The 72,089-nt window shown below is 45.9% G+C and overlaps 1 protein-coding gene and 1 pseudogene across 2 annotated transcripts; one reads left to right on the forward strand and one right to left on the reverse strand.

The window, feature by feature from the left end:
• Positions 1–5,438: 5,438 nt before the first annotated feature.
• On the reverse strand, positions 5,439–12,400 carry LOC123425921 (DNA repair protein RAD16). 2 transcript variants are annotated; one of them, XM_045109684.1, is made up of 15 exons: positions 12,259–12,400; positions 11,118–12,187; positions 9,777–9,899; positions 9,632–9,705; positions 9,075–9,135; positions 8,839–8,985; positions 8,658–8,743; positions 8,063–8,132; positions 7,776–7,904; positions 7,459–7,686; positions 6,606–6,710; positions 6,366–6,518; positions 6,045–6,133; positions 5,873–5,953; positions 5,439–5,766 (listed from the first exon to the last, which is right to left on the reverse strand). In XM_045109684.1, the coding sequence occupies exons 1-15, from the start codon at positions 12,284–12,286 to the stop codon at positions 5,694–5,696; spliced, it is 2,517 nt and encodes an 838-aa protein (XP_044965619.1). In that variant the 5' UTR covers positions 12,287–12,400; the 3' UTR covers positions 5,439–5,693. The 2 variants fall into 2 exon arrangements, with proteins under 2 accessions (XP_044965619.1, XP_044965620.1); XM_045109685.1 differs by lacking the exon at positions 5,439–5,766 and having other exon boundaries at positions 6,045–6,132; positions 6,364–6,518; positions 12,259–12,363.
• A 1,204-nt stretch (positions 12,401–13,604) lies between these two features.
• LOC123426183 lies at positions 13,605–27,321 on the forward strand (annotated as a pseudogene).
• Positions 27,322–72,089: the final 44,768 nt, after the last annotated feature.

Raw genomic sequence — 72,089 nt, forward strand, 5'->3', positions numbered from 1 at the left:
TTCTGGGGCGTCGGCATCGGGCTGTCACATGACCGCTCTGCACTTGGCGCCATCGCCCGCCAACTACGGTGGTGGCGGTGATTGGTACATGGACTCGGGCGCTACTGCTCATATGACTAATCATCCCGGTAACCTTACCTCCACCACACCCGTTTATACTATTACTCGTATCACCGTTGGTAACGGTTCCTCTCTACCCATTACACATGTCGGTCATATGTCTTTTCCGTCTAGTTCTACTCCCATTCACATGTCTAATGTTCCTGTGTCTCCTCAGCTAGTTGCTAGTCTTGTTTCCGTTCGTTGTCTCTCTCGTGAAAATCTTGTTACTGTCGAATTTGACGGGGTTGGTTTCTCTGCGAAGGACGCCCGTACCCGGATGGTTCTACACCGATGTGATAGCCCCGACGAGCTCTACCTGGTGCATCCCTCCGCCACCACCGCCACTCGTCCATCCGCCCTCGCCGCGAGCATCGACCTTTGGCATGCTCGCCTTGGTCATCCCAACCCTACAGTTTTGCGTCAGATTCTTCAAAGTTTTTCCTTTTCATGTAATAAGGTTGACAACCACACTTGTGAGGCCTGCCGTCTTGGCAAGCACGTTCGTCCTCCCTTTAGTGAGTCTACTACTATTTCCACTTTTCCGTTTCAGTTGTTGCATAGTGATGTTTGGACGTCCCCGGTTGCTAGCAACACGGGTTATCTATACTATTTGGTGATTTTAGATGATTTCTCTCACTATGTGTGGACCTTTCCTCTTCATCGCAAGTACGACGCCCTCACCACACTCTCCACATATTATTCCTATGTCACCACACAGTTCGGTCGTCCTATCCTTGCTCTACAAACTGACAACGGTAAAGAATTTGACAACGTCGCTGTCCGCAACCTCCTCGCTTCTCACGACACTATCTTTCGCCTCACTTGTCCATACACCTCCCAACAAAATGGCCGCGCCGAACGTGTCATTCGCACTCTTAATGACTGTGTCCGCATGTTACTCTTCCACTCTAACGTGCCTCCTCGGTTTTGGTTGGACGCTCTCGCCACGGCGAGCCTTCTCCTTAACATCCGCCTGTGTCGCCCCCGTTGGAACTATGCACCTCACCAGCTTCTCTTCGGTACGCCTCCATCTTATGATGGTCTTCGCATATTCGGGTGTATCTGTTATCCTAGCACCGCGTCTACCACCCCTCACAAACTCGCCCCACGGTCGGTTCCCTGCATCTTCCTTGGCTATCTTTCCAACACCAAAGGTTACCGGTGCTATGATCTAGTGTCCCACCATGTTTATACATCACGACACGTGTACTTTGACGAGTTCGTGTTTCCTTTTCACCAGGTACCAGTCGACGTCGAGCCGCTCTCGGCCTCTCCCACGGCGAGGCTCCTCCCTGTCGGGCCTCCACCTGCTGGCACGGCCCCCGCCGCGGGCGCGGCTGCCCCTCTGGGCGGCCCCGCTGGCCCAGCTCCTGCCACGGGCGCGGCTGCCCCTCTGGGCACCCCCGCTGGCCAGGCTCCCGCCGTGGGCGCGGCTACTCCGTTGGGCACCCCCGCTGGCCCGGCCGATGCAGGTCCGGCTGCTGCCTCGGGCGCAGCTATGCCTACGGGCGCCCCCGCGGTAGCGCCTTCTGACGCCGCCTCCCCTGGCTCGGCGGTTGCGGGCCCCTCAGCAGCCCCCCCTTCGGCTCCAGGGGATGCACCCCGTCCCGGTGTGGTTACTCGGGCTCGTACACGGACATTTCGTCCTAGCACGCGGTACACCACTGATGAGTACGCGTGTGCTGCCTCCACCTTGGCACCGTCTCCGCTACCCTCTTCCGCTCGCGCAGCCCTTCGGGATCCGTACTGGCTTACTGCGATGCGTGAGGAGTTCGACGCCCTACACCGCAACCGTACATGGCACCTAGTCCCGCGGCCTCCTCATGCCAATGTCATCACTGGCAAGTGGGTTTTCCGCCACAAGACCCGCCCCGATGGTTCTCTCGAGCGCTATAAGGCGCGTTGGGTGGTGCGCGGTTTTCGCCAGCGCGCCAGCGTGGACTTCACCGACACCTTCGCTCCAGTTGTTAAACCGGGCAGGATTCGCGTTGTCCTCCAGCTTGTTGTCTCTCGTGCCTGGCGAGTTCACCAGCTCGATGTGTCTAATGCTTTTTTGCATGGCCATCTCGATGAGCAGGTGTTTTGTCAGCAACCTACTGGTTTCGTCGACACCACCTATCCGGATCATGTGTGCTTGCTCTCCCGGTCTCTGTACGGGTTGAAGCAGGCGCCTCGGGCCTGGTACCAGCGGATCGCCGCCTTTCTTCAGCAACAAGGGTTCCGGTCCACACGGTCTGATGCCTCCTTGTTTGTCCACCACCAGGGCGCCGCCACCGCGTACCTTCTCTTGTACGTCGACGATATCATCCTGACTGCAACCTCGCCAGCGCTACTTCAGCAGGTCACAGCTCGCCTTGGCACCGAGTTCGCTCTCAAGGACTTGGGGGCTCTCCACTACTTCCTCGACATCGAGGTTGTCCGTCGTGCCACTGGCTTCTTTCTACATCAGCAGAAGTACGCCTACGAGCTTCTGGACCGAGCAGGCATGCTTAACTGCAAGCCTGCTTCCACGCGTGTTGACACGAAGGCTAAGGTGTCCGCCGTTGAGGGCTCTCCGGCGTCCGGCGCCCCCTTCTACCGCTCCATCGTCGGTGCTCTCCAGTATCTCACGCTCACGAGGCCGGATATCCAGTACGTTGTCCAGCAGGTGTGCCTTCACATGCATGCCCCTCGTGACACTCATTGGGCTCTGGTGAAACGTATTCTTCGGTATATACGTGGCACCACGGCTATGGGCCTCACCCTGACAGCATCACCGGACACCAGCCTCGTCGCTTACTCCGACGCCGACTGGGTTGGGTGTCCTGACACTCGGCGTTCTACTTCCGGCTACTGCGTCTACCTCGGGCCCTCTCTGATATCGTGGTCGTCTAAACGACAACCCACAGTCTCACGATCGAGCGCCGAGGCCGAGTACAGGGCAGTGGCGAACGCCGTTGCAGAGTGCTCCTGGCTACGACAACTGCTTCAGGAGTTGCTTGTTGAGGTTCCCAAGGCCATGCTTGTCTAATGTGACAACGTCTCCGCGGTCTACCTCGCTGCCAACCCTGTTCATCATCGCCGAACGAAGCATATTGAGCTCGACTTTCACTTTGTTCAGGAGCACGTTGCCCTTGGTCGTGTTTGAATTCTACATGTGCCCACAGATCAGCAGTTCGCCGATGTTATAACGAAGGGACTACCCACCTCGACTTTCGAGGGCTTTCGGTCCAGTCTTTGCGTCACCGGCGACGCTTCGACTGCGGGGGGTGTTGAACATGTATACATGTACGTAGGTCCGGGTTTTGTATGTCGTACCTGTAGTGTCTTTCTCCCTCTATATTTACCTGTAACTTGGGAGACAAGACACCGATCGCACCCCTTGTACCTATATATATGTGCCTAGTGCACGATCAATGAATTATCGATGCAAACAATATCTTCTATAGTTGTCTTTGTTGATGATTGAGTACAAGTATATATAGCCTCTGAAGAGATACATCCAACAAACGAGCGAACAGTCGCGTCCCTTGTGCATGTCGGTGTCCCTTGTGCCTGATGGTTAGGGATAGTGAAGATTCTTCTTAATTAACAAGTGGGTTAATTAAATCTCAACAAGAAGCAACGATCCGACAAGAGTACAAGACGCGTCGGTTCTAGAGCGAGCGAGAGATGCATGAGTAGATTTCCCCTAATTACATTAAGTAATTAATTTTAGTAATATTACCGCTTTGCGTCCTTCTTTTTAATAAACGAAATGGCAAGAATTTACCTTGTTTTTTTTTAATGGTGGCGTTTACAATTTTCTCGGTAGGTAGCGGCTGTCGGCAGAAACGAGTGTCGCACAAATGTAGGCTTCCCTTGATTTGGTGCCCACACGTGGTACTGTTTGCTAGCTAGATCGGGCATACGCAGGACAGGTTGGTCCAACCTGCAGGAGCAATCACGGCGAAGAATAGTTAGGCCGGGCAATTCACACCAGCGGCCGCCTGCCTTCCCTTGACGGATGGTCTTCGCCATCGTTCTTCATCCACATGAGACTGATGATGCGGGACCGTGTAGTCTCGGGTCTCGGATAAAGATAAACATGGCAGAGAAGACGGAAACACTGACATCACGCCTGTCGTCAGGATCGACCGCAAAAGCACACAGGCTTAGGACATCTCCTACGGGGCTGCTCAATTGCCCCGGACCAGTCCGTTTTAAGCAGGCTGGGCCAAAACCAGGCCCCTATGGGGCTGCTCATACAGACAACGGTCCTTATTTTGTCCGTGGATGCTCAAACTCAGATCAAATTTGATCCAGATTTAAGCAGCCCGCAGACAACAAAGTGTCCTGTTTTCTCCCTCCCCTGGCCCGTCATAGAGCGACCCCTCCTTCCACCTCGCGCCACCCCCAACCCACCTCACCGCCGCTAGCTCGCCGATTTGGCGACCCCCGTCGCCGTTCGACCCCACCGGCCACGCCGACCACCCCCTCCGCCCCCTACCTCTCACCCAAGCCGCCGCCGGTCCCGCAGGTGTTTCGCCGGCCTGTCCACCGCCCGGTCCACCTTCCACCCCCACGGGACGCACACAAGGTGTTCGTCCGTGTGCTTTGCCCGACCTCGGCTCGAAAAATGACGGACAGCAGCGACGAGTTCTTCTTCAACAACGTGATCATGTACTCGTCCTCGTCGGAGTCCGAGGACGAGAGCGACATCCTCGTTGCCACTCTTGTGGTCAATGACCACATCTCAAGGATGCGGCCGGTGTTCAGAGGGTCCATTCCCGACCATGCGCCGGCCTTGGACATGGACAGAGGAGGTGGGCATGCCCAGCTGTACAAGGACTACTTCCATCCAACCAGGACAGAGGAGGTGGCCATGCCCAGCTGTACAAGGACTATTTCCATCCAACCAATCCAATCCGGTGTACACGGCGAAGCTATTCCGGCGAACCAATCCATAGGAACCAAAAACTTAGAAAAAATATGGCCCGGGGCACTAAATGAGCAGCCCCATAGGGTGCAGGGACCCAAAACGCGCGGACACCACCCCAGACGGCTACTCAAACAGACAAAAACCGAACAAATTTGGTCCCAATTTGAGCAGCCCCGTAGGAGATGTCCTTAGCGGGTATGCGCGAGTCATCAGCCATGACTCGGTGAGCAAAGAGCAGAGTGCAGCCCCGATAGGGTGTTTGCCTGGACGAATGGTCCAGCCGTCCAGGGCACTGACGCTTCCTAGCTCGCTGATCCTGTGCGTTTTGTTCGTCGGTAGCTTAGCTAAGCAGGGCCGTACGGTCCCGCCACCCAATTGCTACGAGCGCCCGTGTTTTGCTTTTGCCTGGTCCTCCTGGCGCGACGGCACAAACAAATTATTCCAAACAAGTAAAATGGGATATACAACCCATGCTGTTCCCAAGTCCAAAACTACAGAGTACTACTAGTATATGCCATCCAAGACTCATGATCCCTATTGCTGGCTACGAAATAAAGAGCATGCTAGTTAATACGCGTCTTGCTGGATTCGGGCGCTGTCATTGCTACCGGCTCCCGGACGGATGTATGTATTCCTATGCGGCGCTGGTTGGAAGGAACATCACCATCATCAACGGGGGAAACAAGACAAGCTAGTTCTGAAACAGGAACTTGAGGTCAGCCTCTGTAAGCTTTGACATGGCCTCCGGCGAGTCACCCACGGTGCTGCAAAAATAGACGGCAACAAACAAGTATCAGCTAACATCATCCACCCGACTACTCGAGGATGGCTGCCTACACTAGTTACTACTGAGGACGGAAAGAGATTTACCCATCAAACACGAGCTGCTTCTTCTCTTGCAGTTGCAGGATGCGCTCTTCAACCGTGTCCTTGATCACAAACCTCGTGCTTCTGCATCAGCCAAATCATATGATAAGTCAGATAAAGGAGGCAGGGTATGGTATAAATCAGTGTCCATTCAACTCAAATGTCTGCTGGTTACCTGATAGGCTTGAATTGTCCGATTCGGTGGATTCTATCCTGCGCCTGGCTCTCCACTGCTGGATTCCACCAAGGATCCATCAAAAAAACCTATCCAGCACCGAATATATATCTATAAGCAGGCAGGCAGCATCAACTGGATCTTTTTGCTTATTTAGGACGCTGAGCAACTACATGGGCTATTGCTGTCATGTACTCCCTCCTTCCTAAATATAAGTCTTTTTAGATGTTCCACTATGAACTACATAAAAGACTTATATTTAGGAAAGGAGGGAGTAGTAGTATTAGTAAACATAAAGGAGGAGGACAAGCACTGGCTTACATGAGATGCTACGGTAAGATTAAGAGCTACTCCTCCCGCTTTCAGGCTCATCAGGAAAATCCTGCAATCTGGGTCATTTATGAAGGTATCTATAGCTCTCCCCTTTTCCACCATGTTCATTTTCCCATTAAGTTGCACACACTTGATGCCAGACTGTTAAACCATGTTACAAATTATTCCATTTGTCCATAAATAAACAATGCAGTTAAGTACGGACAATCAAGTTTATCAATACTTTACCCTCTGCAGGGAGAATTCAATCAAATCCAAGAACGATGTGAACTGGCTGAAAACAATCCCTTTTGCAGAACCATCATGCTCAATCATGTTTCTTATCTCTTCTCTCTGCATTCAAAAGGAATCAATATCAGTATTGGTTTGCACATACCATGGTCCACTCTTGACGTAATAGTAAGATTGCCCTTATCATGCTTAGTGGTGACTTAACAGAACCATATTTACAGTAGATTTAATAGAACCATTTCATCATCCTCCAGATACCTCTCTATACCAAAAGGCAAAAGGCATATAACTGGATCAAGGTTAGTTTCTTGCCAGGGGTGTCCCAGTGATGTCACGAAACGTATTAAGCTAGTGAGAGACCAGAGCTGGAATTAGGTGGTTGCAGGATATACTTGTTCACTATTGACCCCATACCTTCGAATGGTGTGGCTTCTATTCATTAGAGATCGATTAGTTTAGCCAATACAAAATATCTAACTAATAATCAAATATTTAAATAATAATAATAACAAACAGCTGGTTACCACCAGCTCTTGCCAAGATACTGAAGCACCACCCTTGTTTCATTAAGGCAAAAAACAGTTTCTAGAACTTCCAATGTTACCACTATGCAGCGGTGGAGCTAGGTGAAAATGGTTGGGGTGCCAAGGTTAAAACCTGAGTATTTGAGGGTGTAAAATGCTCCAAAAAATCTCATCTAAGCCCTCCCTAAATATTTTTTTCACGGTTTAGTCAAAAGTCCACTGCCACTATGCATAAGAGTTTGTTGACAGAAAATTCACCCCCCTAAGCATGAACATACATATTGGCCACAAACAACAACATATGCTGACCAAGTTATCCAACGTACCAAGGCATCAATTTTTGTGCTTGTCTTGAAATCTGCTAGGCTTTGTAGTCTGCCTAGTATTCCTGAGCGTTTGCCACCCTTCAAATTTGCAGGGACCTTTCGTCTCGAGTTTTCCGTTGTTAAGTCAACAGTAAGAGGCTCTGAACAAGATGGACATGAAACATTCCCCAAAGTTGCAGAGTACTCCATCAAACAAGTCTTGCAGAATACATGATCACAAGACGTAACCTTGAAAGGAAAGTTCATATTTGAAAGTCAGCTTATAACCAGATCAGTGGAACACAATGCACGAGCTTTTCTAGGGGCAACCTACTAACCACCACATCTTCTGCCAATTCATGGCATATTCCACACTGGCTTTCCATGGCACCATTTGGTTGATCTTTGCATGCCTCCAGAGATTCTGCTGTCTTGGAAAATGCAACAAGGTATGGATGGTCGACAGCCTACAATTTTGATGGATCACTTAACATGTTACTTCAACAAAGAGGAATAATTAAGAGTGCAATTCTATAGGGAAAAACGGCATAGTAACATAGACAATAGACGATTAAACTTGCTTGCATAAGGAATTCTAAGGATATCCAAGGAATTATGTGCACACCTGTCTCAACCTTGTGAGGAGGTCAAAGATATGGGCATAGTTGTTCAGCAACGTTCCAGCAACAACATACCTGGAGAAAGCAGCGTTAAGGGACTATCTGAAAAACCTTAAATCTTTCAGACGAGGAAATGTAAAGGAGCATTTGCATATGTAAGCTACTCCCTCCATCCCATAATACAAGATCGTTTTTTAAGCTATGTTAGCTTCAAAACAATCTTATATTGTGGGCTGGAGGGAGTACTTTACAATGGCATCCAGTGATTACAAAAAAACACCTGCTACATCAAGTACTGGATGAAACCATGAAACTATGAGCATAATCTCTTTGCAGTGCACCTGGCATCTGTTGTAAGTATAATTCCAGTCCAGAGGAATTGGTGTTTAATTAAACCCAGAGCCAAAACAAATGGATGACCTCTAACCAATAACAATGGCACTTTGTTATGATGTATTGCAAATCAAAGCTGTTTGAAGCTAGTAAAGAAGATTCAACCTGGATTTTCAACATTTGCAGAAGCAGCATAATAATCACATAATGTCTACTGAATAACCCATATGGTATCACTACATAAGTTGGAAGGAACGGAAGACTCACGAATCAAACTGCGTGCAGCTTTGAGTATATAAGGCTTCATAAAATTCCATTTCATTTCTATCAAAGGAGTCCCGCCTCAATGTCACCTAACATATTAAAAGTTAAACCTCTTGCAACTGGTACAACTATAGACGAGGAGGCATTACATTCATCGTGTATATAACGTGTTGTGCAGACTTACAGTCTTTGGTGGAAGAGCAAGATCTGCAGCTCGGCCTATTTTTGTCCGCCTTAACACTATGCCCTTCAAGACTTTCTCCTTGAGAAGAGTCATGGCTCTTCTGCCGTCAAAACTCGCGGATCCATACAGTATTGGTGTCGCTATGTACTGTTAAAAAATGGCTGTGTTAGCAAAGATGATGCCACAAACAAAAAGTATGTCAAAATCAGGGACATACAGACCACCATGTAACTGACCTTATTCCACCAGCAAAAGTGCCTGACGGATGAGTGACCACAGTCGCATTTTTTCTTCATACTACGGGAGGTTAGGGGTCAATAACTAAAACGAAGAATAACAATGGGAACAGCAGCAACTCAGAACCTGGTGTGATACAACTACAACATTGCAACAGTAACTTTGCTTACAATCATACTAGAGTAAATTTTAGAAACTGCACCTCTTTATAGCATGTAACATTTTACAGAACTAGTACATTTTTAATCTTGCAACAGTTATAAGCCCATCCGCAGGTCACACAGTTGATACAAAATAAATCAAATGGTATTGTGATGTGTATATGGTTGACTGGTGGGCCCTATAGGACAGAGCCAAACGACTAGAGCCCATCAGGCATCAGCGTAACTGGACTGCTGTGTGGTTGACCGATGGGCCCTATAGATCATAACTGTTCCAAACCATAATGTCCTTCCAAAACTGGACTGTGGTTACGTGATAGAGTTGACAATTTACACTTATTAATAAAAAATTAGTTGATCAATCATCAGATATTACTAGTAGAGGCAGATCTTACTTGGTATCTAGTATCTGACAGTCACAGTCCTTGCAGAAGTAGTTCGAGTAGGGAAAGATTTGCAAGAAGCGAATCTGAGAAAACAACAGTAAGAATAGAGGAGGTAAAAGAAAATTGGTCAGGATCTTCAAATTTAGTTGCAAACCAGCGAGTAAAGTTCTCCAACACGATTCTGCAATGGTGTCCCACTCAGAGCCCACTTGTATTCCGATTCCAATGCAAAAACTGCCCTTGCAGTATTGCATCGTCTATCTTTTATGAAGTGAGCCTGCAGAAAAGAATATGGAGGGAATGAATCATCTTTAAAAAGAAACATGTCGATCATTGTTGAACTGAACTTCAGGAAAATATTAAAAGATTGAAGATACTCATCTAAAAAGACAAAGAAATCATTGTGTAGTGAGAACACAGCTGCGTGTCTCAAGTACACAAATTGGACTTAATCCTTGAAATTTCATAAAACAGTGTAATGATGAACAGAAAAGACTAGCCGATAGCAACATACCTAGAAACTGTCCACTTGATAAAACCTAATATGTATCTCTATTATCTACTGAAACATGCGTACAGAAAGTAATATATTTCGAAATGGGACAAGTACTGCTGGATAAGTTTCCTTTAGACACGAAACTAGGCTGCTGGCCAAACATCATCAATGTTAGAAAACACCAACAGAACAGGAGCATTCAGTAACACCAGAATGAGCTTGCCAGGGAAAAGAAGACCTTGGTATCAAATTCAGAGCTACAAACTTCGTGGATTTTGCATAACTGCTCATTCAGCTTTCATGCTTCATGTTGTCATGATGTCAACGTGGTGTGCCGACTATTAATAAATAGATTTAGATTAGCAGAAAAACACTTGTGTGCAACGTAATGCAATGCAGCAAGTAAACCTATCATACATTATATGTGCAACGTAATGCACTATGATGCAATGCAGCAAGTAAATCTATCATACATTATCTTAATTTTTACGGACATATAACAGAAACCAAATAGTAGAGTTCTGATACTTACAAGTGTCATCACCAAAACATTACGACAAAGAACAACCAAATGTATAGGAACAGGTTATTGGTCAAAATACTAGACAAGAGCTTATCATCATAACGATGCAGGTATTAGAACTGCTTGTGTATCACCTAAGACAGTAGAACGTAGAAATGCTGTAGAAATAGTACTATGTTATGCATTGCTCACAGATACAGTAACAAGTTCACCTGGAGGCTACAATTAAAAAAAAATCCCCCAAATAAGAATTTGCCATGTTTGATCACTACAACCAGAAATCATGCTTAGTCGAAGAAAACGGGGTTACATCGCTAAGAAGTAATACAGACACATGGCAGATTGACAGTATGAACCACAACTAAGTGTTCCATTTAAAAAAAAAATCGATTACTTCGTGATACTTCATATCTATATATGCAGTTTATTAAATTGCCGAATCGTAAAAAAGGCGGCAAGAAAGGGCATATGATCACCTCATCTAAGATAATCCGCTCCCACCGCACTGAGTGTAGAAGTGACTTGCCCCTGGATTCGCTAGCCAATTCCTCGCAATCCTCCTCCTCAATACCGTTTTTCCTCTTGTGAGCACTTGCTTTGCCCTTCCCCTTCACTTTGGTATCAGCCGACTTCTTGCTCTTCTGCTTCGCCTGCTTCTCAGTGCGGAGAGCATCGGGTCCACAGTAATATCTCAAGTGAATCTTGAGCTTCTCGGGGTAAAACTGTTTATTGCAGTACTCGCACCGAATCTTGGGTGGCATTATGTGCTTCCGGTAGTCCGCCTCAATGGTGGAGTAGGTGGTGACCACGAAGTCGAAGGTGTCGAAATCGTGCTTCTGAGAGCCCCGGCGAGCACCATGGTAGAGCAGCACGCGCGCGCTGCCTTTGGCCGTGTGCCGCTCGATCTCCTGCGCCCACTGGATGACGGCCACCACGGGGCAGATCACAAGGGTGCACCCTACCCGGCGCATCGGGAGGCCCAGTGATGTGGACGGTGGCGAGGACGAGCCGGGGGGGCGTAGCTGGCGCGCGGTGAGGACGAGTGCGATGCCCTGGATGGTCTTCCCCATGCCCATCTCGTCCGCGAGGATGCCGCCGCGCGAAACCGAGGCCTCCTGCGCCAGCGCCCACGCGAGCCACTCCTTCTGGAAGCGCAGCAGCTGGAGCAGCACCTCCGGGGCCGGCTCCGCGGTTGGCACCACCGCCGCCGCCGAGGTGTTGGTCTCCTCCGACGCCCCGACGCGTTCGTCGAGCCACTTGGTATTAGCCTCCGCCCACTCTTCCCACGGCAGGGGCGGCCCGTCCTCGTCGCGCTTCCCCTTCTTCGTCTTCCGCCTACACTTGGACTTGCGCGGCCGTGGTGACAACGCCGGACGCGGCGCCACCGCCACCGCAGGCGCAGGGGCGTCTTCATCGGAGGCAAACTCGTCGTCGTCGTCCCCCGCCTCGTCATCCGTACCGGCGACGAAGTCGGAGTCGGAGGTGTTATCGGAGGGGACGCTCTCGTCGTGGTCGTCGCGCCGGCGGCGACGACTGCCGCCGGGGCCTGCGATGGGAGGCGGGGATTCAGGCTTGAGGGGCGGGATTCGAGGGGTTCAGCATAAGTAGGGGACTTACCAGATGCATTCCCGTTTCGGCGAGGCATCGCGCGGCGGCGGCGGCGGCGCAGAGACAGAGGAAGCGCGAGAGGTGGGGTGGGTGTGGGGTGGGTTGCTTCTCGTGATTTTTAAAGTCGGGGGGTTTGGGGGCGGCGGATTGTGTGGGGTTAAGTCGGTCATGGGGAGAGGAAATGGCGGGAAGGAACTGCAGGGGGCGGAAGGGCTGACCCGGTCAGCGGGGAGTTGTGCTCCGGAAGGAACTGCCGGATTGTGCTCCGGAAGGAACTGTCGGGTTGTGTGTGTCGTCATGTGTGAACCCGATCTTTTTCTTTTTTTTTTTTTGCGGCGTGAACCCAACCGACCTTTATCAATCCATAGGCGTTGTTCGATGTTTCCCATGCTAGTAAGGTTTTTTCTTTTTTTGAGAGGGGATCGAGCGTGACAGACAGGAACGAAATCGATGTCGATTCATTGTTTTTTTTCATCCACGCCATGCCCACCTCTTTTGGGATATCTTAGGTACTCCTGACTTGGCACCACGAAACATGCATAATTTTGTTTTCTTCCAAAGTATAAAGCCTGCACACTTGATTTGGTACCATCAAATCATCAACCTCGCTACTACTACTTTCCTTGTTCAATAATTTATCAATAATGTGAGTATTAAATAACAGTAGCTGAAAATAAAACAGCATTACATAAGAATGAAGTGTATTTCTATTTTAATTGCACTGCAGAACATACTCACACCATGCTTAATAGTATAGCCAACTGCTGGCTATAAGCAGTCTTATAGTTCATCTTATATCTAGCTTGTACAATAGTTAGCTACAAAAGAGTACTACCTTTATCATATATGGCTCACCTTTCATTCTCACAAAGCACCTAGGAGCACGTGCTAGAGCCGGCTCTTCATGAAGAGCCCCCTTCCCTTCTCTCTCCTCTTCTCTCTCATCCAACTCAGCAAAAATATAGTATTTTAATTCTTACAGCCTCCTGACTGTACCTTATTGTACTTGCTCTCATGCGAGCCCGCTTCGCCCGGCTTTGCCTGCTCCGGCATTCAAGCCACTGCCCATCCCCAGCTGGCTTCGTGGTCGTTATTGTCGGTGCCTCGCATGCGGCCACCATGCAGTGACGTGGCGTGACCCTGTCCACTGCAGCCGTTGCCTTCATAATGGCCACAAGGCCCGTGGTTGTCGCAACAAATGGAAGCCAATTAGTTCGCTCGACTGCAATTATGTGCCTCCTCCTCCATTGCCTCGCCCAGCTCTTGCTCCCGCACAAGAGACAGCGCCCCGTCCCGGGCATGGCTCGGAGATCCCTGCGCAGCAACCTCCTGTGCTTCAGTTGCCTCAGCCCCAGATGTCGCGTCGTGGAGATGCTTCGTCCAGGTCGGATGTGGACTTCATCGTCGTCCCGACGACGCCGGAGATGCAAGTGGAATCCGCGCTCCTCTCCTCCAACGCGGTTGTGGCTTGGCTGGAGGGGGCTCGCCATGACATCTCCTGCGCCCAAGTGAGCGCTGAGATTGCTTCTGCCTTCGGCGCGCGGTCAGCGGACGTCGATGTGGTGCGCCACTATCCCGAGTAGTTCTTCGTCAGATTTATGTATCAGAACCACTGTGCGCGGATGCCGTGTCGCGCGGTGACCTGCCCGGTGCTGGCTACCGCATCTTCGTGCGTGAGTGGCGGCTAGAAACCCATGCTGATAACGAAGATATGCTCCACCACGTCAGGCTGTGCATGGAAGGTGTTCCTCTGCATGGCTGGAACGAGTACATCGCGACCTTCCTCATCGGCCATGGATGCTCGCTGGACTACATCGAGCCGCGCTCTCGCCGCAAGGAAGATACTCGAGACCTGTTGCTCTGGGCCTGGACTGCTGGTCCCGGTGTTGTCCCAAAGGTGAAGTTGTGACATCCTCGGATTAAGCTACAGTAATAAATGTAGTTAGACTATAGTAATCACTCGTTAATAGTGCCAGGTCTTGATAAAAATCAAAGCCATTTTTAAATTAAAGATAAAGTAAAATAAATTATGTCTCCAAACAAAAAAAACTAAAATTTTGGTTGGGTCACAAGTATTCACAAAGTAATTGTTATCCAGCAAACAACATCATTTGATATATTTAAGTGCCATAAAGTAATTATAATAGAGGCCAAAAAACATTATAATAAAGTACCATAAAGTAATTATCATAAAGTGCCATAAAACATTATTTAAATTGCCTATTCTAAATTATGAGAATTCAAACTAACCCAAATAATTAACAAAAAATTTGGAGCAGTGTCTATTAATGCATCGTAAATAATTGTGCAAATTATATATTTTCTTAAATCAAAATACTCTAGTTTTAAAAAAATAAAAGGCAATGCAAAAAAAAAAACCGTGGGCCAACTAGGCCAAATTAACCCAGCCAGCCCACCTAATTGGGGAGGTATAAACCCCCCCAAACCCTAAGCCCAACCGCCCCCACTCTCCCTTTCCTCCATGCCCGCCGCCAGGGACGAGGGGCTGAGCCCCTCGCCACCTAACCCCCCCTCGCCGGGGCTCCCTTTCCCCCACGTCGCCCCACCTGCTCCCACCTACCGAGAGCCATCCCCACCTACCGCACCCTCCCTTCTCTCGGACCCCACCTCTCCCCTCGAGAGCCCCTGGCCTCGATTTGCTCCCTCCCCACGAGAGCCCACCACCGAGCACCTCGCCCCACCTCTCGCACTCCCTCCCAGCGACCGAGTCCCCCTGGGCTCGATCCCCTTTTCCCACTCTCTCCCTGCCTCCCCAGATCGCCCCCCCTCACCTCACCCCGCCGACCGACGCTCCTCTTCCTCCCGCCGGCGATCCCCACCACCGAGCCCCTCACCCCCGTGCCGACCCTCCCTCCTCACCTCGCGCCGCCGCAACCCCTCCCCCAGGCGCTGGCGCCCACGCCCTACAGCGCCCCCACCGTCTCACTCAGTCGCCCTTCCCCCTGCCCCCGGGCGCCCTCGCCCCAAGCGTCAGCCCTAGCCCGACACTGGTCGTCGCGCGTCGCGCCGGGGGAGCACCAGGGCCGACCCATCGCCTCCGCTCCCCCCTCGCGCTGGAACCGCCCCGCCCCACTCCGGGGCCGCTCCGGATCCGACCGCCGACCACCGACGCCTCACCAGCGCCTCCGCCGCCGCCGTCGGGCCGCCCTTCACTATACCGCCACCGAGAACCGACCACTCGTCACCCCTACATCGAGCTCACCCTCGCCCCCCCCTCCGCCGGACTGCAGCACCCCGACGGCCGTCGCTCTCCCTCGAGCCCATTTGCACATCTACGGGCTCGACCCCGAGACTGACGCTGCTGCCGGGTACATCTACGACCCTGCCGATCAGTCCTTTGCCGCAGAGCAGCAAGGCAAGCAAACCCCCCTTGATCATTCCTATATCGCCTATGTCTTTCTTCCTACTGCATGCATTAGTATTTTGCTACCGTTGTAGTTAGCTCCTATATCTGATGCATAGCCTATTTTTGATGAACTGCTACTTTCAGTCCTGTAGTTTAAACCTGCTTAGTATAGGTGGAGCAGTCATCCCCTCTGACCCCGTAGTCCAGTTGCCCCACTTGTTTTCGAATCTCGATCCCTGATCGACGAGCCAGACCCGACACAGCACATACACCCCCCTTAGTTGTACGACGCTACAGGGATACTATCGGGTACCGAGGGTGACACCTCGCTAAGTACTCCTGATGATATCTTTGTAGTACAGCTAGTCGGTCGTGGTTATCGAGGGTGATTCCTCTTTCACCATTCCCGACGATGCCTCAGTCGTGCAACCCCTCAAGTGTGGGACCCCCGAGGGTGATTCCTCTAAGCCCACCTTGACGGATACATCGTTCGGAATCCAACGAGGGTGATACCTCGGATTCCCCCCGATGTTACAACCACACAGTTACCCGACCATGTTACTGGGATCATTGGTGATTAGATGTTAGTCGGGTGGATTCCCGCGAGATTGTGTTGATGGCCTAATTAAAATGATAATGGATTTGGGTATTTGATCTGGGTTGGTTGGAGACCTTTTCGCACTAACCGGCTACGTGGGAAGAATTATGGGTACTCGGCGTCGCGGTATCAGCCGAAGCTTTTCAGATGTCAGCAACGTAGCGGCGCGCGCCCGAGTGGTCCCGAGATGCATCGCGCTTGTGATTAAGGGATGCTAGGACTGACGTCGGCCGCCCACGCATCATGTAGGAGCGCGAAGGGGAACTGGGACCATGAACCCTTTGTGCTTAGGATTTAGACCGGCGGGCTGGCCTCTCTGTTGAGTCTTAGGTGGGGCTGCGACATGTCGATATTCCGAGGCCGGGCAGGACCCAGAAAAGTGTGTCCGGCCAGTGTGTTATCGAGCGTGACGGGACATGTGGTGCACCCCTGCAGGGATGAAAATTAACTATTCGAATAGTCGTGTCCACGGTTACAGGACGACTTGGAGTTGTGCCATGATCTTATACAACTACAATTGTTACTTAACTGGAATTAGTTGCCTCGGGATTGCTTCCTCGCAGGGAGTCGAGGGAGGATCTCTAGGCATGACCTCACTTTAATACTGCTGCAACAATATGACTATTAATGGTGTTACCTGTTCTACTCTCGTCTATTGCTGCAAGACCCTGAAGATGCTAGTCTTCGATAGGACTAGGCCTTCTCTCTCTATTCTTGCATTGCTGCAGACAGTCCACGTATAAACCCCCCTTCTTTCATACTGATGCATACTTAGATTAGTTCTGATGTAAGACTTGCGAGTACTTTGGATGAGTACTCACCGTTGCTTTGCTCCCCTTTGCCCCCTTGATCCGTTGCTGTGACCAGATGATGGAGCCTAGGAGTGGAGTTTCCTCTCGATGTCTGCCATCCCGATGGTGTCTTCTTCATGGAGGCCGCTGAAGATAAGAGTAGTTTAGGAGGTTCCCGGGCAGGAGGCCTCGCCTTGTTCGATCGTGTTTCTTTTGTGCTAGCCTTCTCTAAGGCACCCCATGTTTTATGTCTGTACTCAGATATTGTTGCTTCTGCTGACTCGTGTGTTTATCGAGCTTCTGTATTCTAGCCCTCGAGACCCCTAGCTTGTAATATGAAGTTTGTATTGTTTTATTTGTGTCTAGAGTTGTGTTGTGATATCTTCCTGTGAGTCCTTGGGTTTGATCGTACGCATTTGCGTGTATGATTAGTGTACGATTAAATCGAGGGCGTCACAAGTTGGTATCAGAGCCGACTGCCTGTAGGTAGCCCCTTTCCAACTCCTTGGCCAAAGTTGAGTCTAGTGTTTGAAAAACTTTACTAACACTGATGCTGTGGCTTACGGGCCCACATCTCAATTGGGTGGTATTAGTATCTTTTACTCCTTTCCTATACTCTGGGCTCTACTCTCTCTTCTCTTTCGGGTTAAAGATTTTACTAACTCTAACATTAGGTTCTCGTAATCTCATCTACCCAGAGAGCCCCGCAATTCCAGACGATGTCTTGATCCGTCAGAAGACTCCGAGGATAATCTCTGATGTTCACTTGAGAACTTGTGATCATCGCTTTTGCAATTTCCCTTCCTCCGTCAACCCTTATGGATGACGACATACAAATGTCATCCATACTTTCTTTTCCAATTGCTCTTGTTTTACAAGCTGTAACGAATTATCTTATCGGGGATCCATCTGTCATCAGTTGTCATGGGTTTCAAAAGTTCTTCGAACTGCTATTCGATCTTCCGGAATCCTTAGTAGCCTATTGCTTTTGACCTTTCTCATCTGCTTGTGTTATGGTTAAATCCATATGTCTAGTAGCATTCGCTAAAATCCTTTGTGATTTTCCTGTGATCTTATTGATTCTACCTTTGTGTGAATGCACACAATCATCTGTCGATACTCATAAATTATTTTCCGGCTTAGACGTCATTTTAAACAGAGCTGGTTCTCGACAAATCAACTGTGGTGGTTGTCCATCTAAATCCATTCATCTTACTTGTATTCGATCGGAGCATCTGATTATGATACACCAAGCTGGAAATCCTAATTCTTTTGGTAATTTAGTATCAGTATTTTTCAGGTGTTCTATAACCCGATGCATTGCATCCTATCTCCCTCTGATTGAGTACCGATACTCACATCACATCCTTTATGGACTGCCAGGCCCATTGCTGGGTTATTAACCGACGGCATCCCTTGCTTTTGAAAACTCTTATCATTGCTTCCCCTCACACGTGATTCCATTGTTAAATTGTGTTTTCTCCCTCCGATAGACTATATCTTGTGCTTTTATCGGCCATGCTCTGTTGTCAAGCATGTGTTAATTTCTCTTGAAGTTTGTGGTATATGTTCCTAAGATGCCCCGATGGGTTGAACCTAGGCCTTCCTAAATCAATATGACTCGAAAAGTTTTCATGAGTCTTGCTCTTCTAGTGTGTTTCCAGATAATCTTGTTAAGCTACAACCCGATCAAAGGCGAGGAGTAAATGGCAGGTGATGCATTGATGAAGTGGGAGTCGACCTTGAACTTTGTGTTCATGCCCATGAAAACGATGTTGATCTTACCATAGAAGCTTCTCGTATCAATAATCATTCCTTGTGTGGTTAAATTTGGTATCTATGATCTTATCCTTTGCAATCGTGGTTCCGACCATGTTGTCCTACCTTGATTTCATTCTCGGACGAGTTAAAAGTACTTGTCTTATACAGATCAATACATCGGTCCAAGTCTTAATGTTGATCTACCTCCGATTAATATCCCTTGTAGCCCGAGGATATCTCGGAGCTATATAACATCTTTGTGAGCTCCTCATCAACTATGATATTTTCATTTATTCCAGTTTTCATTGTGTTTTGAATCGCTGGACACGCAAGTACATCGATAACTGAATCGAGTATGCATTGCGATTCAACAACTTTTAGTAATCTCCCTTGTTTACGAGTTTGTACTCGATCGTGTCATTCCAAGCTGTTAAGCTACATCATCATCGTCATGTTGGAGCTCAACCATGCTATCTATACCCTTCATCCCTGGAACGCAATTCCAACTTTGCGTTAAGCTTGCATCGAGCTTTCCACATCATGTTGGTTGTCCTGAAAGGCAATCTCAATTCTAAGCTAACAGTCTTATCTGTGATTCCGACAACCTCTTGTTCCATCATTCCCTTGCTTGATGTCGTCGTCGAATGATTACATCTTCATGAAATTTCTCGACAAATGTGTCGTGATCATCATCAGCATTCTGAGCTCTTGAAGGGTATCAATCGAATGCATGTTGACAAATACCATCCTTCCCCCTCGATGATTGTATTATCATCGACATCATTGTTTACCTTCCCTCCAACACAAACGTGTTCATGTTTTGTGTTGCCCCTTAAGTTCCTTGCTATTCAGCTTATGTTATCTTCTACCTTGGAGTATTACTATATTTTCTGTCAAGAATGTTGTGAGCATCATTGCACCTCTTAAGAATTCTTGATATAATGATACTTCTCGACATCACCATTCATTTCTTGGTCCCGTGTTGTTTCAAACCAGAATACCAACAAGTGAACTCTGATGTGTGATTCCAATACTTCTGGCAACCCTGTTGACTTGAGGTTAACAATTGATTGTTTCATTCTCAGTGAGTGGGGTGTTGACTCATCATTTTTTACGTTGGCTGTGCTACTCCGTCCGTATTTCCGAGTGCACCCTTCGACCAATGTCTAATTGTTGTTGTTCCCTCGAGCATACGACATTATACCATTTGATTTGACAAATGCTATCTCCTTGATATTATAATTTTGGAAATTCATCCCTGTCAAAATCTTGAAGGATTGATGCTGAGCCCATCGACCACACCCTCAACATATTCATGGTTCACGATGAAGCCCTTGAAAGCTTTATCTTTGTGCCTAGCTTGTGAAGGATATGTTTGATAGAAGAAGTGTATTTCCCCAAAGTTCACGTGCAATCTTTCCGTCGTGAATATGTGGAAGTTTTGTTTCGCTTCCTCTTGGGAAATACCAAATAATTCATGTATGTGCAAAGTGTTATATGTTATGAAGATTTGTTATCTTCACTTCATATAACTTCTCTTAGCACACCAAGCCATTGACTGATTTGATCAAGGGAAAAGAAGTTCCTTCTTAAGAGCTAATCTAGGTTTACACATGACACCTTGTTATCCCCGATGATGGTTCCCAAAATGAGAACCCAGTTACATTTTGAGATAAGAATTTCACGTGGGCATGAATGTCTTGACATGGTGTTCATGTGTCTTACAATCGAACTCATGATTCAAGGATTGCTTGTGAAGTTCATACCCTGAGAATCCTGCATCATCATCTTTTCTTCTCAGGCATCTTGAGCCTGAGGTATCCTAACACCAATCGGATCTGAATCTCGAGCAGGTATGATGGTTGGAACATTCTCCCAATAATTATAACTTTGGTCTTTATGTAACCGGTACGGTGATGTCTTGTGTGGCACACCGGGCCAAAGGACCTATTGTTATAAATTCTTCCGTATGCAAGATTCGCCATTCTACCATGAGGAAATTGTATGACTTAGTTTTTAAGTTGTTCCTCATGGTTCCTCTTTGTATACCCATAAGCCCGACCTTTATCTGATGACCATGTCGATGCTACCCCGAAGCACGGATGTGGTACTTCAAATTTCAACAGGAACATTGGAAGCGCAATGCTAAATTGTTCTTGATCAATTATCCAAACCGTATGGTATGGGTAAACCTCATGAGTCTTCTTGCCTTTTTGTCTAAATGGTTATGGACTTGATGACATATCATGTATACCATACTCCATGTTTTCCTCGGGAATGGTATACTTTGATACTTCTGTGTGAACACATTTTCCTTCCTATTGGTCTGTTTGACCTTTCTTGTGGCATAACTTATCTAAGCAGTGTTGATTCCCTCCTTAGATAAAATCTAGGTATACAACTCTGTTAGTAAAACCCTGTTACTATTGTGGATAACATTCCGGTAGCCACCGATGGACAAGAGCCTTGCCTATTGGTCCGCCTCGTTTCAACGAGCAGGGAAAATGGTTATATTCGTCCCCCGCCCTTGGTACCGACGTTGTTGCCAAAATAACTGACAGGCTATCCTCTGACATGTCTTGCTACCAATACCGTATAATATGTCACCCCTCTGCCTACTCTCGGCCCACATGATGGACCCATAACCCAAGTTCCACCGGATTGAAACCTGACTCTCCTGTACATCTTTGACTCCAAGGTATCCCTTGCACTTGGCTTCGTATGAAATTCTCGAGCCACCGTTCAATGGACCAATAAATCTTTGGTCCAGATGTTATCCAACATGCTGAAGATCAAGTCCGCCTTATTCATGAGAATCTGAAGGCTGCTCAGTCTCGTTAGAAGAGTCAGTATGACCGTCATCATCAAGATATGGTCTATCAATCTGGCGAAAGGGCTTATCTTCGTGTCACACCAATGAGAGGCGCACACCGTTTTGGGATCAAGGGAAAGTTAGCTCGTCACTATATTGGTCCTTTCATTGTTCTCGAAAGGCGTGGAAAAGTAGCTTATTAATTGGAACTGCCGACGAACCTTTCTCAGATTCACCGATGTCTTCCATATGTCTCAGCTCCGCCGCTGCTTCAAGGATCCTATTCGAGCAGTGGATCATGATATGCTTGAGCTGGAACAAGACCTCTCTTATAAGGAACATCCGGTCCGCATTCTCGACCATGCTGAACGTCAGACTCGTCGCAAGGTCACCAAGTTCCTTAAAGTGCAGTGGCCAAATCACTTTGAAGATCAAACCACTTGGGAACACGCGAGGATCATCTTCGTGATGAATACCCCGAGATCTTTCCTTCTACCTCTTAATTCTCGGGACGAGAATTCTTGTTAGTAGGGGAGAGTTGTGACATCCCCGGATTAAGCTACAATAATAAATGTAGTTAGACTATAGTAATCACTCGCTAATAGTGCCACGTCATCAAGTTTAACTAAGTTAAACTTCCACTTGATAAAAATCAAAGCCATTTTTTAAATTAAAGATAAAGTAAAATAAATCATTTCTCCAAACAAAACAAAATTAAAATATTGGTTGGGTCACAAGTATTAACAAAGTAATTGTTATCCAGCAAACAACATCATTTGATATATTTAAGTGCCATAAAGTAATTATAATAGAGGCCAAAACATTATTTAAATTGCCTATTCTAAATTATGAGAATTCAAACTAATCCAAATAATTAACAAACTTTTTGGAGCAGTGTCTATTAATGCATCGTAAATAATTGTGCAAATTATATATTTTCTTAAATCAAAATACTCTAGTTTTAAAACAAATAAAAGGCAATGCAAAAAAATAAAAAATCGTGGGCCAACTCGGCCAAATTGACCCAGCCAGCCCACCTAATTGGGGAGGTATAACCCCCCACCCAAACCCTAAGCCCAACCGCCCCCACTCTCCCTTTCCTCCCTGCCCACCGCGAGGGACGAGGGGCTCAGCCCCTCGCCACCTAACCCCCTCGCCAGGGCCCCCTTTCCCCCACGTCGCCCCACCTGCTCCCACCTACGTGGAGCCATCCCCACCTACCGCACCCTCCCTTCTCTCGGTCCCCACCCCTCCCCTCGAGAGCCCCTAGCCTTGATATGCTCCCTCCCCACGAGAGCCCACCACCGAGCACCTCGCCCCACCTCTCGCCCTCCCTCCCAGCGACCGAGTCCCCCCTGGGCTCGATCCCCTTTTCCCACTCTCTCCCTGCCTCCCCAGATCGCCCCCCTGATACGTCTCCAACGTATCTATAATTTTTGATGGTTTCATGCTATTATCTTGTCAAACTTTGGATGTTTTGCATGCCTTTTATATATTTTTTGGGACTAACCTATTAACTCAGTGCCAAGTGCCAGTTCCTATTTTTTCCATGTTTTAACCCCTTTCAGATGAGATTTTGAAACGGAGTCCAAACGGAATAAAATCCTTGAAAAGATTTTTTCCGTAACGGAAGAAGATCACGAGACTTGAGAGACAAGGCAGGGGCCCCAGGGGCCTCACAAGACCCCACCCCGCGGCCAGGGGGGAGGCCGCGGCCCTCAGGCTTGTGCCCCCCTGGACCTCCTTTGCCCTAGGTTTTGCGCCTATATATCCCCAAAAATTCCACAAAAAATCAGGAGATCATCGAGGGTACTTTTCCGCCGCCGCAAGCTTCTGTCTCCGCAAGATCCCATTTGGGGCACGTTCTGGTGCCCTGTCGGAGGGGGGATTCGGATACGGAGGGCTTCTTCATCAACACCATGACCTCTCCGATGATGCGTGAGTAGTTCACCATAGACCTACGGGTCCATAGCTAGTAACTAGATGGCTTCTTCTCTCTCTTGGATCTTCAATACAAAGTTCTCCATGATCTTCATGGAGATCTATCTGATGTAATCTTCTTTCGCGGTGTGTTTGTTGAGATCCGATGAATTGTGGATTTATGATCAGATTATCTATGAATCTTATTTGAGTTCCTTCTGATCTCTCTTATGCATGATTTCATATCCTTGTAATTCTCTTCGAGTTGTGGGTTTTGTTTGGCCAACTCGATCTATGATTCTTGCAATGGGAGAAGTGCTTGGTTTTGGGTTCATACCGTGCGGTGACCTCACCCAGTGACAGAAGGGATAGCGAGGCATGCATCATGTTGTTGCCATCAAGGGTAAGAAGATGGGGTTTTCATCATTGGTTTGAGATTATCCCTCTACATCATGTCATCTTGCTTAAGGCGTTACTCTGTTCGTCATGAACTCAATACACTAGATGCATGCTGGATAGCGATCGATGTGTGGAGTAATAGTAGTAGATGCAGAAAGTATCGGTCTACTGTCTCGGACGTGATGCCTATATGTATGATCATTGCCTTAGATATCGTCATGACTTTGCGCGGTTCTATCAATTGCTCGACAGTAATTTGTTCACCCACCGTGATATTTTCTATTTTGAGAGAAGCCTCTAGTGAACACTATAGCCCCGGGTCTACTCCACACCATATTTTCAGCCTTACACCTTTTTGCTTTGTTGCACTTTCCGCCTTCAGATCTCACTTTGCAAACAATCTTGAAGGGATATACACCCCCTTTGAAGCGTTGGGTGCAAGCTCATTTGTGTTTGCGCACGTACTCTAGACTTGACGAGACCCTCCTACTAGATCGATACCTTGGTTCTCAAACTGAGGGAAATACTTACTGCTCCTGTGCTGCACCACCCTTTCCGCTTCAAGGGAAAAACCGACGCAAACAAGAGAAGTAGCAAGAAGAATTACTGGCGTTGCCGGGGAAGGACTTTTGTTGCCGTAGCACCCCCCCTAACCTCACCCCACCGTCCGACGCTCCTCTTCCTCCTGCCGGCGATCCCCACCACCAAGCCCCTCACCCTCGCGCCGACCCTCCGTGCTCACCTCGCGCCGCCGCGACCCCTCCCCCAGGTGCTGGCGCCCACGCCCTGCAGCGCCCCCACCGACTCACTCCATCGCCCTTCCCCCTGCCCCCGGGCGCCCTCGCCCCAAGCGTGGGCCCCAACCCAACACTGGCCGTTGCGCGTCGCGCCGGGGGACACACCAGGGTCGGCCCATCGCCTCCGCTCCCCCCTCGCGCTGGAACCGCCCCGCCCCATGCCGGGGCCGCTCCGGATCCGGCCGCCGACCACCGCCGCCTCACCAACGCATCCGCCGCCGCCGGGCCGCCCTTCACTGTACCGCCATCGGGAACCGGCCCCTCGTCACCCCTGCATCGAGCTCACCCTCGCCCCCCGTCGGATTGCAGCACCCCATCGATCGTCGCTCTCCCTCGACCCATTTGCACATCTACGGGCTCGACCCCGAGACTAACGCTACTGCCGGGTACATCTACGACCCTGCCGATCAGCCCTTTGCTGCAGAGAAGCAAGGCAAGCAAACCCCCCTTGATCATTCCTATATAGCCTATGTCTTTCTTCCTACTGCTTGCATTAGTATTTTGCTACTGTTGTAGTTAGCTCCGATATCTGATGCATATCCTATTTTTGATGAACTGCTACTTTCAGTCTGTAGTTTAAACGTGCTTAGTATTGGTGGAGCAGTCATCCCCTCTGACCCCGTAGTCCAGTTGCCCCGCTTGTTTTCAAATCTCGATCCCTGATCGACGAGCCAGACCCGACACATCACATACACCCTCCTTTGTTGTACGACGCTACAGGGATACTATCGGGTACCGAGTGTGACACCTCGCTAAGTACTCCTGATGATATCTCTGTAGTACAGCTAGTCGGTCGTGGTTATCGAGGGTGATTCCTCTTTCACCATTCCCGACGATGCCTCAGTCGTGCAACCACTCAAGTGTGGGACCCCGAGGGTGATTCCTCTAAGCCCACCTTGACGGATACATCGTTCGGAATCCAACGAGGGTGATACCTCGGATTCCCCTCGATGTTACAACCACACAGTTACCCGACCATGTTACTGGGATCATTGGTGATTAAATGCTAGTCGGGTGGATTCCCATGAGATTGTGTTGATGGCCTAATGAAAATGATAATGGATTTGGGTATTTGATCTGGGTTAGTTGGAGACCTTTTTGCACTAACCGGCTACGCGGGAAGAATTATGGGTACTCGGCGTCGCGGTATCAGCCGAAGCTTTTCAGATGTCAGCAACGTAGCGGCGCTTGCCCAAGTGGTCCCGAGATGCATCGCGCTTGTGATTAAGGGATGCTAGAACTAATGTCGGTTGCCCACGCATCGTGCAGGAGCGCGAAGGGGAACTGGGCCTATGAACCCTTTGTGCTTAGGATTTAGAACGGCGGGCTGGCCTCTCTGTTGAGTCTTAGGTGGGGCTGCGACGTGTCGATATTCCGAGGCCGGCCAGGACCGAGAAAAGTGTGTCCGGCCAGTGTGTTATCGAGCGTGACGGGACATGTGGTGCACCCCTGCAGGGATGAAAATTAACTATTCGAATAGCCGTGTCCACGGTTACAGGATGACTTGGAGTAGTGCCGTGATCTTATACAACTACAATTGTTACTTAACTGGAATTAGTTGCCTCGGGATTGCTTCCTCACAGGGAGTCGAGGGAGGATCTCTCGGCATGACCTCACTTTAATACTGCTGCAACAATATGACTATTAATGGTGTTACCTGTTCTACTCTCGTCTATTGCTGCAAGACCCTGAAGATGCTAGTCTTCGATAAGACTAGGCCTTCTCTCTCTATTCTCGCATTGCTGCACTCAGTACACATATAACCCCCCCTTCTTTGATACTGATGCATACTTAGATTAGTTCTGATGTAAGACTTGCGAGTACTTTGGATGAGTACTCACCGTTGCTTTGCTCCCCCTTTGTCCCCTTGATCCATTGCTGCGACCACATGATGGAGCCCATGAGTGGAGTTTCATGTCGATGTCTGCCATCCCAATGGTGTCTTCTTCATGGAGGCCGCTGAAGATAGGAGTAGTTTAGGAGGTTCCCAGGCACGAGGCCTCGCCTCGTTCGATCGTGTTTGTTTTGTGCTAGCCTTCTCTAAGGCACCCCGTGTTTTATGTATGTACTCAGATATTGTTGCTTCCGCTAACTGTGTGTTTATCGAGCTTCTGTATTCTAGCCCTCGAGGCCCCTAGCTTGTAATATGAAGCTTGTATTGTTTTATTTGTGTCTAGAGTTGTGTTGTGATATCTTCCCGTGAGTCCTTGGGTTTGATCGTACGCATTTGCGTGTATTATTAGCGTACGATTAAATTGAGGGTGTCACAGAAGTGGTTGACACTGCCGGCCCGCGGCCTGCGGCATCGCGGTCGGCGGGGACTATGCCACTGACTCATTATTCACCTCGACCTCCACGAAGATCACTCCAAGGATGTTGACGATGTAGACAACCCACCTCCCCCTAACGTCCACGAGTTCACCTGGTTCAGGGGCATCGTTGATGACACGGTCATTCCTAGGCATCGGCGCCCTGCGCTGGGGCGCGTAGAGAGGCGACCGGACCGACGCGACGGCGATGGTGAGGACTACGACGATCACCGAGGGTGCGGAGGGGAGCGCAGTCGCGACGGATGGCGTGACAGGGTGTGTCACTCTCTCCAGGGGCACAAGGGCTTGCCAGCGTGAGGATGAAATCCTCTGTAACCGAGATCGCTCGGAGGGACAACGGCGATGTGAAGGGGACCCTACTGCTCCTCTCCCACCATTGTCGACGTTGCGCAGTTTGGTTTTGGCGGAGGCTAGGGATGGGCGAGGCCATAGCCCAGTGCGGCAGCCTACTCATCAACACACTAATGAGGGGCGGGGGTCGCAACTCGGTGCGGCAGATGTCACCGCGGTCCGCTCGTCGTCGATCTCGTGATGACATGATGCCACCTACATCGCCCACTTCGGTGCTTCCGTGCACCCCACGATCGAAGCATGTTGCTCATGCCGTGACACCATGCAGCCATGCCATGCGTGCGGCGCTTGCCTTCTGCTCGTCGACTGGCCTCGTGTCACCTCTGCCGTCGGCCATGCCTAACCGTCCGCCTGGTTTCGACGTTACTCCTGAGCACCTGTCGGCCTTTGTGCGGAAGCCGGAGGCTGTGGTGGTGCCGGAAGACACGCCAGAGAGGCTCTCGGCCTTTGCTCAGACGTCGATAATGGCTGATCATGTGATCTTGGGTCCTCTGTTCGAGCCATTACAACTAACCCTGCTTCCATCGCCGGAGTCATCACCGCCCAAGGCGCCCACGCACAGACGCAAGACTCTCGTTGATGTTCACATCTCGACTACAGGTTGGGGGCTCTCGCTGCGTCGAAACAGCCCGCGGGTCACGGCTCGCGGTGCAAGTGTAGCTGCTGCCATGGCCAAGGAGGCGCAAGGTCTTCTTTGCCGCACCATTGGCATCTTCAAGAACGGCCAAGACGTTATAGAATGGGCGCTGGACAAGTTTGAGAAGCAATTCAAGGAGCAGGTGCCAGAGACAGTGTTGGCTGCGCTGAGGGGCATGTTCAAGATTGATGATGCACAAGCCATTGTAGTGGAGGAAGCGCTCATCAACCATGGTGGAGACACCGCCCTTGACCATGAAGACGCAGTGGAAACGCCGTCCGTCTAGGTCGTCATTCGTCTAGTTCGACAGTTGGGTTCCTTTGTTATCATGTTAAATAAATCTTCAGTCGGTGTCACGAGTTCATGCGAGAGCCATCCCATTGCAGCTCTTCTGGGTATGATGATGTCCTGCCCTGCGTGTAGGAACCTCGGGGTTGTGTTGTTCTGCTGTGTTGTTCCCCTTAAGCTGCCATGTTTGCTACCTTATCATCAAGTGTTATGTTTAGTTTATCAATGTTAGGCCAAAATATCAACTTCTTAAGCTGGAATGTTAGGGGCCTCAACTGTGTCAATCGCCGGTCTACTGTGCATCAAGCCATCTCCGCAACTTCCTGTCATTCGGCATGTCTCCAGGAAACAAAGCTAACCTCCATGGACTAGTTCATTACTGCCTACCTTGGTGGAAACAGGATGCGTAACTTTGCTCACCTACCTGCTGATGGAACGAGGGGAGGCCTTCTGATCTTATGGGATGATAATGTTGTGCATGTTACCGATGTCACCACCACCGTCTTTTGCCTCTCAGCCACCGTGCAGGTCCGTGATTCTCGTACCTCCTTCAAGTTCACCAATGTGTATGGGCCGACTTCTTCATCTTGCAAGAATGTTTTTTTTGCAGAACTCCTGACTCAAAAACTGCCCCCGGGGACCAAATGGTTAGCTCTGGGAGACTTCAACGAGATATATCATGCAAGGGACAAAAACAAAAGACTCATAAATTCATCGCGAATCAACCGCTTTCGAAACACCCTTCACGACTGTGAGCTCAATGAGATTCATCTCCAAAACAGGAAGTTCACCTGGAGTAATGAGAGAGACAACCCTACGATGTGAAAGCTCGACTCCTTCTTTTGTAATGCAGACTCGGAGACCACCTTCAACACCCATGTGTTGCACGCCCTCTGATCATGCCTGTCAGATCACTGCCCACTTCTTCTTGGCAATGACAGCGGCCCCCGTAGGCCTCGCTCCTTCAAATTTGAAAACTTCTGGATCTCCATGCCGCGATTCAAGGAGGTGGTTCTGAATGCTTGGAATGAGGACTGCAACCACGTTGAGCCTTATCAGAGACTATTTCATAAGCTCAAGAAAATGGGGGTGCACCTTAACGAATGGAGTCGGAAGCTGTTCTCCAAAGCTAAGCTACATCTTCACGCGTCTCTCCTCGTGATCCTCCGCCTTGACATTGCGTAGGAGGAATGAGGTCTATCAACGGAAGGACGATACCTATGGTCTAGGCTTAAGAGAAGGTTCGTCAGTCTTTTGGTACTTGAAAGAGCAAGGAAAAAAGCAAAGTGCCAGAATCTCAACACTCAAAGAGGGCGACGCCAACACAAAATTCTTTCATCAGAGAGTGATAGAGAGATGGAGGAAAAACCACATCCATCGAATCCAACACAATAATGGTTGGATCACTGACCATGAGCAAAAGGAAAAGTTGATCCATGAGCACTTCTCCAAAATGTTGGGCAAGGCGGATCGGAGATCCGTTGATTTTAATTGGGATGAGCTAGATTTTGGGGTGCATGACCTTTCCGATCTAGACTCTCACATCAACGAGCAAGAGGTCAAGGAGGCAATCAACCAAATGCCCAATGACAAGGCTCCCGGGCCGGATGGATTCAGTGGCGCCATCTTCAAGCATTGTTGGACAATCATTAGGGAGGATTTCATGGGCGTCATCTGTCATTTTGATTGCCTCCATGCAACCAAATTTTCCTAGATCAATTCGGCAAACATTGTGCTCATGCCCAAAAAGGAGGGGGCGGAAGGGACCTCCGACTACCGTCCTATTAGCCTCATTCATGTAGTGGTAGAAATCATCGCAAAGGTGTTGGCCAACCGGCTCAAGCCTCACATGCAGTCACTCATCTCCCATGCACAAAGCGCATTCATCAAAATAAGATGTATTCACGACAACTTCATGTATGCGCGGGGGATCGCCCGGAAGCTACACAAGAGTAAAACTCCGGCACTACTCTTTAAGCTTGACATCAGGAAAGCTTTTGACTCGGTTAGATGGGAGTACACCATCGAGCTAATGAAGAGAAGGGGGTTCCCCCCAAGATTCTGTGAGTGGATAACTGCTTTGCTTCACACTTCATCCTCCCGGATCATGCTCAATGGGATAGTCAGTCCCCCGGTGTCACACCACTGTGGCCTACGACACGGGGACCCCATCTCGCCGCTTCTATTTGTCTTTGCAATTGATCTGCTTCAACAAATCCTCCACCCGGCGATGGCTTGCAGCATATTTCACAAGATCAGAGGTCGGAGGGCAATTCTTCGCACCTCTCTCTATGTCGACGATGCGACCATCTTCATGGCACCCATTAAGAGAGATATTGAGAACCTTGCTACACTGATTAATCAATTCGGGGACATCACGGGCCCGTGCACAAATTTTGGAAAAAGTTCGGTCGTACCATTCTAATGTGGAACACTGGATCTCGATGCTATCCTTGCCAGCCTATAGGCGACGCGAGCCTCCTTCCCCATCCAATACCTAGGCCTAATGCTATCTGCGTGGCAACTTCGGACAAGTGATTTTCAGTTTCTTGAGGACAAGGCAACTAAGAGATTGGTGTCGTGGGATGGCCAAAACATTACTTCTGCACGCCGATGTGCACTCGTAAAGTCGGTGCTAACTTCACAACTGATCTACCACATAATTGCACTCAACCCTCGCCAAAGAACACTAAGAAACTTCAACAAGATTGAAAGGGCGTTCTTATGTTCGGGCACTAAGAAGACCACTGACGCGAAGTGCAAGGTTAACTGGGGGGTGCTGTGCCGACCAACAAACCTTGGTGGATTGGGCATTATAGACCTCACCAAATTTGCGAGGGCGCTAAGACTCAGATGGTTGTGGTTTGAATGGAAGGAGCCAGCAAAACCGTGGGTTGGGTTAGAAAATCCCTGTGATGATCTCGACCGACATCTATCCTATGCGTCCACTCACATTATCCTGGGAAATGGGGCTCTCACACCTTTCTGGTACCCACCTTGGATGAATGGGAAAAGACCTATTGACACGTCACCGCTCATTTTCGAGGCATCAACCACAAAGAAGTGGAAGGTTAGCGAAGCCATGCATGGCGACGCCTGGCTATCCAAGATCAAGCTCCCTGCTAACTGGAAAATGACCCACATTCGGCAAATTGTGATCCTTTGGGTCAGCTTACGTGCGATCCACCTCCAGGAGGATACGGATGACGACATCATTTGGAAGCATACTACTAGTGGACACTACTCCACCTCCTATGCTTACAAAGCTCAGTTGCATGGCGGAACTCGCTCACCCATGACCTACGCGGTCTGGAAGACCTGGGCTCCTCCCAAGGTCAATTTTATTGCCTGGCTGGCTATTCAAAATAGGATTTGGACCGCTGATAGACTGGAAAGGCGCGGTTGGCCAAACTGCGGTTTGTGCCCCCTTTGCAGCCAGACTCAGGAATCAGTGTGCCACCTATTCTTCAAATGTAGATTCACCAAGAGGCTTTGGGGCATGATCAAGACTTGGCTAAGCCTGATGCACTTCGACACTTCTCAATGGACGCATGAGCGTACTATCAAGGACTGGTGGATCAACATGTGTGACAAGACGTCTGACAACCGGAAAGCGATGGCATCCCTCACCATGCTTGTCTGCTGGACGATTTGGTGTAAGCGGAATGCCAGAGTCTTCAGGCACAAGTATTCACCACCTTTTGTTCTTCTGTCCAACATCAAGAATGAGGCTACGCTATGGGTTACTGCTAGCGCTAAGAAATTGGGAATAATCTTACCGCAAACGTAATGGCTTTGTAATAATCTTTTTTGCTTTTTTTTGTAAAAGCAACTCTTAATTTCTTCTTAATTAATGGATGAGACAAATCTTTTGCCTCCATTTTAAAAAACATACTCATACAGAAAAACTATGTTTTTTTATACTACACTAAAAGGTCGCAAGCAACAACAATTGCTTCTCCATAAGCACGTTCGCACAAAATATAGAACTACTTCACCTGCTATACTTGATAGTCAAATTCATATCATAATAACAAAAAATGCACTGCGAATCGATTGTATAGTTAGAAAACAGTGGTATTCTCAACTCACTTGGATTTTAATTCTTAGACTTGAGAATAGTGCTCGCATTTGCGTGTACTTATTTGATGTGCGTTTAGTAGAAGAAGATGTTTCCGTCAACTACGAAAGCTTCTATTCCGACTTATGTTACCAATCTTATATGCATGTTACGAGGCTATTATACTACCAAACTTATATGCTTTACTAGATCATGATAGACGCACGTTGCCGCATCCATTCCTTTTTCGGTAGAATGATAGGGAATTCCATAGATATATGATGGTATGAAATCGGCCCGGGCATAAAAACCGACAAACCGAAAACTGAACCGAAACCGGAACCGAAATAACCGAATTTTCGGTTTATTTAGTATGGGCAGGAAAATCCGGTTAGCTATGTTAAAAACCGAACCTAATTCGATCGGTTCGGTATTTAAGTCGGTTAACCGAAGTAGAAACCGAAACTGGAAATAAACAGCCCATTCCCCGCCCTCGGCCTGTCGCAGACTCGCAGCCCACCTAGCAAAACCTAACCTCCCAAACCTACCCCGCTACCCGCACCCCACTCGGCCACTCCCTCACCCCGCACCCGCAAGCCACAATGCAGTCCCGCACGGCCGCACCCGCAAGCTGCAACGCAGACCTAGATCGTGGGCTCGGCCAGTCGCCACCACCGACCAGGGCAGTCGCCGCCGCCGCCCCGACTACTCAGTCGCCATCTCCGCCCCTAGTCCCTCAGGCCTGAGCAAGGAAGAAGAAGCCGCCGCCACCGCCCCTAGTCCCTGAGGCCTCAACAAGGAAGAAGAAGACTCGCAGGCTTCGCTGCAGACTCACAGGTTACACAGGTACTAGGCCCCTACTACTCTCGGCCCCTACTCCCTACTGGATCAAGAGCATCCACAGGATCTCACCACTCGCATCTGCAGGATCTCATCACTCGCATCTACAGAAGCTCACCGGTGTTTTCTCCAATTCGTCACGACGTCTTCCACGGGAGAAACTGAACATTCAGTCAATGTAAGAACTAAGAAGCCCAATATCACCGATTAGGTCCTGCACTAGGTTCAGTAGATTAGGTCCTTGTTTAATTTTTGTCTATTATTTGTAAATCAGTAGAGTAGGTTCAGTAGATTAGGTGTAAATCAATAGGTTCAGTATACTTATGTGTAAATCAATAGACTAGGTTCAATAGATTAGGTCCTTGTTTAATTGTTGTCTATTATTTGCTGATTTTCTGATGCACTTGTTTAATTTTTGTCTATTATTTGTAGATGGTTGAACCTGGTGGGCTTGGTGATATTGAGATGACAGAACAGGAGATGCAAATTTATGAGGAAGAAGAACGTAAGAATGAGGAGTTTGAAAAGAAAAAGAAAGAAATGGATGAACGACCTGAAAGAAGGCTGATGAAAAAAAGATCACCGATGTGGGGTCATTTTTCTTAGGTACTAGTTGCTGGTCGCCTCAAGTTTGGAAAGTGCAACTATTGCAACCATAATATCAAGGCCGTCCCACATTTAAACGGTACATCTGCCTTAAACAGTCATTTTAATACTTGCAAGCATAATCCTCATAACGAAAAGAATAAGATGCAAGGTACTTTGCAAGTAATCCAAGGAGAAAGTCCTTCGGTGCATAAATTGATCCTGAATTACTAAGGAGAGCTATTGCTAAGATGGTTATAGTAGATGAGCTTCCCTTTGCATTTACTAAAAATCTGGTTTTAGAGAAGTTATGGCAATTGCTTGTCCACATTTCAATATGCCTTCTAGAAGAACATGCACTAGGGATGTTGTGAAGCTTTATTTTGAAGAGAGAGCAAAGCTGAAACTTTTTTTCAAACAATCATGTCAAAGAGTTTGTCTCACTACTGATGGTTGGACTTCTCAAACACAAGATTGTTATACGAATGTCACGACACATTTCATTGATCGTGAATGGAATTTGCACAAGAAGATCATTAGCTTTTTCCTAGTAAAAGGTCATAAGGGAGATGATATTGGAAAAGCCTTAGAGCAATGCTTGATGGAGTGGGGAATAAACAAAGTTATGACAATAATTGTTGATAATGCTAGCGCGAATGATGGTGGTGTAGGTTACATAAGGAAGAAAATGATCAAAAATGGAAATAGCATAGCTGAAGGTAAATATTTTCATATGAGATGTGCTACCCATATTATAAATCTGATTGTTACCGACAGTCTAAAAGAGTTGGATGAATCAGTTAAGCGTGTGCGAGCTGCGGTTAGATATATAAGACATGGGCCATCTAGAATTGCAAGATTTAAAGAGCTTGCTGAGTTAGAAAAGGTGGACAGCGATGCATTCTTGAGTTTGGATGTATGCACTAGATGGAATTCCACGTACATAATGTTAAAAACTGCAATCTTCTATGAGAAAGTGTTTGCAAGGTATGAGGAAGAACATCCACTATATACATTGGATTTAAACAGTGAGAAAGCTCTTGGTACTCCTGTTGATAGTGACTGGGAGAATGCTAGGAAAATGGCTGAATTTCTTGGCCATTTTTATGAGCTAACTCTTAGTGTTTCTCCCACACTCCATGTGACCGTGAACCAATTCATTATGGATATTGCTGAAATAAATGTTGTGTTGGAAGAGTGGGCTGATAGTAATGATGTTTTGCAGCAACTAATAGCCAACAAAATGCAAGTTAAGTATGATAAGTATTGGGGACGTTGGCATGAGGAGGCAAATATTGTGATTGAAAAGGGGAAGGGGGAAGGAAAGAAAAAAGAGGAGGAGAATGTGAACATGTTTGTATTTACTGCAGCTGTTCTTGATCCAAGATTCAAGCTAACAAATTTCACAAAGCTAGCAATTGAAGAAATGTATGGTGAAATAAATGTAGACAAAGCTTGGGAGGCGGTGAAAACATTTGTGTATGCTTTGTTTGAAGAGTACAAAGCTAAGTATTCTCCAAGTGATGCAGGTAAGCAAGTGGGTGCTCCACAATCTGAACCAGCTCAAAAAAGGGAAGGAAGAAAATTGGTGTCTCGGATTAATAAGAAGTTGAGAGCTAGTGGTGGTGAAACTAGCATGAGCAAATCTGAATTGGAGAAACACTCTCATGAGGAGAACGAAGTAAATAGGGATGATTTTGACATTCTAAAATGGTGGAAGAACAATGCTGCTAGATTCCCAATATTGGCAAGAATGGCCCGTGATGTGTTAGCTGTTCCGGTATCAACGGTTGCATCGGAGTCGGCATTTAGCACAAGTGGACGCATCCTAAATGATTTTGGAACCTCCCTTATGCCATTCATGGTCCAAGCTCTTGTTTGTACCCAAGATTGGCTAAGGGTTTAGATTACTCTCAACACTGAAGATGAGGAGGAATTGTTAATCTTGGAAAAGGGTAATATGTTGTGATTGTTTTCCTATATAATTTCTGCTTTCCTATGCTTATTATATGTTTATTTCTGCTTTTGTATGCTTATTATATGTTTATTTCATTCTTTTTCAGAACTTATTGAAGAGTTTGGTAGTACAAATTCATCTAAGTCAAAGACAAGTAGTAGCAAGTCTGTTTGCAAGCCATCTTGTCCACCTCCATCCTCTACTTAACGTTGGTAAGTGAGTTGCAAGTAATTGTTTTGCTCTTGTTCATGTTATTATTGGTGTACTATTGATTCATGTACACAGATTTGCACTATTGATTCATGTACACTACAGATTTGCACTATTGAATCATGTACACTATTGCAAGTAATTGATTCATGTACATAGATTTGCACTATTGATTCATCATTCATGTACACTATTGATTCATGTAATTGATTCATGTACACTACAGATTTGCACTATTGATTCATGTACACTATTGATTCATGTAACTAATTCATGTACACTACAGATTTGCACTATTGATTCATGTACACTACTGCAAGTAATTGATTCATGTACACAGATTTGCACATCACCTGGCTGGCTTGGCTGGCTGGAACTTGGGAGTTGGAAACTTGGGATGATCATGATTCTCCGAACATGTCAAGATGCTCCTGATCATGTGTTGTGTCTATGTCTTAAAGTGTAATAATATGAACATGTCAGGTTATTATTGTTGGACTATGTGTTGTGCTGACTGGTGAGAGCCTGAGAATATGTTATATATTGTTGGACTATGTATTGTGCTATGCTGTTATTATTGTTGGATTATATTGTTGGACAACTTGGACTATGTGTTGTGCTGTTATTATTGTTGGATTATATTATTGGACTATGTGTTGTGTTGTGTTGTGCTGCTATTATTGTTGGATTATTATTGTTGGATTATATTGTTGGATTATATTGTTGGATTATATTGTTGGACTATGTGTTGTGTTGTGCTGTTATTATTGTTGGATTATCAGTTATTGTTGGATTATATTTTTGCTGTGAATATGTTATATATTGTGCACTTTTACAATTTTGCATTGTTATGCTGTCAAATTTTTCGGTGAAAACATGCATATTATATGTTCTGAAAGTGCATTTTCTAGACCTGAACCATACTTCGGTGAAAACCGAAAACCGAACCGAAATTTTGGTTAACCGAAATTTTCGGTTAGGTACATTTTGACTATAAGTTCGGTTTTCACTTTCCAAAAACGAATTCACAAATAAACCGAACAACAAAAACCAAAATTTCGGTTTCTACCGAACTCCCAGGCCTAGTATGAAACACACACAAAACCAGCTCCGAGAAAAGTAAGAACAAACTCTAAAGTGCGAATAATCAAATAACACAAAAAGACACAACAATAATTTCTAAGTCATTCAACAACCAGGTTGAGCTACCAGCTATTCACTAAAGTGAAACAAGTTTAATTCTAACAAAGGAATGTGAAACCTATTTTACCGGGAAGTATTCCCATACGCCGGAGATGGAGACATACAACAATGGGTTTTTGTCTCATCAACACATATTGAATATGATGCCTATAAACTCATCAGTTTTTTGTGAGAAGACATGTAATCTCCTTCATCAAATAGTAGGCATTGAAAAAAATACCCAACAATAGTTTCAGAATATTGTAACTAATCTTGCAACCAGCTCGAGCCGGTCATGATGCATGCCTTTTTTGTCGTTGTTGTGATGTAAAGCTCGACAAGAATAAAGGAAGTGAAAATATCAGGGTGTCTGTTATTTTTAGCAGCAAGAGTATATATAGTTCCCAAACTAAATACTAGTTGAATTTGAAACCGTTCCACCTAAATTAAATATCCGCCAACCAATTTCAGTTGGTCATGATGCATGCATTTTTTGTCATTTGAACAACGTGCAAGGTATCATCAGTTATCCGTGAAGATGTAAAAATCCAATAATTGATCCAACGTAACTTTTGTATTCCTGAACCTTGTTAAAATCAACAAATGAAAGCACATAAAATACATTTATGAATGGAATATTTTGACTGGTTGATACGTCTCCATCGTATCTACTTTTCCAAACTCTTTTGCCCTTGTTTTGGACTCTAATTTGCATGATTTGAATGGAACTAACCTGGACTAACGCTGTTTTCAGCAGAATTGCCTTGGTGTTGTTTTTGTGCAGAAATGAAAGTTCTCCAAACGTACTGAAAATTTACGGAGATTATTTTTGGAAAATATGAAAAATACTTGCGCAAAGATCCACCTGAGGGGGTGCGCCAGTGGGCCACAAGCCCTGAAGCCGCCACCCCCCTCGTGGCGGATGGCAAGCTTGTGGGGCCCACGTGGCTCTGCCGCCCCCAATCTCAGCTCTATAAATTCACTTTCGTCCCAGAAAAAATAAAAAAGAGAAGATTTCGTCGCGTTTGCGATACGGAGGCGCCGCCACAACCTGTTCTTCATCTGGAGGGCAGATCTGGAGTCCGTTTTGGGCTCCGGAGAGGGGAAATCGTCGCCATCGTCATCATCAACCTTCTTCCCTCTCCAATTCCATGAAGCTCTTCGTCATTCGTGAGTAATCTATTTGTAGGCTCGCTGGGCGGTGATGAGTAGGATGAGATCTATCATGTAGTCCAGTTAGTTTTGATGGGGATTGATCCCTAGTATCCACTATGTTCTGAGATTGATGTTGCTACTACTTTGCCATGCTTAATGCTTGTCACTAGGGCCCGAGTGCCATGATTTCAGATCTGAAATTATTATGTTTTCACCAATATATGTGTGTTTTAGATCCGATCTTGCAAGTTGTAGTTACCTACTATGTGTTATGATCCGGCAACCGCGGAGTGACAATAACCGAAACCACTCCCGGTGATGACCATAGTTTGTGGAGTTCATGTGTTCACCAAGTGCTAATGCGTTGGTCCGGTTCTTTATTAAAAGGAGAACCTTAATATTCCATAGTTTCCTTTTGGACCCCGCTGCCACGGGAGGGATGGATAATAGATGTCATGCAAGTTCTTTTCCCTAAGCGCGTATGACGACACACGGAATGCATGCCTACATCACATTGACGAACGGGAGCTAGCCACATATTTCTCCGTGTTATAACTGTTGCATGATGAATATCATCCAAACAAATCACTCACCCATTGCCTACGAGTTTGTCCCATTGCTGTTGTTACTTGTTTTGGTCTGCTGTTGTTACTACTGTTGCAACTGTTGTTACTTGCTACTGTTGCTACTTGCTACTGCTGTCACTACTACTGTTCCTTGCCACTGCTATTACTCGTTACACTGCTGCTACCTGCTACAATACTTTTTCTCGCGCCGTTGACAGGAAAGAATATTTTCGGTCCACGGGCAACTTCTGGCACCATTGATACGACATTTAGGAATAGTCTGCCGTCAACAGATCGTTTCTGACATCGTTGTTATCATCCTACTTTGCTACTGATACTTTGCTTGCAGATACTAATCTTTCAGGTGTGGTTGAATCTGACACATTCAGTTGCTAATACTCGAGAGTATCCTCTCACTTCCTGTCTGGCAAATCAACAAATTTGGGTCGAATACTCTACCCTCGAAAACTGCTACGATCCCACGCGCTGGTGGGCCGTCAACAACATTCTTCTAGTTTCGATTACCGGAGAGTGCTAGCAACATTCTTCTGGTGCCAACACGGAGTCAACATTTTTCTGGCGCCGTTGCCGGGGAGGTATTGCTATATTCTTTGAGTCACTTGGGATTTATATCTGCTGATCACTATGAAGAATCTGAAGGATCCGAAGACCAAAGTCTTGCCCTCAACTACGAGGGGAGGTAAGGAATTTCCATCTAGATCTGCACTTGATTCACCTTCAGTTATGAGTAAGTTTGCGACATCACCTCCTGCTAGAAATCTTGATATGTCGCGTGTGCTTGATGATGCTTATGATGCTACTGCTAGAGATGCTATGCTTGATACTATGCCTGATAATGCTATGCTTGATATTGCTAGAGATACTATGCCTGATACTGCTTTGCCTGATATTGCTAGAGATGCTATTTTGCCTGATGATGCTATGCTTGATACTGCTAGAGACACTACTTTGCCTGATGTTCCACTAGGCGTGTTCCTTGATGCTCATATTGCTAGACTTACTGCCAATGCTCGTGATGCTTCTGAAACTGCCGATACTATTGAGATAGAACCTACTTTTGCTCCTGCTAGATCTAGCTCTCCTAGATATGAATTGCCTGATATACTTGAGGGTTACGTTATGGAGGGAGAGATATCTGAGGATTTTCTTGCGTGTAAGGATGCATATGACGCTGAGAAATTACTTCTCAAGTGGAAGGAAAAATCTCTGAAAGCTAGAATGAAATACGACCCGAAGTTTGCCACTTCACCTATCTTTATCACCGATAAGGATTATGAATTCTCTGTCGACCCTGAGATAATCTCTCTAGTCGAATCTGATCCTTTTCACGGTTATGAGTCTGAGACGGTCGTAGTCCATCTTGCCAAACTACACGATATAGCCACCCTTTTCAGTAGTGAGGAGAAGATCCGCCACTACTACATCCTTATGATGTTTCCTTTCTCTCTAAAGGATGACGCTAAAGCCTGGTTCACCTCTCTTGCTCCTGGATGTGTGAGTAGTCCCTAGGATATGGTCTATTACTTCTGTGAGAAATATTTCCCTGCCCATAAGAAGAAAGCTGCCTTGCAGGAAATATACAACTTTGCTCAACTCCAAGAAGAGAGTCTCCCACAAGCTTGGGGGAGGCTCATCCAGCTACAAAATGCTTTGCGTGATCACGCTCTTAAGAAGAACGAGATACTTGATATCTTCTATAACGCACTTACCGATGCCTCTAGAGACCACGTGGATAGTTGTGTCGGTTGTGTTTTTAGGGAATGAACTGTAGAACATGCTGAGACCCTACTAAATAACATCTTGATCAACGATAATGCTTGGATTATTCCCGAACCACCTCCTAAGCCAACTCCGAAGAAAAGAGGTATACTATTCCTCAGTCCCGAAGATATGCAAGAAGCCAAGAAATCTATGCAAGAGAAAGGTACTAGATCTAAAGATGTCAAAAATCTACCACCTATCGAAGATATCCATGGTCTCGATAACCCGATACTGGTAGTAGAAGTGAATTCTCTGCGTAGATTTGATGAGAGTGATATTCCTTTTGACAAACCTCCTAACCTATGCTTTGATGAATTTGACAACTTTGTTGCCAAACAACAGAGTTTCAATGATTATGTTAGCAGACATTTGGAACAAAGTACTCGTATGCTTAGCCATTTAAGTACTTGTGTAGACAGAAATGTCAATGATCTGAAGCTTCTGAGTAAACATGCATCTATGATTACTACTCACGTAGAACAAGTACTTAAAGCTAAAAATGACTTGCTCAATGAATTAAATGACAACTCTCTCAGAGTCATTACCAGAGGAGGCAAAATGACTCAGGAACCTTTGTATCCTGAAGGTCATCCTAAGACAATTGATCAAGATTCTCAAGGAATCAATGCTGATATACCCAGTCATCCTAAGGAGAAGAAGAAGGATGATAGAAACCTACATGCCAGTTCACAAAATACTGTCACACCTGAAGAACCTAATGATATTTCTACGTCTGATGCAGAAACACAATCTGGTGATGAACATGAACCTGGTGACAATATGGACAATGATGTTCATAATAATGCTCAACCTAGCCATGATGAGGATGTGGAGATTGAACTACGGTTAATCCTGATATACCACAACCTAAGAAATACGATAAGAATGACTTCACTGCTAGGAAACATGGTAAAGAAAGGGAGCCATGGGTTCAGAAATCTATGCCCTTTCCTCCTAAGCCATCCAAGAAAAAGGATGATGAGGATTTTGAGCACTTCGTTGAGATGATAAGACCCATCTTTCTGCAGATGCGGTTAACTGATATGCTCAAGATGTCTCCGTATGCCAAGTACATGAAAGATATCGTGACTAATAAATGGAATATACATGATCTTGAGATCTCCACCATGCTTGCCAACTACACTTTCAAAGGTGGAACTCCTAAGAAACTTGGTGATCCTCGAGTGCCCACTATACCTTGCTCAATTAAAGGAAACTACGTAAGAACTGCCTTATGTGACCTTGGAGCCGGTGTTAGTGTTATGCCACTCTCTCTTTATTGTAGACTTGAATTGGATAAGTTGACACCCACTGAAATTTCTCTGCAAATGGCCGACAAATCAACTGCTTTCCCTATCGGCATTTGCGAGGATGTGCCTGTTGTGGTTGCTAACACCACTATCTTAACAGACTTTGTTATCTTGGATATTCCCGAGGACGATGCCATGGCTGTCATCCTCGGAAGACCCTTTTTAAACACCGCAGGGGTTATTATAGATTGCAACAAAGGCAATGTCACTTTCCATGTCAACGGTAATGAGCACACAGTGCACTTTCCGAAGAAACGATATCAAGTACATTGCATCAATGCTATCGAAAAGACTTCATCGATTCTTATTGGGAGCTTTGAATGCCCTATTCCTCGTGTCAAGATGAAGTATGATTTGCTTGTTCGGGAGATACATATCCCCATTGACGTGACTTAGTGGCTATTCGACAATTCTCCGTTCTCTCTTGCGATTCGAGAAGGTTTTTTCATGAGGACTTGATCAACCCCATTGACGGAATTCTTTCGATGACCATGAAATGGATGAATCAAAGAGTCACATACCTCTGTTTTGAGCTTTCATTTTCTGTTGCTTAGAAGAAAAATGATAGATTTAGTTTAGTTTTCCTGTTTTCTGTTTTAGCGTCCCGGAGAAAAATACCTCGAAAATAAAAGTTCTCCGATGGTCTTGAGAATTTAGTATGATTTTCTCTGGAATATTTGAAAATTACTGGGCCTGAGAGCTGGCCTGGGGGTCTGACCAGTGGGCCACAAGCCCTGCCACCGCCACCTGCCCCTGGTGGCGGCTAGCAAGCTTGTGGGGCCCACATGGACCCCCTCCACTTATTCCAGCTCCTATCCTCTTCTTCTTCCTCCAGAAAAAAATTGTTTCGCAGCTCAAACCCGTGTTCTTGCTCATTTGGTTGTGATTTTCGATCTCCTTGCTCAAAGCACCATTCTCCAAACCGTTTTGGGGAAATTACTGCTTGGTAAGTGACTCCTCCATTGGTCAAATTAGTTTTTTCTCTAGTACTTTATCCTTCATGTATTCTTGCTACCTTGGTGACCCTGTTCTTGAGCTAGAAATGTTGATTTTAGCTGGTCCCAAGTACTTTTAGCGCGTGATACGGTCTCTAGGCACTAGTAGGAGTAGTTGCTACAAGTTGGGTAAATCTTTATTCACTCTTCTTTCGAAGCTCTAAAAATTTCAGAATTTTTCAGAGCTAGAAAAAGGAAAGATGAGGAGGTTCTTGAGAGGCTCTTCAAGCCGTAACCCCAAGGAGGATGAGAAGAACCACCCCAAGTACGTAGTCCCTCGAGTCACAGAAGTTCGAGCGTGCGAGTGGCCAAGTGATGAATTTTTGCGCGCCGCCAGGCTTTATGAAGACTTTTATTACTTGGTGGAGAACGCAGGTCTTACTGCGTTCGTTGAAGATAAGTGCTCACAATACCTCCTCCTCACCAATATTTTTGTTCAAAGCTTCAACTTTTATCCGAGGAAGAATCCTCCCATGGTTGAGTTCATGATATACGATGTCCCCCAATGCATGACGCTACAGGATTTTTGCAATGTATGCTAATTACCTTATGTTGGGGATATCCGTGACCCTCGTCCACGGGACTTGGAGGATTTCATTGGTACTATTGCTGTTGGAGAGGAGAGAGGAGTGTCTCGCGCTAGAATTGCTAGCATACATTTTCCTGTGCTTCGGTACTTCTCACTATTTGTGGGAAAATGTTTGATTGGCCATGGGGGGGGGGCTGGATCACTTAGTTCTCCAGACCTTGCTGTTTTGCGCGAAGGCCTTTATAACGATAAGACTTATAGCCTAGGTGCTATAGTGGCCCAGCGGTTGAACACCAACCGTTCCAAGGGTGTCGTCTATGGAGGTATCTATGCTACCCATCTTGCCAGACACTTTGAGATACCCATTAGACTGGGAGAGGAAGGAGAGATGCTTCTTCCTGAGAAATATCTGGATTATGACAACATGGTTCGCCATGATTTTCTGGATAGAGATGCTAGTAGACGGATGATTTATAACCTGGTATTTAGTCAGGGTACTCGAGAGACTATTACTTTGCCAGCTCCTTCTTTGTTCGATCTTCACGCTGGCAGGTACACTATTATGCCCTCGGACATCTACGCATATTGGGGCTTGGCCCAACCACAGGTGCCCGTGCCCGAGCCGCCAGTCGAGTACCTGACGCCAGTTTATCAGTGGGAGCCAGAACAGCTCACACAGCAGTGGCATCCACAGTCTGCTCCAGAGTATCCCGGAGCTGGTTATTTCCCACCATGGGAGTAGACCAAGCCAAGCCAAAAGCTTAAGCTTGGGGGAGTACGTGTTCTCACCGACTTTACATTCATGCTTATGCTTTCACTTTGTTAGCCAGTGTTTACACTTTGCCACTGTATTATCCATGCTAGTTTATTTTCGTTTTCTTGTTTTGTGTCCTTTTGAGAAAACCCAAAAAGATTTTTCTTTCTTATTTTGCTTGTTGGGAGTTTTCCCGTGTAAATAGTTTTCTTTTTCTTTGGGTCAAGGTAGAAGATATTGGTTACAATGTTTAGTGGTTCTTGCTTGCATACCTATTTAGCTTTCAAAGAGCCATATTACTTTGTCTTCTCCTTTGTGTTTGCCCGCAGATTCAGCTTAGTCCAATGCTCGTATTATTGTTCACATCATTCGATCGTGTAAATGAAAGGCAACAATGATGATATATGATGAAGTGGCTGAGACTGGAAAAGCTGGTATGAACTCTATCTACTTTGTTTTTGTAAATATGACTAGCTTGTCCTAGATTCAGCTTTGTTGTGAGAGAACCATGTTTGCAATGACAACTTAGAGACCATAGTTTCTGATGCCATGCTTATTTAGCTAGGAGCTTATAATGGTTTGTCTTGAATGCCAACATAGATTTTGAGATGACTATGATGTAGTATGATAGGATGGTATTCTCCTTTGAATGATTTAAGTGGCTTGACTTGGCGCATGTTCATGCATGTAGTTGAAACAAAATCAACATAGCCTCTATGATGTTCGTGTTCATGGTGATTTATATCCTGTTCATGCTTGCATTCAATGTTAGTCAAACTCATTGCATCTTGATGACTGTTGTCGCTCTCTAGTTGGTCACTTCCCAGTCTTTTGCTAGCCTTCACTTGTGCTAAGCGGAATACTGCTTGTGCATCCACTTCCATAAACCCAAAAGTGTTTCCATGAGAGTCCACCATACCTACCTATTTGCGGTATCTACCTGCCGTTCCAAGTAAATTTGCATGTGCCACTCTCTAAACCTTCAAGAAATAATCTGTTTTGCATGCCCGAACCGCTCATGTGGTGACAGGGGGCTATTGGTATCTTCCATGCTAGGAGTGTTATCCTCGACATGTGTTTATTCACTGTCACTCACGAGAAAGGGGCCGGTAATTGGAATGCCCAGTTTCACGCTTAAATCGAAAACATAACTGTAAAACAAGACTCCCCCTGGATTGATGTTAGTATGGACGGTACCCGAGGATTCGGCTAGCCGTGGAGTGTGATTGATTGGTGGTGGGGGAGTTAAAACATTACTTTTCTGTTTGGGAACCGCCTATAGCATGAGTAGCATGGAAGATATTGAGAACTCTTGGTCATTGCGTTGACAATGAAAGCATGCCACCCAAAATTATTATCTGTGTTTTTAAAGCTTGAGCTCTGGCGCCTCTGCAAATCAATGCTTCCCTCTGCGAAGGGCATGTCTATTTATTTTCCTGTTGAGTCATCCTCTTCTTATATAAGCACCAATTAGAGAGCACCTCTGTCATTTTATGCTTTGCTTTTGATTGATATTGAGTATGACTATGACTGGATCTTCATTGCTATGACTTACAATGTTTAGTCAGCCCTTGATCTTTGAAAGTGCTCTGCATTAATATTTTGCGGTCTCAGAAAGAGCTAGCGAGATACCACCTATTCATATTGCTTCATACTTGTTTTGATTGAAGTGTTAGTATTTGAAACTCATTATTATTTGCTCGTTAGCTGATTATGCCATTGATATTAGTTTACCGTGAGACCTTTGTGTCACTTGCTTATGTGGTTAACTTGTGATCTTGCTGAAATTCTGGTTATGAGTTAGACATAGTTGCAACAACAAGATTAAACAGAGTTTGTCAAAGTTTTTCTTTCTCTCTGAGTTTGTCAACTGAGTTGCTTGAGGACAAGCAAGGTTTTAAGCTTTGGGGAGTTGATACGTCTCCATCGTATCTACTTTTCCAAACTCTGTTGCCCTTGTTTTGGACTCTAATTTGCATGATTTGAATGGAACTAACCTGGACTGACGCTGTTTTCAGCAGAATTGGCTTGGTGTTGTTTTTGTGCAGAAATGAAAGTTCTCCAAACGTCCTGAAAATTTACGGAGATTATTTTTGGAAAATATGAAAAATACCTGCGCAAAGATCCACCTGAGGGGGTGGGCCACTGGGCCACAAGCCCTGAAGCCGCCACCCCCTGGTGGCGGATGGCAAGCTTGTGGGGCCCACGTGGCTCTACTGCCCCCAATCTCAGCTCTATAAATTCACTTTCGTCCCAGAAAAAATAAAAAAGAGAAGATTTCATCGCGTTTGCGATACGGAGGTGCCGCCACAACCTGTTCTTCATCTGGAGGGCAGATCTGGTGTCCGTTTTGGGCTCCGGAGAGGGGAAATCATCGCCATCGTCATCATCAACCTTCTTCCCTCTCCAATTCTATGAAGCTCTTCGTCGTTCGGGAGTAATCTATTCGTAGGCTCGCTGGGCGGTGATGAGTACGATGAGATCTATCATGTAATCGAGTTAGTTTTGACGGGGATTGATCCCTAGTATCCACTATGTTCCGAGATTGATGTTGCTACTACTTTGCCATGCTTAATGCTTGTCACTAGGGCCCGACTGCCATGATTTCAGATCTGAAATTATTATGCTATCACCAATATATGTGTGTTTTAGATCCGATCTTGCAAGTTGTAGTTACCTACTATGTGTTATGATCCTGCAACCTCGGAGTGACAATAACCGGAACCACTCCCGATGATGACCATAGTTTGAGGAGTTCATGTGTTCACCAAGTGCTAATGCGTTGGTCCGGTTCTTTATTAAAAGGAGAACCTTAATATCCCGTAGTTTCCTTTTGGACCCCGCTGCCACGGGAGGGATGGACAATAGATGTCATGCAAGTTCTTTTCCCTAAGCACGTATGACGACACGCGGAATGCATGCCTACATCACATTGACGAACGGGAGCTAGCCACATATCTCTCTGTGTTATAACTGTTGCATGATGAATATCATCCAAAAAAATCACCGACCCATTGCCTACGAGTTTGTCCCACTGCTACTGTTACTTGTTTTGCTCTGCTGTTACTACTGTTGCTACTGCTGTTACTTGCTACTGTTGCTACTTGCTACTGTTGTCACTACTGCTGTTCCTTGCCACCGCTATTACTCGTTACACTACTGCTACCTGCTACAATACTTTTTCTCACGCCGTTGACGGGAAAGAATATTTTCTGTCCATGGGCAACTTCTGGCGCCATTGATATGACAGTTAGGAATAGTCTGCCGTCAACAGATCATTTCTGACACCGTTGTTATCATCCTACTTTGCTACTGATACTTTGCTTGCAGATACTAATCTTTCAGGTGTGGTTGAATCTCACACATTCAGCTGCTAATACTCGAGAGTATCCTCTCACTTCCTGTCTGGCGAATCAACAAATTTGGGTCGAATACTCTACCCTCAAAAACTGTTACGATCCCACGCGATGGTGGGCCGCCAACAACATTCTTCTAGTTTCGATTACCGGAGAGTGCTAGCAGCATTCTTCTGGTGCCGTTGCAGGGGAAGGTCTGTTCACACGGAGTCACTGGTCCATGAATAGGTTAAATGATTTCTCAATTAGGCTCGAGTTACTAGATAGTATGCTTGAGGAAGTGCACCTACATTAGTCAAACAAACACACACATTTAGATTCACAAGAGGTAGCCCTGGATAAAAGTAATGATCTTCTTCTCACTCGATGTAGTGCAATGTGTGAAAATAGGTGATACGTCTCCGTTGTATCTACTTTTCCGAACTCTTTTGCCCTTGTTTTGGACTATAATTTGCATGATTTGAATGGAACTAACCTGGACTAACGCTGTTTTCAGCAGAATTGCCATGGTGTTGTTTTTGTGCAGAAATGGAAGTTCTCGAAACGTCCTGAAAATTTACGGAGATATTTTCTGGAATAAAAGAAAAATACCTGTGGAAAGATCCACGTGAGGGGGCGTGCCAGTGGGCCACAAGCTCCTGGGCCGCGGCCACTGCTACTGAAAGCAAGTAAGCGGTGGGTGAACGAATTATTGTTGACCAATTGATAGAACCGCGCAAAGTCATGACATTATCTAAGGCAATGATTATATCTATAGGCATCACGTCCAAAACAAGTAGACCGATACTTTCTGCATCTACTACTATTACTCCACACGTCGACCGCTATCCAGCATGCATCTAGTGTATTAAGTCCAAAAGAACAGAGTAACGCCTTAAGCAAGATGACATGATGTAGATGAACAATCTCAAATCTATGATCAAAGCCCATCTTGTTACCCTTGATGGCAACAACACGATGCGTGCCTTGCTACCCCTTCTGTGACTAGGAAAGGTCACCACACAGTATGAATCCAAAACCAAGCACTTCTCCCAACGCAAGAATCAAGTTGGCGAAACAAAACCGAAGACTCGGAGAGACTTACAAGGATATCAAATCATGCATATAAGAAATCAGCAAAGACTCAAATATAATTCATAGTTAATCTGATCACAAATCCACAATTCATCGGATCTCGACAAACACACCGCCAAAGAGGATTACATCAGATAGATCTCCATGAAGATCATGGAGAACTTTGTATTGAAGATCCAAGAGAGAGAAGAAGCCATCTAGCTACTAACTACGGACCCGTAGGTCTGAAGTGGACTACTCACGAGTCATTGGAGAGGCGATGATGTTGATGTAGAAGCCCTCCAACTCCAAAGTCCCCTCCGGCAAAGCACCAGGAAGGGTCTCCAGATGAGATCACACGGAAACGGAAGCTTGCGGCGGCGGAAAAGTGTTTTCGTGGATGCCCTGATTTTTCTGGGATTTTAGGGAATATATAGGCGAAAGAGCTAGGGCAAGGGAGCTCCACGGGGGCCACAAGCCTGGTAGCCACCAGCCCCCTGGTGGCGGCTACAGGGCTTGTGGGCTCCCTGTAGCTCTCTTGCCTTGGCCCTCAAGTCCCCCGATCTTCTTCTGTTCTGGAAAAATTTATTTTGGGGATTTTATTCCGTTTGGACTCCGTTCCAAAATCAGATCTGAAAAGAGTCAAAAAACACAGAAAAAACCGGAACTGGCACTTGGCACTGAATTAATAAGTTAGTCCCAAAAAAGATATAAAAGGAATATAAAACATCCAAAGTTGACAAGATAACAGCATGAAACCATCAAAAATTATAGATACGTTTGAGACGTATCAGCCACCCCCTATGGCCGCGCCATGAGGGCTTGTGGGGCCCACGTGGCACCACCGCCCCCAATCTCAGTCCTATATCTTTCCTTTCGCTTGGAAAAAAATCAGAGAGAAGGTTTCATCGCGTTTTGTGATACGGAGGCGCCGCCACATCCTGTTCTTCATCTGGAGGGCAGATCTGGAGTCCGTTTCGGGCTTTGGAGAGGGGAAATCGTCGCCATCGTCATCATCAACCTTTCTCCATCGACAATTCCATGATGCTCTTCATCATTCGTGAGTAATCTCATCGTACGCTTGCCGGACGGTGATGAGTTGGATGAGATCTATCATGTAATCGAGTTAGTTCTTGACGGGGATTGATCCCTAGTATCCACTATGTTCTAGATTGATGTTGCTACTACTTGGCTATGCTTAATGCTTGTCACCAGGGCCCGAGTGCCATGATTTCAGATCTGAACCTATTATGTTGTCGCCAATATATGTGTGTTTTAGATCCTATCTTGCAAGTTGTAGTCACCTACTATGTGTTATGACCCAGCAACCCCGGAGTGACAATAGCCGGAACCACTCCCGGAGATGACCATAGTATGAGGAGTTCATGTACTCACCGCGTGTTAATGCGTTGGTCCGGTTCTTTATTAAAAGGAGAACCTTAACATCCCGTAGTTTCCATTAGGACCCCGCTGCCACGGGAGGGATGGACAATAGATGTCATGCAAGTTCTTTTCCCTAAGCACGTATGACTACATACGGAATACATGCCTACATTAGATTGATGAACGGGAGTTAGCCACATATCTATCCATGTTATACCTGTTACATGATGAATCACATCCGTCATACTCATCCATCACCGATCCACTGCCTACAAGTCTTTTACTACTGGTCCTTGCTATGTTACTTTGCCTAGGCTTGTCCCTTGCTACAAGAGGGATTGGGCCACTTTGCTGCTGCCACTTTGCTGTTGTTGCGACTGCTGTTACTTGTTACTTTGTTGCTGCTATTACTGTTCCTTGCTACCCTGCTGTTACTTGTTGCAAGACTTTGCTGGCGCCGTTGCTGAGGCTAGGTAAGCGGTACTGACAATCCCGTCAACCAAGGCTTTTTCTGGCATCGTTGCTATCATACTACCTTGTTACTGATACTTTGCTTGCAGACACTAATCTTTCAGGTGTGGTTGAATTGACAACTCAACTGCTAATACTTGAGAATATTCTTTCGCTTCCCCTTGAGTGGAATCAATAAATTTGGGTTGAATACTCTACCCTCGAAAACTGCTGTGATCCCATATGCTTGTGGGACATCAAGGCTTTTTCTGGCGCTGTTGCCGGGGAAGCACAACTATATTCTCTAAATCACTTGGGATTGACGTCAGCTGATCACTATGAGGAACCCGAAAGATCCAAGAACTAAAATCCTACCTTCCACTACGAGGAGAGGTAAGGAACTGCCATCTAGCTCTGCACTTGATTCACCTTCAGTTTTGAGTAAGTTTGCGACTTCGCCTCCTGCTAGAAATCTTGATATGTCGCCTGTGCTTGATGATGCTACTTCTGCTGCCCACGATGCTTATGATGATGCTATGCTTGATACTATGCCTGATGATGCTATGCTTGATATTGCTTTGCCACTTGGTGCATTCTTGATGCACATATTGCTAGAGTTGCTGCTAGATGTGATGATACTTCTGAAACTGCTGATACTATTGAAGTAGAACCTGCTACTATGCCTGAATTGCCTGTTATGCCTGATACGCGCTATGTTATGGAGGGAGAGATAGCTGAGGAATTTCTTGCATGTAAAGATAGCTATGATGTTGAGAAACTTCCGCGCAAGTGGAAATAAAAATCTCCGAACGCTAGGATGAAATACGATCCGAAGTTTGCCACTTCACCTATCTTTGTGACCGATAAGGATTATGAATTCTTTGCTGACCCTGAGTTAATCACTCTGGTCGAATCCGATCCTTTTCACGGTTATGAGTCTGAAACGGTTGTAGCCCATCTTACCAAACTACACGATATAGCCACCCTATTCACTAGTGAGGAAAAGATCCGCCACTACTATATGCTCAAGCTGTTTCCTTTCTCGCTAAAGGATGATGCTAAGACCTGGTTCACTTCTCTTGCTCCTGGTTGTGTGTGTAGCCCCCAGGATATGGTCTACTACTTCTCTGAAAAATATTTCCCTGCCCATAAGAAGCAAGTTGCCTTGCAGGAAATATACAAGTTTGCTCAAGCTCAAGAAGAGAGTCTCACACAAGCTTGGGGGAGGCTTATCCAACTACTGAATGCTTTGCCTGATCAACCTCTTGAGAAGAATGAGATACTTGATATCTTCTATAATGGACTTACCGATGCTTCCAAAGACCACTTATAATAGACATAGCATGTTGATCGTGTCATTTTGTTGCTACTGTTTTCTGCGTGTCAAGTATTTATTCCTATGACCATGATATCGTATAACTCACTGACACCGGAGGAATGCTTTGTGTGTATCAAACGTCGCAACGTAACTGGGTGACTATAAAGATGCTCTACAGGTATCTCCGAAGGTGTTAGTTGATTTAGTATGGATCAAGACTGGGATTTGTCACTCCGTGTGACGGAGAGGTATCTCGGGGCCCACTCGGTAATACAACATCACACACAAGCCTTGCAAGCAATGTAACTTAGTGTAAGTTGCGGGATCTTGTATTACGGAACGAGTAAAGAGACTTACTGGTAAACGAGATTGAAATAGGTATGCGGATACTAACGATCGAATCTCGGGCAAGTAACATACCGAAGGACAAAGGGAATGACATACGGGATTATACGAATCCTTGGCACTGAGGTTCAAACGATAAGATCTTCGTAGAATATGTAGGATCCAATATGGGCATCCAGGTCCCGCTATTGGATATTGACCGAGGAGTCTCTCGGGTCATGTCTACATAGTTCTCGAACCCGCAGGGTCTGCACACTTAAGGTTCGACGTTGTTTTATGCGTATTTGAGTTATATGGTTGGTTACCGAATGTTGTTCGGAGTCCCGGATGAGATCACGAACGTCACGAGGGTTTCCGGAATGGTCCGGAAACGAAGATTGATATATAGGATGACCTCATTTGATTACCGGAAGGTTTTCGGAGTTACCGGGAATGTACCGGGAATGACGAATGGGTTCCGGGAGTTCACCCGGGGGGGGGGGGGGGGCAACCCACCCCGGGGAAGCCCATAGGCTTTGGGGAGACACACCAGCCCTTAGTGGGCTGGTGGGACAGCCCCAAGGGGGTCTATGCGCCAAGAGAAGGAAATCAAAGAAAAAAAGAAAAAAAAAGAGGGAGGAAGTGGGAAGGGAGGGGGACTCCTCCTACCAAACCAAGTCCAACTCGGTTTGGGGGGGGGAGTCCTCCCCCCCTTGGCTCGGCCGACCCCTTGAGGGTCCCTTGGACCCCAAGGCAAGGTCCCCCTCCCTCCTCCTATATATATGGGGCTTTTAGGGCAGATTTGAGACGACTTTCTCACGGCTGCCCGACCACATACCTCCATAGTTTTTCCTCTAGATCGCATTTCTGCGGAGCTCGGGCGGAGCCCTGCTGAGACGAGATCATCACCAACCTCCGGAGCGCCGTCACGCTGCCGGAGAACTCTTCTACCTCTCCGTCTCTCTTGCTGGATCAAGAAGGCCGAGATCATCGTCGAGCTGTACGTGTGCTGAACGCGGAGGTGCCGTCCGTTCGGTACTAGATCGTGGGACTGATCGCGGGATTGTTCGCGGGGCGGATCGAGGGACGTGAGGACGTTCCACTACATCAACCGCGTTCTCTAACGCTTCTTCTGTACGATCTACAAGGGTACGTAGATCACTCATCCCCTCTCGTAGATGGACATCACCATGATAGGTCTTCGTGCGCGTAGGAAATTTTTTGTTTTCCCATGCGACGTTCCCCAACAGTGGCATCATGAGCTAGGTTCATGCGTAGATGTCTTCTCGAGTAGAACACAAAAGGTTTTGTGGGCGGTGATGTGCGTTTTGCTGCCCTCCTTAGTCTTTTCTTGATTCCGCGGTATTGTTGGATTGAAGCGGCTTGGACCGACATTACTCGTACGCTTACGAGAGACTGGTTTCATCGTTACGAGTAACCCCCTTTGCTCAAAGATGACTGGCAAGTGACGGTTTCTCCAACTTTAGTTGAATCGGATTTGATCGAGGAGGTCCTTGGATGAGGTTAAATAGCAACTCATATATCTCCGTTGTGGTGTTTGCGTAAGTAAGATGCGATCCTACTAGATACCCTTGGTCACCACGTAAAACATGCAACAACAAAATTAGAGGACGTCTAACTTGTTTTTGCAGGGTATGATTGTGATGTGATATGGCCAACGATGTGATGTGATATATTGGATGTATGAGATGATCATGTTGTAATAGAAATATCGACTTGCATGTCGATGGTACGACAACCGGCAGGAGCCATAGGGTTGTCTTTATACTAACGTTTGTGCTTGCAGATGCGTTTACTATTTTGCTAGGATGTAGCTTTAGTAGTAATAGCATAAGTAGCACGACAACCCCGATGGCAACACGTTGATGGATGATCATGGTGTGGCGCCGGTGACAAGAAGATCGTGCCGGTGCTTTGGTGATGGAGATCAAGAAGCACGTGATGATGGCCATATCATGTCACTTATGAATTGCATGTGATGTTAATCCTTTTTTGCACCTTATTTTGCTTAGAACGACGGTAGCATTATGAGGTGATCTCTCACTAAAATTTCAAGACGAAATTGTGTTCTCCCCGACTGTGCACCGTTGCTACAGTTCGTCGTTTCGAGACACCACGTGATGATCGGGTGTGATAGACTCAACGTTCACATACAACGGGTGCAAAACAGTTGCGCACGCGGAACACTCGGGTTAAGCTTGACGATCCTAGCATGTGCAGACATGGCCTCGGAACACATGAGACCGAAAGGTCGATCATGAATCATATAGTTGATATGATTAGCATAGGGATGCTTACCACTGAAACTATACTCAACTCACGTGATGATCGGACTTGGGATAGTGTAAGTGGATCATGAACCACTCAAATGACTAGGGAGATGTACTTTTTGAGTGGGAGTTTAGCATATAATTTGATTAAGTTGAACTCTAATTATCTTGAACATAGTCTAAGTCCACTTTGAATATATTTGTGTTGTAGATCATGGCTCACGCAAGTGTCATCCTGAATTTTAATACGTTCCTAGAGAAAGCTAAGTTGAAAGATGATGGAAGCAACTTTGTAGACTGGGCTCGTAATCTTAAGCTAATCTTACAAGCTGGAAAGAAGGATTATGTCCTTAATGCTGCCCTAGGAGATGAACCACCCGCTACGGCTGATCAGGATGTTAAGAACGCTTGGTTAGCACGTAAGGAGGACTACTCAATAGTTCAATGTGCAGTCTTGTATGGCTTAGAACCGGGACTTCAACGTCGCTTTGAGCGTCATGGAGCATTTGAGATGTTCCAGGAGTTGAAGTTTATCTTTCAGAAGAACGCCCGGATCGAGAGGTATGAGACCTCCGATAAATTCTATGCTTGCAAGATGGAGGAAAACTCGTCTGTCAGTGAACATGTGCTCAAAATGTCTGGGTACTCAAACCGTCTAGCCGAACTGGGGATTGAACTCCCGCAAGAAGCTATCACTGACAGAATCCTTCAATCACTGCCACCAAGCTATAAAGGCTTTGTGTTGAACTACAACATGCAAGGGATGAACAAGTCTCCCGGCGAGTTGTTTGCGATGCTGAAAGTCGCAGAGTCTGAACTCCGTAAAGAGCATCAAGTGTTGATGGTGAGCAAGACCACTAGTTTCAAGAGAAACGGCAAAGGCAAGAAGGGCAATTCGAAGAAGAGCGGCAAGCCTGTTGCCAATCCGCCGAAGAAACCCAAGGCTGGACCTAAGCCTGAAACAGAGTGCTTCTATTGCAAGGGTATGGGTCACTGGAAGCGCAATTGCCCCAAGTATCTGGCAGATAAGAAGGCGGGCAAAGAAAAATCAGGTATATTTGATATACATGTTATTGATGTGTACTTAACCGGCTCTCGTAGTAGTGCCTGGGTATTCGATACCGGTTCTGTTGCTCACATTTGCAACTCGAAGCAGGAACTGCGGAATAGACGAAGGCTGGCGAAAGACGAAGTGACGATGCGCGTAGGAAACGGTTCCAAGGTTGATGCAATCGCCGTCGGCACAGTGTCACTTCAACTACCATCGGGATTAGTGATGAACTTAAATCATTGTTATTTAGTGCCTGCGTTGAGCATGAACATTATATCTGGATCTTGTTTATTGCGAGACGGTTACTCTTTTAAGCCTGAGAATAATGGTTGTTCTATTTCTATGAGTAACATCTTTTATGGTCATGCACCGAATGTGAGAGGATTGTTCATATTGAATCTTGATAGCGATACGCATATACATAACATTGAGACCAAAAGAGTTAGAGTAAACAATGATAGCGCCATATTTTTGTGGCACTGCCGCTTGGGTCATATTGGTGTAAAGCGCATGAAGAAACTCCATACTGATGGACTTTTGGAGTCACTTGACTTTGATTCACTTGACACGTGCGAACCATGCCTCATGGGCAAGATGACTAAGACTCCGTTCTCCGGAACAATGGAGCGTGCAAGTGACTTGTTGGAAATCATACATACCGATGTGTGTGGTCCAATGAGCGTGGAGGCACGCGGCGGATATCGTTATTTTCTCACCTTCACTGACGATTTAAGTAGATATGGTTATGTCTACTTGATGAAGCACAAGTCTGAAACATTTGAAAAGTTCAAGCAATTTCAGAGTGAAGTGGAAAATCATCGTAACAAGAAGATCAAGTTCCTACGGTCTGATCATGGGGGTGAATATCTGAGTTTCGAGTTTGGTACTCACTTAAGACAATGTGGAATTGTTTCGCAGTTAACACCGCCTGGAACACCACAGCGTAATGGTGTGTTCGAACATTGTAATCCTACTTTGTTAGAGATGGTGCGATCTATGATGTCTCTTACTGATTTGCCGTTATCATTTTGGGGTTATGCATTAGAAACAGCTGCATTCACTTTAAATAGGGCACCATCGAAATCCGTTGAGACGACACCATACGAACTGTGGTATGGCAAAAGGCCAAAGTTGTCGTTTCTTAAAGTTTGGGGATGTGATGCTTATGTCAAAAAGCTTCATCCTGAAAAGCTGGAACCCAAAGCGGAAAGGTGCGTCTTCATAGGTTACCCAAAAGAGACAGTTGGGTACACCTTCTATCTCAAATCCGAGGGCAAAGTGTTTGTTGCTAAGAACGGAACTTTTCTCGAGAAGGAGTTTCTCTCGAGAGAATTGAGTGGGAGGAAGATAGAACTTGACGAGGTTGTCGAACCTCTCATCCCTCTGGATGGTGGCGCAGGGCAAGGGGAAACCTCTGTCGTTGCGACGCCGGTTGAGGAGGAAGTTAATGATGATGATCATGAAACTTCAGTTCAAGTTTCTGTTGAACCACGCAGGTCGACGAGATCACGCGCTGCTCCAGAGTGGTACGGTAGTCCCGTCTTATCAATCATGTTGTTAGACAACAATGAACCTGCAAATTATGAAGAAGCAATGGTGGGCCCAGATTCCAACAAATGGCTAGAAGCCATGAAATCCGAGATAGGATCCATGTATGAGAACAAAGTGTGGACTTTGGAGATACTACCTGAGGGCCGCAAGGCTATTCAGAACAAATGGATCTTTAAGAAGAAGACGTACGTTGACGGTAATGTGACCGTTTATAAAGCTCGACTTGTGGCAAAGGGTTTTTCACAAGTTCCAGGAGTTGACTACGATGAGACCTTCTCACCCGTAGCGATGCTTAAGTCCGTCAGAATCATGTTAGCAATAACTGCATTTTTCGATTATGAAATCTGGCAGATGGATGTCAAAACGGCGTTCCTTAACGGTTTCCTTAAGGAAGAGTTGTATATGATGCAACCCGAAGGTTTTGTCGATCCTAAAAATGCTGACAAGGTGTGCAAGCTCCAGCGATCCATTTATGGACTGGTGCAAGCATCTCGGAGTTGGAACAAACGCTTTGATGAGGTGATCAAAGCTTTTGGGTTTATACAAGTGGTTGGAGAATCTTGTATTTACAAGAAAGTGAGTGGGAGCTCTGTGGCGTTTCTGATATTATATGTGGATGACATATTACTGATTGGAAACAACGTAGAGCTTTTGGAAAGCATAAAAGGTTACTTGAATAAAAGTTTCTCTATGAAGGACCTAGGAGAAGCTGCTTACATTCTAGGCATTAAGATCTATAGGGATAGATCAAAGCGCCTGATAGGACTTTCACAAAGCACATACCTTGATAAAGTTTTGAAGAGGTTCAAAATGGAACAGTCCAAGAAAGGGTTCTTGCCAGTGTTACAAGGTACGAGATTGAGTAAGACTCAGTGCCCAGCAACTGATGAAGATAGAGAGCATATGCGCTCCGTCCCCTATGCTTCAGCCATAGGCTCTATCATGTATGCAATGCTGTGCACTAGACCGGATGTTAGCCTGGCCATAAGTATGGCAGGTAGGTTCCAGAGTAATCCAGGAGTGGATCACTGGACGGCGGTCAAGAATATCCTGAAGTACCTGAAAAGGACTAAGGAGATGTTTCTCGTGTATGGAGGTGACGAAGAGCTCGCCGTAAAAGGTTACGTCGATGCAAGCTTTGACACAGATCCGGACGACTCTAAGTCGCAAACCGGATACGTATTTATTCTTAATGGGGGTGTAGTAAGCTGGTGCAGTTCCAAGCAAAGCGTCGTAGCAGATTCTACATGTGAAGCGGAGTACATGGCTGCCTCGGAGGCGGCTAAGGAGGGTGTCTGGATGAAGCAGTTCATGACGGATCTTGGAGTGGTGCCAAGTGCACTGGATCCAATAACCTTGTTCTGTGACAACACTGGTGCCATTGCCTTAGCAAAGGAACCAAGGTTTCACAAGAAGACCAGACACATCAAACGACGCTTCAACCTCATCCGCGACTACGTCGAGGAGGAGGACGTAAATATATGCAAAGTGCACACGGATTTGAATGTAGCAGACCCGCTGACTAAACCTCTTCCACGGCCAAAACATGATCGACACCAGAACTGTATGGGTGTTAGATTTATTACAATGTAATTCACATGGTGATGTGAGGGCTAGATTATTGACTCTAGTGCAAGTGGGAGACTGTTGGAATTATGCCCTAGAGGCAATAATAAATGTATAGTTATTATTATAATTCCTGTATCAAGATAATAGTTTATTATCCATGCTATAATTGTATTGAATGAAGACTCATTTACATGTGTGGATACATAGACAAAACACCGTCCCTAGCATGCCTCTAGTTGGCTAGCCAGTTGATCGATGATAGTCAGTGTCTTCTGATTATGAACACGGTGTTGTTGCTTGATAACTGGATCACGTCATTGGGAGAATCACGTGATGGACTAGACCCAAACTAATAGACGTAGTATGTTGATCGTGTCATTTTGTTGCTACTGTTTTCTGCGTGTCAAGTATTTATTCCTATGACCATGAGATCGTATAACTCACTGACACCGGAGGAATGCTTTGTGTGTATCAAACGTCGCAACGTAACTGGGTGACTATAAAGATGCTCTACAGGTATCTCCGAAGGTGTTAGTTGATTTAGTATGGATCAAGACTGGGATTTGTCACTCCGTGTGACGGAGAGGTATCTCGGGGCCCACTCGGTAATACAACATCACACACAAGCCTTGCAAGCAATGTAACTTAGTGTAAGTTCCGGGATCTTGTATTACGGAACGAGTAAAGAGACTTGCTGGTAAACGAGATTGAAATAGGTATGCGGATACTGACGATCGAATCTCGGGCAAGTAACATACCGAAGGACAAAGGGAATGACATACGGGATTATACGAATCCTTGGCACTGAGGTTCAAACGATAAGATCTTCGTAGAATATGTAGGATCCAATATGGGCATCCAGGTCCCGCTATTGGATATTGACCGAGGAGTCTCTCGGGTCATGTCTACATAGTTCTCGAACCCGCAGGGTCTGCACACTTAAGGTTCGACGTTGTTTTATGCGTATTTGAGTTATATGGTTGGTTACCGAATGTTGTTCGGAGTCTCGGATGAGATCACGGACGTCACGAGGGTTTCCGGAATGGTCCGGAAACGAAGATTGATATATAGGATGACCTCATTTGATTACCGGAAGGTTTTCGGAGTTACCGGGAATGTACCGGGAATGACGAATGGGTTCCGGGTGTTCACCGGGGGGGGGGGGAGGGGGGGCAACCCACCCCGGGGAAGCCCATAGGCTTTGGGGAGACACACCAGCCCTTAGTGGGCTGGTGGGACAGCCCCAAGGGGGCCTATGCGCCAAGAGAAGGAAATCAAAGGAAAAGAAAAAAAAAGAGGGAGGAAGTGGGAAGGGAGGGGGACTCCTCCCACCAAACCAAGTCCAACTCGGTTTGGGGGGGGGGAGTCCTCCCCCCTTGGCTCGGCCGACCCCTTGAGGGTCCCTTGGACCCCAAGGCAAGGTCCCCCTCCCTCCTCCTATATATACGGGGCTTTTAGGGCAGATTTGAGACGACTTTCTCACGGCTGCCCGACCACATACCTCCATAGTTTTTCCTCTAGATCGCGTTTCTGCGGAGCTCGGGCGGAGCCCTGCTGAGACGATATCATCACCAACCTCCGGAGCGCCGTCACGCTGCCGGAGAACTCTTCTACCTCTCTGTCTCTCTTGCTGGATCAAGAAGGCCGAGATCATCGTCGAGCTGTACGTGTGCTGAACGCGGAGGTGCCGTCCGTTCGGTACTAGATCGTGGGACTGATCGCGGGATTGTTCGCGGGGCGGATCGAGGGACGTGAGGACGTTCCACTACATCAACCGCGTTCTCTAACGCTTCTGCTGTACGATCTACAAGGGTACGTAGATCACTCATCCCCTCTCGTAGATGGACATCACCATGATAGGTTTTCGTGCGCGTAGGAAATTTTTTGTTTTCCCATGCGACGTTCCCCAACACGGAGCTGGTTATTTCCCTCCTTATGAGTAGACCAAGTTAGGCCAAAAGTCTAAGCTTGGGGGAGTACGTGTTCTCACCGACTTTACATTCTTGCTTATGCTTTCACTTTGTTAGCCGGTGTTCACACTTTGCCACTGTATCATCCATGCTAGTTTATTTTCTTTTTCTCGTTTTCTTTTCGTCTGTCTGTCTAGTTTGAGAAAACCCCAAAAGATTTCCATTTTCTTCTTTTGCTTGTTGGGAGCTTTCTCGTGTAATTAGTTTTCTTTTTCTTTGGGTCAAGGTAGAAGATATTGGTTACAATGTTTAGTGGATCTTGCATGCATACCCGTTTAGCTTTCAAAGAGCCATAATACTTTGTCTTCTCCTCTGTGTTTGCCTGCAGATTCTAGCTTTAGTCCAATGCACAAGCACGCTTATTATTGTTCACATCGTTCGGTCGTGCAAGTGAAAGGCAATAATGACGATATATGATGAAGTGACTGAGCCTGGAAAAGCTGGTATGAACTCGATCTATTTTGTTTTTGTAAATATGACTAGGTCATCATGCGTGATTCAGGTTTGTTGCGAAAGAAACATGTTTGCAATGAAAACTTAGAGATCATAGTTGCTTATGCCATGCTTACTTAGCTAGGAGCTTATAATGGTTTGCCCTGGTTGCCAACATGAAGGTTGAGATGACTATGATGTAGTATGATAGGATGGTATCCTCCTTTGAATGATTCAAGTGGCTTGACTTGGCGCATGTTCACGCGTGTAGTTGAAACAAAATCAACATAGCCTCTATGATGTTCATGTTCATGGTGATTTATGTCCTACTCATGCTTGCACTCAATGTTAGTTAATCTCAATGCATTTTGATGACTGTTGTTGCTCTCTAGTTGGTCGCTTCCGAGTCTTTTGCTAGCCTTCACTTGTACTAAGCAGGAATACTGCTTGTGCATCCACGTCCATAAACGCAAAGTTGTGCCACATTAGTCCACCATACCTACCTATGTGCGGTATCTACCTACCATTCCAAGTAAATTTGCATGTGCCACTCTCTAAATCTTCAAGAAATAATCTGTTTTGCATGCCCAAACCGCTCATGTGGTGACAGGGGCTATTGGTATCTTCCATGCTAGGCGTGTTATCCTCGATATGTGTTTATTCACTATCATGCACGAGAAAGGGGCCGGTAATTGGAATTCCCAGTTCCATGCTCAAATCGAAAAGATAATTGCAAACAAAACTCCCCCAGGATTGATGTTGGTATGGACGGTACCCGAGGATTCGGCTAGCCGTGGAGTGTGATTGATTGGTTGTGGGGGAGTCAAAACTTTACTTTTCTGTTTGGGAACCGCCTATAGCATGTGTAGCGTGGAAGATGTTGAGAACTCTTAGTCATTGTGTTGACAATGAAAGCATGCCACCCAAAATTATTATCCCTGTTTTCAAAGCTTGAGCTCTGGCACCTCTGCAAATCAATGCTTCCCTCTACGAAGGGCCTGTCTATTTATGTTCCTGTTGAGTCATCCTCCTCTTACAAAAGCACCAATTAGAGAGCACCTCTGTCATTTTTATGCTTTGCTTTTAACTGTGTTGAGTATGACTATGATTGGATCTTCATTGCCTTGAATTACAATGTTTAGTCAACCCTTGGTCTTTTAAGGTGCTCTGCATTTATGTTTTGCGGTCTCAGAAAGAGCTAGCGAGATACCATCTATTCGTAGTGCTTCATGTTATTTTGATTGAAGTGTTGACATTCGAGGCTTACTATTATTTGCTCGCTAGTTGATTATGCCATTAATATGAGTTTACGGTGAGATCTAGATGTCATTTGCTTATGTGGTTTGCTTGTAATGTTGCTGAAATTCTGGTTGTGAGTTAGACATAGTTGCAACAGCAAGATCAAACAGAGTTCGTCAAAGTTTTTCTTTTGTCTCTCTCAGTTTGTCAACTGAGTTGCTTGAGGACAAGCAAGGCTTTAAGCTTGGGGGAGTTGATACGTCTCCGTCGTATCTACTTTTCGAACTCTTTTGCCCTTGTTTTGGACTCTAATTTGCATGATTTGAATGGAACTAACCCGGACTGACGTTGTTTTCAGCAGAATTGCTATGGTGTTGTTTTTGTGCAGAAATGAAAGTTCTCGGAACGTCCTGAAAATTTACGAAGATTTTTTTGGAATAAAAAAAAAATACCTGCGCAAAGATCCACGTGAGGGGGCGTGCCAGTGGGCCACGACCACCCCTATGGCCGCGCCATGAGGGCTTGTGGGGCCCACGTGGCACCACCGCCCCCAATCTCAGTCCTATATCTTCCGTTTCGCCTGGAAAAAAACCAGAGAGAAGTTGTCATCGCGTTTTGCGATACGGAGGCGCCGCCACATCCTGTTCTTCATGTGGAGGGCAGATCTGGAGTCCGTTTCGGGCTTTGGAGAGGGGAAATCGTCGCCATCGTCATCATCAACCTTTCTCCATCGACAATTCCATGATGCTCTTCATCGTCCGTGAGTAATCTCATCGTAGGCTTGCTGGACGGTGATGATTTGGATGAGATCTATCATGTAATCGAGTTAGTTCTTGACGGGGATTGATCCCTAGTATCCACTATGTTCTAGATTGATGTTGCTACTACTTGGCTATGCTTAATGCTTGTCACTAGGGCCCGAGTGCCATGATTTCAGATCTGAACCTATTATGTTGTCACCAATACATGTGTGTTTTAGATCCTATCTTGCAAGTTGTAGTCACCTACTATGTGTTATGACCCGGCAACCCCGGAGTGACAATAGCCGGAACCACTCCCGGAGATGACCATAGTATGAGGAGTTCATGTATTCACCGCGTGTTAATCCGTTGGTCCGGTTCTTTATTAAAAGGAGAATCTTAATATCCCGTAGTTTCCATTAGGACCCCGCTGCCATGGGAGGGATGGACAATAGATGGCATGCAAGTTCTTTTCCCTAAGCACATATGACTACATACGGAATACATGCCTACATTAGATTGACGAACGAGAGCTAGCCACATATCTCTCCGTGTTATAGCTATTATATGATGAATCACATCCGTCATACTCATCCATCACCTGTGACATCCTCGACTTTTGCTACAGTGATGATTGTAATTAAGCGACAGTGATCCCGCGCTAATGATGCCACGTCATCGTTAATTATATCAATGATCTCGTGTTGGTTGAAACCGAATCAAAGCTCGAAACTTAGAAATTAAAGTCAGACGGGAAAATATTTTATGTTATTGAAATAAAAACGTCGGGGAGTTATAAAAATTCCCTAGCGGATTATAATATCAAATCGGGCACTTTCGGAATTATTGGTAAACCCTATATATTTAAAAGTGGAGCTTTGAATAAAATAAATAAAAGAAATATAGTAAATGATCAGGAGTAGTTAGGAGGTTCCCAGGCAGGAGGCCTCGCCTCGTTCGATCGTTGTATCTTTTGTGCTACCCTTCTCTAAGGCACCCCATGTTTATGTATGTACTCAGATATTGTTCCTTCCGCTGACTCGTGTGTTTATCGAGTTTTCGTATTCTAGCCCTCGAGGCCCCTGGCTTGTAATATGAAGCTGATGTTGTTTTATTTGTGTCTAGAGTTGTGTTGTGATATCTTCCCGTGAGTCCTTGGGTTTGATCATACGCATTTGTGTGTATGATTAGCGTATGATTAAACCGAGGGCACCACATCACCGATCCACTGACTACGAGTCTTTTACTACTGGTCCTCGCTATGTTAATTTGCATTGGCTTGTCCCTTGCTACAAGAGGGATTGGGCCACTTTGCTGTTGTCACTTTGTTGCTGTTGCTATTGTTGTTACTTGTTACTTTGTTGTTGCTGCTATTACTGTTCCTTGCTACCCTGCTATTACTTGTTGCAAGACTTTGCTGGCGCCGTTGCCGAGGCTAGGTAAGCGGTACTGACAATCCCGTCAACCAAGGCTTTTTCTGGCACCGTTGCTATCATACTACCTTGCTACTGATACTTTGCTTGCAGACACTAATCTTTCACGTGTGGTTGAATTGACAACTCAACCGCTAATACTTGAGAATATTATTTTGCTTCCCCTTGAGTCGAATCAATAAATTTGGGTTGAATACTCTACCCTCAAAAACTGTTGCGATCCCATACGCTTGTGGGACATCAATAGGCCATACCAATGAAGGGATGGCCCATAGAAAGAAATCACAAATCTTCAAATTTCCATTGACTCAATTTATAAAATAACGGATGCACCCAGGAGACATACCTATCAACGTTCCTACATAGCCTATAAAAAACTACTCACAATGGAGAGTGGTGACTTTTCACAATCATCGTCTGTCTTCCTTTTGAAGATCCATCTTTACTTAATAGTCTTACGACCATCAAGTAGTTCTTCCAAAGTCTACACTTTGTTTTCATACGTGGATCCTCTCTCGAATTTCATAGCCTCCAGCCATTTGTTGGAATCCGGGCCCACCATCGCTTCTCCATATCTCGTAGGTTCATTGTTGTTCAACAACATGACCTCCAAGACAGGGTTACCGTACCACTCTATAGTAGTACGCGACCTTGTCAACCTACAAGTTTTGTAGTAACTTGATCTGAAGCTCAATGATCACCATCATCAGTTTCCACTTCAATTGGTGTAGGCGCCACAAGAACATCTTCCAGCGCCCTGCTACAGACTGGTCGAAGTGACGGTTGACTAACCTCATCAAGTTCCACCACCCTCCTAGTCAACTCTTTCGAGAGAAACCTTTTCTCAAGAAAGGACTGATACGTCTCCAACGTATCTATAAATTTTGATGGTTTCATGCTATTATCTTGTCAAACTTTGGATGTTCATATGCCTTCTATATCTTTTTTGGGACTAACTAATTAACTCAGTACCAAGTGCCAGTTCCTGATTTTTCCGTGTTTTTGACCCTTTTCAGAGGAAGATTTGAAATGGAGTCCAAACGGACTAAAATCCCCGAAAAGATTTTTTCTGAAACAGAAGAAGATCGGGAGACTTGAGAACCAAGGCACGGGGTCCCCAGGGACCCCACAAGCCCCTAGCCCCGGCCAGGGGGGAGGCCGGGCCTCCCTGGCTTGTGGCCCCCCTGGACCTCCTCTGCCCTAGGTTTTTCGCCTATATATTCCCGAAAATCCCAGAAAAAATGAGGAGATCATCGAAAGTACTTTTCCGCCAACGCAAGCTTTTGTTTCCACAAGATCCCATCTGGGGCACGTTTTGGTGCCCTGTCGGAGGGGGGATTCGGATACGGAGGGCTTCTTCATCAACACCATGACCTCTCTGATGATGCGTGAGTAGTTCACCATAGACCTACGGGTCCATAGCTAGTAGCTAGATGGCTTCTTCTCTCTCTTGGATCTTCAATACAAAGTTCTCCATGATCTTCATGGAGATCTATCCGATGTAGTCTTCTTTTGCGGTGTGTTTGTCGAGATCCGATGAATTGTTGATTTATGATCAGATTATCTATGAATCTTATTGGAGTTTCTTCTGATCTCTCTTATGCATGATTTCCTATCCTTGTAATTCTCTTCGAGTTGTGGGTTTTGTTTGGCCAACTAGATCTATGATTATTGCAATGGGAGAAGTGCTTGGTTTTGGGTTCATACCGTGCGGTGACCTCACCCAGTGACAGAAGGGGTAGCGAGGCACGCATCGTGTTGTTGCCATCAAGGGTAAAAACATGGGGTTTTCATCATTGGTTTGAGTTTATCTCTCTACATCATGTCATCTTGCTTAAGGCGTTACTCTGTTCGTCATGAACTCAATACACTAGATGCATGCTGGATAGCGGTTGATGTGTGGAGTAATAGTAGTAGATGCAGAAAGTATCGGTCTACTTGTCTCAGACGTGATGCCTATATGTATGATCATTGCCTTAGATATCGTCATGACTTTGTGCGGTTCTATCAATTGCTCGACAGTAATTTGTTCACCCACCGTAATATTTCCTATTTTGAGAGAAGCCTCTAGTGAACACTATGGCTCCCGGGTCTACTCCACACTATATTTTCAGCCAACTCTTTTTCTTCGTTGCACTTTCCGCCTTCAGATCTCACTTTGCAATCAATCTTGAAGGGATTGACAACCCCTTTATAGTGTTGGGTGCAAGCTCATTTGTGTTTGCGTAGGTACTCTGGACTTGACGAGATTCTCCTACTGGATTGATACCTTGGTTCTCAAACTGAGGGAAATACTTACTGCTCCTGTGTTGCATCACCCTTTCCTATTCAAGGGAAAAACCAACGCAAGCAAGTCTCCGTCAATGTGTCAATTTCTGGCGCTGTTGTTTGAGAAGTAGCAAGGACCCGTTTTAGAAACAAACACTTTGCTTCCGGATCTGAGATGGGAGATGTATCCAACTGTTTTGGATATCCTATGAAGATGCATTTATCCGCTTTGGGTTCGAGCTTATCAGAGTGAAACTTTTTCACATAAGCGTCGCAGCCCCAAACTTTCAAGAAACGACAACTCAGGTTTCTCCAAACCATAGTCTATACTGTGTCATCTCAACGTAAATACGCGGTGCCCTATTTAAAGTGAATGTGGTTGTCTCCAATGCATAACCCATAAACGATAGTGGTAATTCCATAAGAGACATCATAATATGCATCATATCAATTAGGGTGCGGCTATGACATTTGGACACACCATCACACTATGGTGTTCTAGGTGGCATGAATTGTGAAACAATTTCCTCATTGTCTTAACTGTGTACCAAAAACTCGCAACTCAGATATTCATCTTTATGATCATATTGTAGAAAGTTTATCCTCTTGTCACGACGATCTTCACTCTGAAACAACTTTGAACTTTTCAACATTTTAGACTTGTGATTCATCAAGTAAATACTCATGTATCTACTCAAATCGTCAGCGAAGTAAGAACATAACGATATCCACTGTGTGCCTCAACACTCATTGGACTGCACACGTCAAAATGCATTGCTTCCAACAAGTTACTTTCTTGTTCCATGTGGTATGATTTTGCATGTCTCAAGTGATTCAAAATCAAGTGAATCCAAATGATCCATCCGCATGGAGTTTCTTCATGCCTTTATACCAACGGGTATGGTTCGCATGTCTCAAACGTTTCAAAAATGAGTGAGTACAAAGATCAATTAGCATGGAGCTTCTTCATGCATTTTACACCAACATCACTCAAGTGGCAGTGCCACAAGTAAGTGATACTATCATTATTACTTTGTATCTTTTGGCGTCAATATTATTAACATGTGTAACACTACGATCGAGATTCAATAAACCATTGAGGGAAATTATTCAAGCAAATAGAATAACTATTATTCGCTTTAAATGAATAATCGTATTGCAATAAATACGATCTAATCATGTTCATGCTCAATTATTTAGGTTTAACACCAATCCCGATGGTAGAGGGGGCGTGCGATGTTTTTGATCACATCAACCTTGGAAACACTTCCAACATGTATCGTCACCTCGCCTTTAGCTAGTCTTCGTTTATTCCGTAGCTTTCATTTCGAGTTACTAATCACTTAGCAACCGAACCGGTATCCAATACCCTCGTGCTACTAGGAGTACTAGTAAAGTACACATCAGTATCATGTATATCAAATATACTTCTGTCGACTTTGCCAGCCTTCTTATCTACCAAGTATCTAGGGTAGCTCCGCCTCAGTGACCGTTCCCCTCATAACGGAAGCACTTAGTCTTGGGTTCGGGTTCAATCTTGGGTTTCTTCATTTAGAGTAGCAACTGGTTTGCCGTTTCATGAAGTATCCCTTCTAGCCCTTGCCCTTTCTTGAAACTAGTGGTTTTACTAACCATCAACAATTGATGCTCCTTCCTGTTTTCTACTTTTGCAGTGTCAAACATTGTGAATCTCTCAAGGATCATCATATCTATCCTTGATATGTTATAGTTCATCACGAAGCTCTAGCAGCTTGGTGGCAGTGACTTTGGAGAACCATCACTATCTCATCTGGAAGATTAACTCCCACTTGATTCAAGCGATTGTTGTACTCAGACAATCTGAGCACATGCTCAACGATTGAGCTTTTCTCCTTTACTTTGTAGACAAAGAATCTTTTCGGAGGTCTCATACCTCTCAACAAGGGCACGAGCATGAAATCTCAATTTCCTCTCTTATAACATCTCTTATGTTCCGTGACGTTTCAAAAACGTCTTCGGCGCCTTGCTTCTAAGCCATTAAGTATTACGCACTGAACTATCACGTAGTCATCAAAAACGTGTATGTCAGATGTTCGCAACATCCATAGACGACGCTCGAGGTGCAGCACACCGAGTGGTGCATTAAGGACATAAGCCTTCTGCGCAGCTATGAGGACAATCCTCAGTTTTACGGACTCAGTCCGCAAAGTTGGTACTATCATCTTTCAACTAACTTTTCTCTAGGAACATATAAAAATAGTAGAGCTATAGCGCAAGCTACATCATAATTCGCAAAGACCTTTTGACTATGTTCATGATAATTAGTTCAATTAATCATATTACTTAAGAACTCCCACTCAAAAAATAGATCCCTCTAGTCATCTGAGTGGTGCATGATCCAAATCCACTAACTCAAGTCCGATCATCACGTGAGTTGAGTATAGTTTCAGTGGTAAACATCTCTATGCTAATCATATCAACTATACGATTCATGCTCGATCTATCGGTCTCTTGTATTCCGAGGCCCTGTCTGCACATGCTAAGTTCGTCAATTTTAACATGAGTGTTCCGCGTGTGCAAATGTTTTGCACCCGTTGTATCTGAATCTATCACACCCGATCATCACGTGTTGTCTCGAAACGACGAACTATCACAACGGTGCACAGTCGGGAGAACACAATTTTATCTTGAAATTTTAGTGAGGGGTCACCTTATAATGCTACCGTCCTTTTAAGCAAGATAAGGTGCATAAAAGAATTAACATCACATGCAATTCATAAGTGACATGATATGGCCATGATCTTGTGCTTCTTGATCTTCATCACCAAAGCACCGACATGATCTTCATCGTCACCGGTGCCACACCATGATCTCCATCATCATGAGTTCCATCATCGTGCCGCCATCGAGGTTGTCGTGCTATCTATGCTATTACTACTAAAGCTACAACCTAGCAATATAGTAAACACATCTGCAAACACAAACGTTAGTTTAAAGACAACCCTATGGCTCCTGCCGGTTGCCGTAGCATTGACGTGCAAGTCGATATTAACTATTACAACATGATCATCTCATACATCCAATATGTCACATCATGTCTTTGGCCATATCACATCACAAGCATACCCTCCAAAAACAAGTTAGACGTCCTCTAATTTGTTGTTGCATGTTTTACGTGGCTGTTATGGGTATCTAGTATGATCGCATCTTACTTACGCAAACACCACAACGGTGATGTGCAAATTGCTATTTAACCTCTCTCCAAGGACCGCCTCGGTCAAATCCAATTCAACTAAAGTTGAAGAAACAGGCACCTGCCGGTCATCTTTATGCAACGAGTTGCAAGTTAGTCGATGAAACCAGTCTCTCGTAAGCGTACGAGTAATGTCGGTCCGGGCCGCTTCAATCCAACAATACCGCTGAATTGAGAAAAGACTAAGGAGGGCAGCAAATCGAACATCAACGCCCACAAAACCTTTTGTGTTCTACTCAAGATAACATCTACGCATGAACCTAGCTCATGATGCCATTGTTGGGGAACGTTGCATGGGAAACAAAAAAAATCCTACGCACACGAAGACCAATCATGGTGTTGTTCATCTACGAGAGGAGATTAGATCCACATACCCTTGTAGATCGCTCAGCGGGAAGCATTAAGAAACGCAGTTGATGTAGTGGTACAACTTCGTGATTCAAATCACCGTCGTCCTACGATCCGTTCCGATCTAGCGCCGAACGGACGACACATCCGCGTTCAACACACGTACAACTCGATGACGATCTCGTCCTTCTTGATCCAGCAAGAGAGACAGAGAAGTAGATGAGTTCTCCGGCAGCGTGACGGCGCGCCGGTGTTGGTGATGATCTATTCCTGCAGGGCTTCGCCCGAGCTCCGCAGAAATCTAATCTAGAGGAAGAACTACGAGGTGTAGGTTTGAGTTGCACGTGGCAAAGTTGTGTCTCAAAAAGCCCTAAACCTCTAGTATATATAGGAGGATGGGAGAGGCAGCCTTGGACAGCCTTGGCGCACCAAGGAAACCCTCCTTGGGTCAGCCGAAGTGAGAGGGAGGAGTCCTTCTATAATCCCACTTGGATTAGGACTCCTTCCTTATTTTCCCACCTCTTTTGGATTTTCCACTTTTTCCTCATGGGCTTTCCTTGGATGACTTTGTCAGCCCATTATACCTTATTGTACATCCAATAAACCCACGTGGACCCCTTGGGGCGTGGTGGGCCCACCCAGTGGGCCCCCGGAACCCATTCGTCACTCCCGGTACACTGTCGGCAATGCCCAAAAACTTTCCGGAATCCAAACACCAACTTCCTATATATAAATCTTCGTTTCCGGACCATTCCGAAAATCCTCGTAACGTCCATGATCTCATCCGGGACTCCGAACAACCTTCGGTCACCAACACATATAATTCAACTATACTAAAACATCATCGAACCTTAAGTGTGCAGAACCTGCGGGTTCGAGAACTATGTAGACATGACCCGAGACACTCCTTGGTCAATATCCAATAGCGGGACCTGGATGCCCATATTGGATCCTACATATTTTACGAAGATCTTATCGGTTGAACCTCTCTGCCAAGGATTCACATAATCCCGTATAACAATCCCTTTGTCCTTCGGTATGTTACTTGCCCGAGATTTGATCGTCGGTATCCGTATACCTATTTCAATCTCGTTACTGGCAAGTCTCTTTACTCGTTCCGTAATACAAGATCCCGTGACTTATACTTGAATCACATTGCTTGCAAGGCTTGTGTGTGATGTTGTATTACCGAGTGGGCCCCGAGATACCTCTCCATCACACGAAGTGACAAATCCGAGTCTTGATCCATGCTAACTCAACGGGCACCTTCAGAGATACCTGTAGAGCACCTTTATAGTCACCCAGTAACGTTGTGACGTTTGATACACAGAAGGTGTTCCTCCGGTGTCAGTGAGTTACATGATCTCATGGTCATAGGAATGAATACTTGACACGCAGAAAACAATAGCAACAAAATGACACGATCACATGCTACGTTTGTAATTTGGGTCTTGTCCATCACATGATTCTCCTAATGATGTGATCCCGTTATCAAGTGACAACACTTGTCTATGGTCAGGAAACCTTGACCATCTTTGATCAACGAGCTAGTCAACTAGAGGCTTACTAGGGACAGTGTTTTGTTTATGTATCCACACATGTATTTGTGTTTCCAATCAATACAATTATAGCATGGATAATAAATGATTATCATGGACAAATAAATATAATAATAACTAATTTATTATTGCCTCTAGGGCATATTTCCAACAGAGGGTTGCGGCTCGACGGCGTAGATAGGCGATGCGGCTAGCCCTTAGTGCCGAGCCTTTGTTGCCAGTGCATCACACCAGATGAATCTCCACCTCCGAGTACATCGTTCACCTGCTGGCCTGGTCGTGATGCGCGCCTTGACG

This window comes from Hordeum vulgare, chromosome 2H (genome assembly GCF_904849725.1).
Source record: "Hordeum vulgare subsp. vulgare chromosome 2H, MorexV3_pseudomolecules_assembly, whole genome shotgun sequence".
Lineage (NCBI taxonomy): Eukaryota > Viridiplantae > Streptophyta > Magnoliopsida > Poales > Poaceae > Hordeum > Hordeum vulgare.

Coding starts and splice junctions, on each gene's coding strand:
- LOC123425921 (XM_045109684.1), bottom strand. CDS start 12,286: ATGCCTCGCCGAAACGGGAATGCATCTG. Junction 9,900..11,117: donor AGCGGATTATCTTAGATGAG/GTGATCATATGC, acceptor TCTTTTCTGCAG/GCTCACTTCATAAAAGATAG. Junction 5,954..6,044: donor GGACAATTCAAGCCTATCAG/GTAACCAGCAGA, acceptor TGGCTGATGCAG/AAGCACGAGGTTTGTGATCA.